The following is a 72,089-nucleotide window of genomic DNA, read 5'->3' as shown; positions in this document are numbered from 1 at the left end:
TCCCTGGGAAAATCATGAAAGATGACCCAGGTGTTTGATCCCCTGCCACCCATGTGAGAGACTCACATGAAGCTCCTGACTCCTGGCTTTGATCTGGTCCAGCCTGTGTCATTTTGGCCATTTGGTGTGAACCAGCCATTGGAAGATTTCTCTCTCTATCTCTCCCTGTCTCTCTGCAACTCTGACTTTCAAACTAAGTGAATAGATCTTTTTTGGTGAGAGTTCTCCAGAGAAATAGAATGAATAGGGTGTGTGTGTGTCTGTGAGTGTGTCAGATCTGACTGGGAAAGTCAGCAAATTCAGGAGTCTGTTGTAGACCTATCCAAAGGCAGTCTGTTTGCAGGATTCTTTATTTTTTGCTCTGGGGCTGTTGGTTTTTTGTTCCATTCAGTACTTCAACTAACTGGATGAGACCATCCTTGTTACAGAGGATGATTGTTACTCAAAGTCCACCAATTAAATGTAAATTTCAACCCCAAACAGCCTTGCATAAACATCCAGAATAATGTTTGAACAGATATCTGGCATCATGTGTGGTTCAACCAAGTGCATTCATAAAATTCACCAACACACTTAATGTTTCTCATATTGGGATCTATGGAACACTAGGCATTCTAGAAGGTGCTAGTAGGTGGGCAGGAAAAAATAAAGTAGTTGGAGGTTTTAGTGATCTGTGACCAATTTTACTCCTACCTTAGAGTCTCATGCCACAGGTCATCTGTTAAAGGCTTTGTGAAGTCCTGAGGTCAAGAAAATGGCTTGACTTTGTGTAATCACTGCCAGAGCACTTGGGGCAGCGATTCCTATGGGGGTTTCCACCCTCAGCCCCAGCCTCCACCTACACATTGAAAGAAAGTGGGGATTGGGTTGTTTTTTCTATAAGTCCCAAATCCTAAACTCTAGCTATGGATTTAAATTGAACAGAAATGTTTGTCTAAGTGCTAAAAATATGTGTTCTTAACTAATCCAATAAAATGGGACAGCCATTTAATGTTTAGCTTCCCACAGGGTTTTGAATAAATCACAGGGAAAATGGTTAAGGTGTCTGCATTGTGGTGTACCTAAGAAATCCAGGACGATGGTGGCCACTCCAGTTCTATCAATTTTCTCCCTTGATGGTTCCTTTCCATTTGTTCTCATTTCTCTATTCCCTGCCATTTAACCTCCTTTTGCTACTGCATGTTTTCCTCTGCATTCCCAAGAAAGCTCTAAACAAAAGCACAATGAGTTACACCACAGAAAAAAGAAGAGCAAAGCTTTCATTGTTTTTATATAACACATGAGACTTTCCTCCTGCAGTCGGTGGCAAAGGTCTTCTCACTTTGTGTTCTACATCAATATTTGTCTTGCCTGACTTAACCCACAGTCTGGAACTATGTATGCAAACAAAATGATGATAATATGTATGATTAGTCTCTGTTGAATTTGAGTTTGTAGAAACAACCAAATGGAGGGGATCCAGACTCTCCACCCTCAGAAACCACTGACCCACATTAGATCTGTGGCTTTGACAGGACGTCCCTTGATATACATTTCGGAAGAGTAGGCTGATGGTACCTGCTGCTCTTATTCCTGCCCTCTCTTACATTGTAGCAAATGGAAGTGGAGGCAGCATTCCTTTGGTTTAGCATAGCCTCTTCCCCTACTGTGGGGAGCAACTCGGACTAGACTAAGTTCCTGGAATTAAGACTTATTCTATGCATCTGCTCTCCCACAATATGGCGCTGGGAGAGGAGTAAACAGTTTCTACGCAGCTGCCTCCAGTTCGACCAATAACCTGCAGGACCTGCTCCTGATTGGAGGAGAGCAGCGTACTCGGCATGTGGGTAGCAGAGTTGGGATTGGTGGAAGAGGACTATAAAGGAGGAGAGAGACAACATGCACCAGGAACATCTAAGGGGAACATCCGAATAACATCTGAGCAGCCCCCGAGAGAGCCGGCCGGCGGTGTGCCGCTCCCCCGAGGAAGTGGGGAAAGTGGCAGGGGGCACCGCCCTTCCACGGAGGTGGAAGGATGGCAGCCAACCCGGGAAGAACCAGCAGCAAACCCGGGGAGGGCCGAGCAGACAAAAGAACAGTGCAGGGTCCTGTGTCGTTCCTCCGTGAAGAGGGGGAGCGACACCCTACTTCATAGAAGCTTCTCTGTTGCAATCCACACATTTGCATATACTCTTTTCCTCATCCAGTGGTGCTTACAGATCAAACTCCAAGTAACTCCTCTGAAGGCAAGTGGGGCAGAAAGGGCCTCAGGTGGGCTGAATCACGAAGGTGGGACATTTGTAAACTCCTTTTTTTAAAATAAAGATTTTATTTATGTATTTAAGAGGTAGAGTTACAGAAACAGGGAAAGACAGATGAAGATCTTCCATCTGGTCACAATGGCCAGAGCTGGACCAATCTGAAGCCAGGAGCCAGGAGCTTCTTCCAGGTCTCCCATGTGGGTGCAGGGGCCCCAGGACTTGGGCCATCCTCCACTGCTTTCCCAGGCCATAGCAGAGAGCTGGACCAGAAGAGGAGCAGCCGGGACATGATCTAGTGCCCACATGGGATGCCGGCACAGAAGGTGGAGGCTTAGCGTTGGCCCTGGTTTGTAAATTCCTCAACACTGTGCTGCCTGGTGGCTGGCTCCAGCTTTCTGTATTATTTCAAAAATATTAGATCTTTACTTAAAGCAACTTAAAACACTTGGCATGAAGAGTAAAAACAATTGGAAAAGAAGTAAAAATAAAAAACCCTGTAAACCTCAGTCTAGCAACTAGGACCTGGGTAGGCAGAAAAGAAATGTCAGAGTGGGAAGTGCTACATTTCCACACTACACAGCTGAGAGCAGGAGGTTGGCTTTTCTCGTGGTTGTTCTTCTGAGGAATTTAACACCCACATATAAAAGAAAATCAAATCTTTCCAAAGGCAAAGCAGACTCCTTGTTCTAAACCTCCCAGAGTAGCTGGAGGAGGTCCCTAAAACCCAAACACGAGACGGGAAGGCAACAGCTCATTCTTGTATTGGAATCAGTTGTAGTATCCTCTGTATGGGCGGAGCAGGGTGGTGATCGACAACACAGGAGTGACTCATGGCTCTTACAAGGTTGGGCTGCTCTGGTGAGGCCCGAGAGACATAGATCTGGGTCCTTCCTGATCCTCTTATTTCAGCTCCATGGCACTAGGAGGAGAGGAAACCACAACCAATGGGTCTCAGCAGGCTGTGGTTAGACTGTTTCCTTGACACCAGCACTCCTGGGCTCAATTTGCTTTTCTTTCCACTTGAGTTTGCTCTTTAAGTAACAAGCAAACAATATAGCCTGTCACTGAGCAAAACTGAGGTGCTAATGCTACTGCCAGCAAATTTCAGAAGATAATGTGGACTTTGAATCAGCTGGAATGTCAATGTCATCTCAAGACCCCTTCCACCGCCCTTCTTCAAATCCATATGATTTGAAATACTGTCCTGTCAGAATGCAGCTCCCTCTGCATTTCTGGATTATTTGGAAAGAGTTAACAGTTATATTCACAGTAGTGGGAAATAGCAATATTAGTGACCACAAAAAGAAAGACTGCATTTATTGTGGTTGTTAAGACCTGTTAAAATTCTTAGTAATCAATTGTTGAATAATTGAACCACAACCCACAGTTTGATTAAACTAGGTCACATTTAAGTTTATGGTGCTTGACTTTTTGTAAAAGGAGCTGGTATGGCATGGAACCAGCAGAGAACTGCTGCTAAACTGAGTACACACTGAGAGCTGTGTGCATTTTTGCAAAGTCATGGTGGTTTTCTGTGGCACCGTGCCTGCAGAAGCAAATGAATTGACCAAGCCAGTATCACCCAAAACTCTGATGGTACAAGAATGATGCTCCGGGTGATTCAACCACTTGAAATTTCTTTGCCTCAGTTTCTTCATGTATTTCCCAAGGGACATGGTGGAGATTAAATGAGATAATGCATACCCTTCACAGAGAAGCAGGTATGTAAGGAACTAAATAAGTGGTGACTGCTATTGGTGCAGAAATTCCCAGGCCTGGATCCGGAAGCCAATCCCTGACACTGGGTTGTTGTGGAAGGAGGCATTTGCTTGCAAGATACAGAGCAAGGAATCAGAGAGCTATCAGTTCACAGACTCCTTATGGGGTTAGGGGTGAAGATTCTTCCAGACTGAAGCCACTTATGTTCAGGCCTCGGTTGGTCCATGGTATTCATAGCCCTTCCTGGACTGGTCAGTGATGTCAGATTCTTCTCCTTTGATTGCTCAGTGATATCGTATTTTTCTCTTTTGATTGGTCAGTGATATCATATTCTTTTAGGAATTTTGATGATGGCAAAATGGGCTCCAGTCTGTCAGGTGTTAGTGACTTCTTGCTCAAGGCCTGGGGTTCCTGGAAAAACCTTCAAAACAAGGTCAAGACATTATAGTGAAGTGAGTGGTCCATGAGTCTTGTGATCAGGAACTCTGTGGGGCTGGATGTACCACTCCGACAATTTAGTGAGTTAATTTATTAAGAGGTTGATTTGCAAAGAAACTTCAAGCTAAGGTAGGAAGACTGAGAGACTGTGTGAGACTAGGGCCTTATAATATCTGTTATCTACATCAAAGAGAATATTTAGGGGCCTGATTTCATGGTTGAGCTTAGGTGGTTGTCACTATCCCCAGGAAGCTGAAATGCTTGAGTGACTCCCTAAAGGCATAAGGATAATAAATGAGACACACCCACAGGTCCTTTTCCACCCACCTCCCTGATACATGGTCTGGCCAAGGCAAGAATACAGAAGAGGGTAACCTACAGAGGTGAGAACATTGCCTAGTGCCTTGTCAATGAAGCTCACACACAGCCAGGCTCTGAGGGGCTTATCAGTGTAGAACAGGGGCTAAGAGGCACACTTGGGGAGAATCAGGCCAGTGAGACGGAGGGAGCGAGTTCTGGGATGCTTCTTGGTGAGGACAGCACAAGAGGTGTGTGCGTGTGGCAGGGGAAGGGGAGAATGAAGCTGGGAGAGTGAAGAGACTGAGACAATGAGGCACACAGGGACCTATTTGCCCTGACTTACTGTGAATAAGGCTGTCTTTTTCTCCCTCTAGAGTCTGAAATCCAGGGGGCTTGTGGATATATTCTTGTGGCTCAGTGAAAATGATTTTTACTTGAAATAAGCCTGAACATTTGTCAGCTTTGAGAAATGCTAAATAAGGGTAATTTCTGTTTTTTTTTTAAGTAACAGAATCACGAGGCTTAACAAAAAGATATATTTTATTTATTTGAAAGCAGAGTGAGAAGGTGAGAGAGAGAGAGAGAGAGAGAGAGAGAGAGAGATCTTCTATCTGTTGGTTCATTCCCCAAATGGCTGCAAGGGCTGGGGCTGAGTCAGGCTGAAGCCAGGATACCAGAACTCCATCTGGATTTCCCATGTGGGTGGCAAGGACCCAAATACTTGGGCCATCTTCAATATCCTTGAAAGGTGCATTAGCAGGGAACTAGATTGGAAGCAGAGCAGCCGGGACTCTAGCTGGTGCTCAATATAGGATACTGTTGTAGCAAATGGTAGCTTAACCCACTGCATCACAACCCTGACTCCAAGCCATTTTTGTTTTTACAGATAACTTTACTGATTAGACAGTGCCGCCATAGTAATCCAGACCAGAATCACTCTGCAAATTAATCCTTTCAATGACAATGAATTGAGCTCATCAGTGATGGAATAAATATAAATCTAGCACTACATTTAAAAGTGAATGTGGCAACAGTTAAATCTAAATATATCTTGAAACACCTTGAATTAAAATATATGATACTCAGATTATTGTGAATATCAGCTTGAGATCTACACTACCCAGGAATTTTTAAATTACTTTAATTTTAAAATTAGAGTATTTTTCCTTTCTGTGAGCTTTAAATATTTTAATACTGAAGAACAGTAATACCACAACACATAGTGCTTCCATGGTGTACCTCTACACATTGGATAAGATGATAATTGTGCCCTGGGTGTGAGGGAACCTCCAGATAGAAAAAGGCAAAATCTGGGAATGACTGTGTGGAGGAGAGCTGCCCATTTGCCAAGGAACTTTTATGAGACAAGGAAATCCAATTTGACAGTGATAAGATTCTCCCTTCTAAAATCTTCCCATTATAATAATTCATTTGCAAAAAATATTTATTCTGATGCTGATATACCTGAGTTCTTAGCTCAAATAGGAGATTACCATATTTCCTAAACCAACAGTACAGTAAAAATAAAATATTTGCTATCACTGACTAAGTTCAGTCGTGATTCTAATGATGTTAAGCACATTATTTCAGGGCAACACTGGGGCACGCTAAAGTAAGCTCCTTGCTGCACTGGTGGTGTCCCATGTTAGAGTGCATCTTTGAGCCCTGGCCACTCTGCTTCCAATCCAGCTCCCTGCTAATGTACCTGGGAAAGCAGTAGAAGATGGCCTAACTACTTGAGCCCTGGCCTCCCATGTGGGAGATCCAGATAGAGCTACAGGCTCCTGGCTTTGTCCTGGCTCACCCAGTCATAGTGGTCATTTGGGTTGTGAACCTGCTGATAGAAGATACCTCTTTTTCCCATTATCTATCACTGTGCCTTTCAAATAAACAAATACATCTTTTTTTAAAAAATAAAAAATATTATTTCATTCTTAGTCTCCTAAGAATCTTAATGTATAGGATGCTTTAAATCATCATGTATAAGGTAAGGCAGTGAGGAAACTAAGGAACGGGGAGGGGGGGAAATATTTTGCCTAAGATTAGACAGTTATTAAATGGCCAGGTTTGGTACATGGATTATTTTGACTTGAAAGTTGTATTTTCAACTGTGAACTTTCTCAGGCATCAGTTATACATCAAAATCACATGGGGAAGTTATGACAGAAACTATTTCATGTTCAATGAAATCTACTGGAAGAAAGAGAAAGAGAATGAGAGAGAAAGAAAGAAAAAAAGAAAGAAAGAAAAAGGAAGGAAGGAGAGAAGCAAGGAAGGAAATAGAGAGAAGGAAGGGAGGAAGAAGTATCATTATATCCTTAGAATTGTATCAATGAACTACATTGAATCTGTTCGTTTTGTATTACTATCACATTAACATGAGCACTGATGAGAACTGTATTGTAGTATTTATCATGCATTTTCTATGCTCCTGAGGATCTAATATATTAAAGCATTGCTTAAAAAAGAAGAAAAAATAAATATTTCCTCTTATTTTTACTTTTAACATAATAGCTGTATAGATTTTTGGAATACAGTGTGATGTTGCCATTCATGTACATTATATTGAGTGAAATAAGCCAGGCACAGAAAGACGAATATGGCATGACCTTGCTCAAACATGGAATCTAAAAATGTTGATCTCAGAGAAGTTGAGAACAGCATGATGGTTACCAGAGGCTGGGGGAAGGTGGTGAGAAGTGGTCCATGGGTATAATGTTACAGTTAGATAGCAGGAACAAATTTTGGTGTTTTATTGCACAGTTGGGTGACTATAATCAACAATAACTCATTCTGATTTATCCTGCATTTCAAAATACTAGCAGAGAGCATTTTGAACATTCTCACTACAAAAAATTATAAATATTTGAAGTAACGGATACACTAATTATCCTAATTTGATCATTACACAAAGTATGCACCTTCTCATTTGCACAATATCTAGTTTGTATTTCCTTCTCACCCTTGTAGATAGCTGTCCTCATGTGAGTGATTTATCCTTAACAGAATGAGAGCAAGAGGAAAATACCTGCTACTTTTGGTCTGGTCCCTCCTACCCTCATATCTGCTTCTCCATGCTACTTTTCTTCCTATTTGTGCATGCAAACCTAGGATAAGAGAGAGCCACAGAAGAGAAGAATCTGGGTTGTTATTGAATGACAACAATCTCACCCTGAACTACTTTTCACGCAAGAAATACATTTGCATTGTGCTAATCTGTTGATTCTTTGGAATTTTAGTGTAGCTTACTTTCCCCTAATTCAGAGCTTTTAAAAACTCAGTTTCCTGTTTTGTATTCAGGCCTCCTAGGTCAGAATCTAGTAGAAAGTCTATGTAGCTTTATTTTCTGAAAGTTTCCTATGCAAGTTGGATATACTAGGTCTCAGAAATATTACTGTCCATTCCACATTAACTTTTCCTTTTACCCAGCTAAGTCTTTGTAGTTGGATATCTTAGTTTGCCTCAGTTGATGAAATACTATAACCCAACAATTTTAGATGGTTTAGTAAAAGCTTCACTTATTTCTTTGAAAATCAATCTATTTGATTCAGGATACTAAATAAAATCTATCTCTCATGGTTAGGACTTCATGTCATCTACTTTTTTTTTTCTATCTATTATCTCTCTCTCTCTCTTGCTCTCTCTCTCTCTCAATAATCTATCTTCTATATGTGTCTATCCATCTGTCTTTCTAACACAGATAAAGAGCTTTCTTCAAAATATATTTCTTGGGCCGGCGCCGTGGCTCACTTGGTTAATCCTCCACCTGCGGCGCTGGCATCCCATATGGGCAGTCCCGGTTGCTCCTCTTCCAGTCCAGCTCTCTGCTGTGGCCCAGGAGGGCAGTGGAGGATGGCCCAAGTGCTTGGGCACCTGCACCCACATGGGAGACCAGGAGGAAGCACCCAGCTCCTGGCTTCAGAACGGTGCAGTTCTGGCCGTGGCAGCTATCTGAGGGGTGAACCAATGGAAGGAAGACCTTTCTCTCTGTCTCTTTCTCTCACTGTCTAACTCTACATGTCAAATAAGTAAAAATAAATAAATAAAATAAAAAATATTTCTCCTGGGGTGGGTTAAGCTGCATCTTGTGAAGCCAGCAGCAATATTGGAGTGCTGCCTCAAGTTCTGGTTGCTCTGCTTCCCACCCAACGCCCTGCTAATGCATCCTGGAAAGCAGCAGAAGCTATCCCAAGTGCTTGGCCCCCTAACCCCGAAGAGGGAGACCAGGATGGAGTTCCTGGATTCTGACATTGAGCTGGCTCCGCCATTTAAGGAGTGAATTAGTAGATGAAATAACTTTCTGTCTCCCCATCTCTTTCAGTCACTGCCTATCAGATAAATAAATAAATTTTTAAAGATTCTTTGCTTCTGCTTTATTTGTGAATAAAAAAATTAAAAAACTTCCTCATTGTAAATTCTGTGGAAAAAACACACAGCTATTGGAACATGAGATCAGCAGCTATTCATGAATTTTAGTGATGATGTCGGAACTGTGACTGAGAAAAGTACCATTAAGATATTTTCATATAGTTAGTTTCCTCTAAGTATTTTTAATTTTTAAAATTGAAGTACTTTTTCTGACTGAAACAGAATATTGGAAGTCAACACAATGGTTAATTTGATCTCTTCATCAAATGCTTTGAGAATTCATGAAAGGATGACATTCTTATTTGTTAAGTCAATGTGTGCACAAAAACTATGCCTACACCCACTGATAATTACAAGGGTAGTTAATATTTTTATAGACTATGTACAGTGCCCTCAGAAGAACTTAGTATAAATCTTTTAATTCTCAGAATAATCTGGTGGGTAAAGCCATATATTTATTTTCATTTCATAGAGAGGAAATTGAGGAATGGAAGCATGAAGCGTCATGCCCAAGGTCATAGAGTAGCCAGGTGGAGATGTTGGGACATAAACCCATGTGCACTGGATTTAGGCTCTGTGCCTTTAACCTTTGCATATCCTGACTATCTTTATAGGGAAATATTGAGTCTATGGAATTTTCCTTACCATATAAGGGTATATTGGTTTTCTGTTGATGCGTAGCAAATTACTACAAATTTAGGAGATTATAGCAATATACTCTTAGTACTTCACAGTTTTCATAAGTCAGGAATCCAGGCTTGCATTAGCTGGGTCTTCTTCCCAGGAACTAACAAAACTGTAATCAAGATTAAAGATAGGAGCTTATCTGAGTGTCTAAGTCCTCTTTCAAGCTTTCAGGGATGTTGACACAATTAACTTAATTGCAGTGATAGAATCAAAGGTGGGAACATCTCTTTCTGACCTCAGTGTAGGAAAACATTATGCTGAGTGAAATAAGCCAATCCCAAAGGGACAAATACCACTTGTTCTCCCTGATAGGTGACAACTAACTGAGCACCAAAAAGGAAACCTGTTAAAGTGAAATGAACACTATGAGAAACGGTGACTTGATCAGCCCTCACCCTGACTGTTGATGAGCAACTTAATATGTTATCCCTCTTAGTATTTTTTTTTGTTTGTTCTACTTAATACTTTTGGTTGAATACTGCAATCAATACGCAATTCTTCTTAAGTGCTGAAACTTAACTGAAAAGTGATCGCTGTTAAATATAAGAGTGGGAATAAGAGAGAGAAGAGATGTGCAATTCAGGACATGCTCATGCTGACTTACCTCAAACGGTAGAGTTAGAAACATACCAGGGGATTCCAATTCAATCCCATCAAGGTGGCATGTACCAATGCCATCTCACTAGTCCCAGTGATCAACTTCAGTTCACGACTGATCACACTGATAGGTCTAAGAGTCAAAGAGATCACACAAACAAGACTAGTGTCTGCAAATACTAACTGATAGAATCAAAAAAGGAGAGAATGATCCAACATGGGAAGTGGGATACACAACAGACTCATAGAATGGCAGATGTCCTAAACAGCACTCTGGCCTCAGAATCAGCCCTTAAGGCATGCGGATCTGGCTGAAAAGCCCATGAGAGTATTTCAGGCATGGAAAGCCAAGACACTCTGGGGAAAAAAAAAAAAAAAACCTAAATGGAAGATCTCTGCGAGTGAGATCCCAGTGGAAAGAACGGGTCATCAAAGAAGGAGGTACCTTTCTCTGAAGGGAAGAGAGAACTTCCACTTTGACCATGGCTTTGGTACTAAATATGATCAGAGTTGGTGAACTCAGGGGGCTCCCATAGCCTTGGCAGCTCATGACAAGAGCCTAGGGTGATTACTGATGCCATAAACAAGAGTGTCAATTTGTTAAGTCAACAACAGGAGTCACTGTGCACTTACTCCTCATGTAGGATCTTTGTCCTTAGTGTGCTGTACATTGAGATTTAATGCTATAACTAGTACTCAAAACCCTCATTTAGAAGATTACTAAGTCAGGTCCACTAGGATAATCTTCTTTCAATAATTTTCAAATTATTGGGACTTTCATTACACCTGAAAAATCAATCACTCTTTCCATATTAGGTAAAGTAATCATGGTTGTAACAAAGGCAGAGTCATGTGGCCATCTTAGAATTCTGCCCAGGCAGGGCCGGCGCCGCGGCTCACTAGGCTAATCCTCCGCCTAGCGGCGCCGGCACACCGGGTTCTAGTCCCGGTTGGGGTGCCGGATTCTGTCCCGGTTGCCCCTCTTCCAGGCCAGCTCTCTGCTGTGGCCAGGGAGTGCAGTGGAGGATGGCCCAGGTGCTTGGACCCTGCACCCCATGGGAGACCAGGAAAAGCACCTGGCTCCTGGCTCCTGCCATCGGATCAGCGCGGTGCGCCGGCCACATCGCGCTGGCCGCGGCGGCCATTGGAGGGTGAACCAACGGCAAAGGAAGACCTTTCTCTCTGTCTCTCTCTCTCACTGTCCACTCTGCCTGTCAAAAATAAAAATAAAAAAAATAAAAAAAAAAAAAAAAAAAAAAAAAAAAAAAAAAAAAAAAAAGAATTCTGCCCAGGCAATGGCACAATGAAATGTCGGATCTCATCCTCCATGAGTGAGAGAGATGTGTAAATATTATCACCCTTAAACAATCACATGATACCTCTATTATGACTTGACTAATCAATTACAGCTTATAAAAATGGCAAGGATTTATTAAAAGAATTTTCATATATTGAACTTTTCTTTAGTTTTTTCCCAAAGGTTGCTTTTTAACTGTAAGAAACTTTATGGTAAAAATAAATTAATATTTTGAAATTATTTTGTGACTTCACTTTGCTGATTAGTTTCCCAGGGTATTTCTTAAAATCATTTAGTTACTTTTGCCCTATTATTACCTATTGAGTAAAAATCAAATTCCATCATGTGATAAACCAAGATCCTTCATCCACTAGAAAATCCTACCATATTGTTTCAGCTCTTGTCTTGGACTCTGTCTTAGCCTATCTTGCCTCTGCAACCTTATCCAAGATGAGCTCTGAGCATGCTTAGTTTGCCCTAGAATACCCTTTATACTTCCCCTTTGACACTCACACCAGCCTCTTGGTGACTTCCCTGGCTTTTCAAAACTCAGCTTAGATGCTATATCTTTCATTAACTTTTCCCTAATTTTTAATCTAAAAGATACAGAAAAATCTTCAGAAAATAAATGTTGGGGTTTAGGTTCAGCTGTAGGGAAGAAATGGAGGGTAATGCTGATCTTAACTCCTAAAGAGCTCTGTGTCATTCTGGATTTAAGGATATTGGAAGAAAAAAGTTAATCAGAATATAAAATAGCTTTAGTAATTTACAGCTAAGCTAAGAAATATCCATGTGAACTCTTAATCTGCTTCTCTACTAAAAAGACTGAACAGTAAAACAATTTCATATATACTGTAGAATACCTGGGAGTTAGCTCTTTATTCTGATTCTCCATGTAAAGGAACCAAAAATCTTTGAAGACTAGATAAATATTTCATTCTTGTAGGAATGCATGAATGCGTAAAAATATATCTGGAAAATCAAAAGAACCAGCTTTGAAGTTTCCACTGTCTTAGAAAAATTTAAGCATTAAAATATAATTACCATAAACAAGTTCAGTTCATGATGTCATGAATCCATGATGCTATTCAAAATAGGAAAAGGGGAAATCTGTGAAAGACACTAATACACAGGAAGTCTGAACATAGATACCATTACTTTGGGTCAATTTTAAGGAAATAGGGCACTGATATAGGTATGTTTTATTCTAATATTTCTTTACAAAGCATAGTTATGCCATTTCCTTCACCTGCACAGGTAATGAAGGTAGGTAAGGAGAATTGCAAGTAATACCAGGGGTTCCGCAAAAGTAAGAAGTGAACCAAGGACAGCAAGGATTGAAACTCTAAGTGCGTGAATAGACGTGCAGAAACAGGATGTTGAAAGTAGACTCATCACATTTCCTAAGGGTGTATTCCACCCTCATCTCCTAGGAAACAAAGCCTCTGGAATGACTGATAAATGGTAATAAGTGATAATAAATTCTAATATAGCTAATAATTGATCTCAACCTTGTTGAAAAGACAAACTCATGCATTATTGGCCAAATAAAGCCTTTTAATAATAGATCATTTCAAGAAAATACGTCAAATTTTAAGAAACTGAAGCTGTATGAATTGGGGTTGGTGCTATTGTACAGTGGTTTAAGATGCCGTCCTCAGGGCCAGCATCCCATATGGGCCCTGGTTTGAGTCCTGGCTGCTCTACTTCTGATCCAGCTCCCTGAAAATGGCCTGAGAAAGCAATGCAGGATGGCCCAAGTGCTTGGGCCCCTGCACCAACCTGGGAGACCCAGAGGAAGCTCTTGGCTCCTGGCTTCAGCCTGGCCCAGCCCTGACTGTTGGGGCCATTTGGGGAGTGAACCTGTGGTTGGAAGATTTCTCTTTGTGTGTGACTCTGACTTTCAAATAAAAATAAATGAGTCTTTTTTTTTTTTTTGACAGGCAGAGTTAGTGAAAGAGAGAGACAGAGAGAAAAGTCTTCCTTCCGTTGGTTCACCCCCCTAAATGGCCGATAGGGCCGGCGTGCTGTGCCAATCTGATGCCAGGAGCCAGGTGCCTCCTCCTGGTCTCTCATGCGGGTGCAGGACCCAAGCACTTGGGCCACATCAGAGAGCTGGACTGGAAGAGAAGCAACCGGGACAGAATCTGGCACCTCAACTGGGACTAGGACCCCGGGGGTGCTGGCGCCGCAGGCGGAGGATTAGCCAAGTGAGCTGTGGCGCCAGCTAAAATAAATGAATCTTTAAAAAAACCTGCAAAACTGTGCAAAAATTGGGCACACCCATTGACACTGTAAGTTCACTGTGACTCTACAGAATGGGAGGGAGAGGGGAAGGGCAGAAAGATGGTTCCTGGATTAAATGTGAGTCACTCTGTGGGTTTCAATCAGATCTCACGTCCTAAGAAGAAAATGATCAGTAACACCGAATCTGCAAGTTCAGCTGGTCTGAGATAATATTTCACTTCTTGGAGGTCAAAAGTTACCTCAACCCTTGAAAGCTATAGACTAGTTAAAGAAATATGAATAAATGAATCAATAATTTTCATATGCCAAATAAGAATATGAAAGTACCTCAAAAATTCACAAAAAATGTATCTAATACAAATTATGTATGTATTTCAAAATCTAGTACCAAAAAAATCTCTTTTAATTCAACTTTTTGAAGATCCCTCACACATACCAACAAGAATTTGAATCATTGTGTTAATTTGTGTTCTCCTTTTTCTGTATTCCACTTCTCTGCTTCCAATGTACAATCTTACTTATTTATGTTTAGTACATTGTTTATTGTCTGACTCCCTCTTCTTGCTCTTTTCCATCTCTATAAATGATGAAGGCAGGGGTTATTATGGTCTATTTTGATCACTGATATATCCAAACACCTAGGACAATTTATTGAATGAATAAATGAATAATTGCTTTTAGGGCTTTTCCATCATTCAAAAAATTCATATTAGACTAGTAGCCATATTGAAATTTTAATGATCATCCTATTGCTGCTTGAAACAGACTGGAAGGCTTTTCCCAAGATACAGTGGGAGAAAGGTATGTGTGTGTGTGTGTGTGTGTGTGTCTATTTACATACTCTCTCATGGCTAAGCAGTAGCAGGATTGAATACTAATATAAGTCTTCTGAGTTTGTGAATCTATGAAATAGATGCTTCTGGAAAAATTCCACTTCCTGCAGTTTTAGCCAATTATCTTTAAAAAGGACAGAGATGTTTTCTTCTCTGGAGAGTAGGTCAAGGCATAATCTTAATTTTTCTAGACTGAAGAAACTGAGATTTAGAAAAATTAGGTGACCAGGTGTAATGGGGATAATATTTTTTAAATATCTCCGGGAACATTTGTTTTTGTGGGTGAACAGATTTTCTCTCTGCAGGCTGTTCACACGAATAGCCTTACAAAAAGAGAGTACGACTTACCTTCAAAAAGGGATACTATTTGTTGAATTCTTTATTTAGTGGAGGATTAAGCTTGTGATTTTAAAGTAAAGATTTTAAAGTAAAGTGATTTTAAAGTAAAGATTTTAAAGTATGTCATTGTAAAAAGACAAAATACATGAAATTTGTTCTCTTTGTAAGTCTCTTGCAACTATTAAAAGAAGTAGATGCTCACCCTTCCATGTTAGTGAACTGGAGGAGGGAGGTAGGAGATTTGGGGAAGCAGGATTTTAGATCGTAACATGCATCCTGCTCACAAACCTCCTAACACGAGACCGTTTTCTCCCAGTCACTGCAACTCTGGGAGGAAAGGGCCACACTGAACACTCTTGTTCAACAAGTGAGGCAGTGACTTTGGCAAATGGCCAGATGGATGAGGCAGAACGTTGACTCCCATGGGTTCTGGAAAGTCAAGTAAGTCTGAGTGAGCAGATGCCTTGGTGTGAAGGAGTCCAGAGAATTAGCAGAGATCTGAGTGCACAAGAAGACTGAAGTGTGGGAAGACACAACCAACCAGAGGCAAATGGTCAGGACCAGACTGTTTGCCAGCAAAACACTCCATACCACAAGTGGACCCAGTGACACACCCGCCGAGAGGATCTGACCATTCACTGAACACCCACAGGGCTATGGTACTCCTTATCCTTGTGACCATGCAGTCACATCAGTCTTAGCCTCTCTGTCTTGGGAAGGAGCACAGGAATGGAGGGCAGGCTGGAAGGATTCAGAATCTTCCCCAAGCAAAAGCATCAGAGAAGGGTCAAGAGGAGACCTTGGGACGAGTGTTGTGGCATACAGATAAAACCGCCAGTGCCACATATGGATTCTGGTTCATGAATCAGCTGCTCCACTTCCAGTACACCTCCTTGCTGTCAGTAAAAGATGGTTCAAGCACTTGGGCCCCTGCCGCCCATATGGGAGACCTGGATGAAATTTTTGGCTCCTGGCTTCAGCCTGGCCCAGCTGTGACACTGTGGCTATTTGGGCAGTGAACCAGCAGAAGGGATATCTCTCTATCTCTGCCCCAACCTTGCTCTTGGTCACTCTGACTTTCTAATACATACATACATACATACATACATATTTTTAAAAAGAGACAGGAGAACTCAATACCCAATATTGGCACATTTTAAAGGTGTTTTTCTTTATCTGGTTTGCAGAGAGGTAGGTGGATGGTTTTGAGGAAGAACAGATATAGTTTAGAAAATAGAGAAGCGGGCTGGCACCGCGGCTCAATAGGCTAATCCTTCACCTTGCGGCACCGGCACCCTGGGTTCTAGTCCCGGTCGGGGCGCCGGAATCTGTCCCGGTTGCCCCTCTTCCAAGACAGCTCTCTGCTGTGGCCCGGGAGTACAGTGGAGGATGGCCCAAGTTCTTGAGCCCTGTACCCGCATGGGAGACCAGGAGAAGCACCTGGCTCCTGGCTTCGGACCAGCATGGTGCGCCGGCTGTGGTGGCCATTGAAGGGTGAACCAACAGCAAAAAGGAAGACCTTTCTCTCTCTCTCTCTGTCTCTCTCTCTCTCTCACTGTTCACTCTGCCTGTCAAAAAAATTTTAATTTAATTCTGTAATTAATACACAGTTATTCTTAAGTGTTGAAATTTAACTGAAATGTGATCCCTGTTAAACATAAGAGTGGGGATAAGAGAGGGAAGAGATGTACAATTTGGGACATGCTCAAGCTGACTTGCCCCAAATGGTAGAGTTAGAAACATACCAGGGGACTCCAATTTAATCCCATCAAGGTGGCATGTACCAATGCCATCTCACCAGTCCAAGTGATCAATTTCAGTTCACAATTGATCATAATGAAAGGACTCAGAGTCAAAGGAAGCACATAAACAAGTCTAGTACCTGCTAATACTAACTGATAAAATAAATAAAGGGGAGAGTGATCCAACATGGGAAGTGAGATACTCAGCAGACTCATAGAATGGTGGATGTCCTAAACAGCACTCTGGCCTCAGAATCAGCCCTAAAGGCATTCTGATCTGGCTGAAAAGCCCATGAGAGTATTTCAGGCATGGAAAGCCAAGACAGTCTGGAAAAAAAAAAAAAAAACAAACCCTAAATGAAAGATCTCTGTGAGTGAGATCCCAGTGGAAAGAACAGGTCTTCAAAGAAGGAGGTACCTTTCTCTGAAGGGAGGAGAGAACCTCCACTTTGACTATGACCTTGTCTAAATAAGATAAGAGTTGGTGAACTCAAAAGGCTTCCATAGCCTTGGAAACTCATGACTGGTGCATAGGGAGATTACTGATGCCATAGACAGGAGTGTCAATTTGTAAAGTCAACAACAGGAGTCACTGTGTACTTACTCCTCATGTAGGATCTCTGTCCTTAATGTGCTGTACATTGAGACTTAATGCTATAATGAGTACTCAAACAGTATATTTCACTTTGTGTTTCTATGGGGGTGCAAACTGTTGAAATCTTTACTTAATGTATACTAAACTGATCTTCTGTAAAAAAAAAAAAAGAAGAAATTATCAATTCCCAACTTGAATCTCACTGGGGTTAAACATGACAATAGGTCTGATCTGATTTCATCATCATTTAAAAAATCATCTATTATTTTTCACTTTATGTTTGTGTGGGAGCAAACTGTTGAAATCTTTACTTAATGTATGCTAAACTGATCTTCTGTATATAAAGAGAATCGAAAATGAATCCTCATGTGAATGGAAGGGGAGAGGGAGTGGGAAAGGGGAGAGATGCGGGTGGGAGAGACGATATGGGGGGGAAGCCATTGTAATCCATAAGCTGTACTTTGGAAATTTATATTCATTAAATAAAAGTTAAAAAAAAAAGAAAGAAAATAGAGAAGCTACATTTTCTTTTTAGATTTGAAGTTGCACTAGAGGTTGTCACTCCTGCCACAAGAGGCAAATCAAAGCCTGACTCCAATCTCAATCCAGGTCCCTTGGGCAGTGTTCATTCCAGTATAGCATAACCTCCCGTTCTTAAATGTCAGCAAAGCTGGGATGTCCTTTCGACTGACGCTACATATAAACTAATGGGCTTCCAGTCTTCTCTCATAGAATAGGATTCTGTTCACATCAGAGAATTGGGTTCTTCCAAAGAATACCATTCTGTGGGCACTGGATCAAGGGACACTGTGCAGTTTGAGAAAGGAAGAAATGGGTCTGACCTGAGTTCAGGAAAGGGAGAATGTGACTGGAGATTCCTGAGGGCATTTGGACACACAAGAGTGACTGGGGATGAGAAGGTGACTCTTCTCCCCTGTCCTATTTTCAATATGGACTCAGAAGAGACTAGAGAGGTACTGAATGTAAAATAACAAGATCATTTCCATGAGATCATACTGGACAATTCCCGGATAGGAAAATAAAACAAAACATGATAATTCCAAGTTTTCCTTTTGAAATCTGTTTAACTCCTAAAGAACAAACTGTTCCTAAAGGAGTCTCAGCAATAAAAACAGACAAAACTGGCAGCTTCCGAAGATGCTTTTCATGTATCAAATGCAACTGGGACTCAACACACCCTTTTCACCCATGTACAGAGATAAGGAAATCTCAGCGAAAATGACTGATAAAAAAACTGGAGGTAGGAAACAGACATGAATAATGAGATAGTTTAATAAAAAATGATCTTTAGTAATTTTAAGATCATACAGAACATTAATAAATGCAATTATTCCTGGGACTATTATAAAAAAGTAACAGAATTTTGCGATTATTTCAACTGTATTAGAATAGTGAACATAGCATTTTAAAATAACATACTTCCTCCTTTCTCACCCTTAAACATTTTATAGAGAATAATTACAGACTATTTTGGCTAAATTGTCAAGATGGGTGGATCAATTCTCTAGGTCACTTTCACCTACTTAGAGAGATTTTTGAAGCAGCCTGTGAAATTGTATGGCTCACTGATATTTTCAGCTGCACAAATGCAGAATTAATCATGGTCAACCTCAAACTCACAAGGGCTATTTTGGATATGGCAATATAATATGATATACATCATATTACTTCCAAATAAGATGCAGTTGTCCCCAAGTCCCTCACTTATGAAATGAGCACTAGGGACTTGTAATCAAGGGAAAGGAAGGGATCTTATTAATTTCAATAAATAGGAAATGTTCCATTTATGGAGAGGATGAGAAGATACCAATTAGGTTCATGTCTAAGCCTACTATCACTTGCTCATACAAACTCTCTGTACATAAGAAAACTTATTAGCAGAATGGAAATTATTTTTAAATCATTCAAATCAATATTTACCACTTTATCCATATTTGTACCCCATCAAAGAAAAAAAAGTTAAGGATTAGGTGGGGAAAGAAATAGAAATGGAAAATGAAGGATATGGGGAGATGATGGTGAGAGGAATGTAAGTTTGAACTGTCTAGCTCCAAGTAATTTCTTTTTTCTTTCAAAGATTTATTTATTTATTTATTTGAAAGGCAGAGAGAGAGAGAGAGATCTTTCATCTGCTGGTTCACTCCCCAGAAGGCCGCAACAGCTGGAGTTGCACCGATCTGAAGCCAGGAGACAGGAGATTCTTCTGGGTCTCCCCATGGGTGCAGGGGCGCAGGGGCTTGGGCTGTCTTCTACTGCTTTCCCAGGCCATAGCAGAGAGCTGGATCAGAAGTGGAGCAGCCGGGACTTGAACTGGCACCCATATGGGTAGCCTCATCTGCTACACTACAGCACCAGCCCCTCCAAGTAATTTATTTTTATTTTTATTTTTTGACAGGCAGAGTGGACAGTGAGAGAGAGAGACAGAGAGAAAGGTCTTCCTGTGCTGTTGGTTCACCCTCCAATGGCTGCCGCGGCCGGTGCACTGCAGCCGGCGCACTGCGCTGATCCTATGGCAGGAGCCAGGTGCTTCTCCTGGTCTCCCATGGGGTGCAGGGTCCAAGCACTTGGGCCATCCTCCACTGCACTCCTGGGCTACAGCAGAGAGCTGGCCTGGAAGTGGGGCAACCGGGACAGAATCCGGCGCCCTGACTGGGACTAGAACCCGGTGTATTGGCGCCGCAAGGCGGAGGATTAGCCTAGTGAGCCGTGGCGCCGGCCTTCCAAGTAATTTCTTAACCCAAGCTTGCAACACAGTCTGTTTGTGAGAAAAGTTTGCTGATGCAAACATCAGTTGAATGTGCACTTGGATTCAGTTGATCCAGGCAGCGCTGCCTCTGGGCTATGCGTATGTTCTCTCTTTCCATTCCCTCTGGGACATGTCATGTCCATTTGCTGATCAGGAAGAGTGGTGTGACCCTAACAGAGAGATGTTCACTGAGCCATACACAAATTGGAATGAAGACATTGGCCTCACCAATTACAGCTCATTCTTCCTTTAAAAAAAAAAAAAGAATTGCTTTAAGCAATCAATGTTTTTCTCAGATACAACCAGAAAAATCAACACAATTTAACACTGCTAATGTGTTTTAGAATTTAACCTAAATCCACCATGTAATTAACAAATGTGTATAGACCAACACTTCTGAGAACATGGTTGAAGATTTCATTGTTATCAGATATTGTAATTTCCCCTCCTGCCTCTTCCATCCTTATTTGTATATAATTTATTTGTCATCTGAATAAGTTCGTTTCTTGAAGTAGTCTCCTAGCTATTTCAACCCATGAAATCAAAGAAATCTCATAAGCAGGTGGACTTTGCTAGTCCTATTCCTTAATGTCTTATGCCCTCTGGTGGTAAAATTAGGTGACCTGCTGTATTTTCCCTTGAATCCTTCAAAACAAAACATTTTATTGAAATAAAATAAATGTGTACTTCTCTCTTCCTACCTTTCTCTACAATCGTTGTGTGTGTGTGTGTGTGTGTGTGTGTGTGTATCCAATTCCTTGTTATCTTCTTTCAAGATTCAGGATTAAGCATTTCCTGGACAAGAAACCAAAGCAAAATCATCCCATTTCTCAACGATCATAACATCAGGTACAGTTCCAAGAGGGCTGATACACTGGAGGAGAAGCAAGTTGGGTCTGAAGGAATTGCACATGAGATGGTGTGTCGTTCCCCGTCTTCGTGGAGGAACGACACAGGACCATGCGTTGTTCTTCTGTCTGCTCGGCCCTCCCCGGGTTTGCTGCTGGTTCTTCCCGGGTTGGCTACTGTCCCTTCCACCTCCGTGGAAGGGCAGTTCCCCCTGCCACATTCCCCACTTCCGCGGGGGAGCGGCACACCGCCGGCTGGCTCTCTCGGGGGCTGCACAGGTGTTCCCCTTAGATGTTCTTCGTGCATGCCGTCTCTCTCCTCCTTTATAGTCCTCTTCCACCAATCCCAACTCTGCTACCCACACGCCGAGTACGCTGCTCTCCTCCAATCAGGAGCAGGTCCTACAGTTTATTGGTTGAACTGGAGGCAGCTGTGTAGAAGCTGTTTCTCCCTTCTCAGCGCCATATTGTGGGAGAGCAGATGCATAGAATAAGTCTTAATTCCAGTAACTTAGTCTAGTCCGAGTTGCTCCCAGTTGCTCCCCACAATGGTGTACATGATTAAACTGTATGCAGTGTAATCACCAACTTCCAACCAAGCTGAACACATCAGCATTAGCTGGACAGGTGGACATGTCTGACTGGGAAAACAATTTCTCTTTGTTTTTACATTCTGTACTAGGTTGAATCCGCAGTAAACAGGTGGGATCTTTTGTTTGAAAAACACACAAAAAGAGGCTGGCATTGTGGTATAGCAGGTAAGACCACTGCCTGCAGTGCCAGCATCCCATATGGGCGCCGGTTTGAGTCCCGGCTGCTCCACTTCCAATCCAACTCTCTGCTAATGGTCTGGGAAAAACTGCAGTGATGGTCCAAGTGCTTGGGTCCCTGCTACCCACGTGGGAGACCTGGATGGAACTGCTGGCTTCTGGCTTTGGCCTGGCCCAGCCCTGGCTGTTGCGGATATCTGGGGAGTGAACCAGCAGATGGAAGATGTGTCTGTCTGTCTGTCTCTCTCTATATATAACTCTGATTTTCAAATAAATAAATAAATATTTTTAAAAATAGAAAAAAAGAAAAACACACAAAAATACAATAGATAGCATTTGTCATAGTAAGCAATTTTTTGAAAATGTGTGCATATATACCTTTCGATATTAAAAATATATATTGTGTTTTAAAGAAACTGTTACTACAAAGTTTATTTGACACTAAGAATGTGAGGTAACCATAGAGCAGTTACAGTCTTACGGACTGTAAAATTGTCTTAAACTTTTGTAGAGCAGGGATGGGCCTCTATCTCATTCTCCATCATCCACCTTCCTGTTTAAAACAGAGAAGAGGGGGCTGGCACTGTGGTGTGGCAGGTAAAGCTGCCGCCTGCAGTGCCACCATCACATACGGATGCCAGTTCAAGTCCTGGCTGCTCCACTTCCAATCCAGCTCTCTGCTATTGCCTGGGAAAGCAGTAGAAAATGACCCAAGTCTTTGGGCCCCTGTACCCATGTGGGAGACTTGAAAGAAGCTCCTGGCTCCTGGCTTCGAATCAGCACAGCTCTGGCCTTTGTGGTCAATTGGGGAGTGAACCAGCAGATGGAAGACCTCTCTCTCTCTCTCTCTCTCTCTCTCTCTCTGCCTCTCTTTCTCTCCCTGTGTAACTCTTTCAAATAAATAAATAAATCTTTAAAAAAAATAGAGAAGAAGACTTCCCAATTGCTCATGAGAACTTGCTACATGTGGGCTAACTTTTCTTTCTACTGAATTACACGTAATAGTTTGGACAGAATTGGAGTTCCCTGAAATCAGTTGTCTAGAAAAATATAAATAAAATCAAACTGTAGGCTGCTCAACATTACTGGAGTAGAATTATCACTAAGCCTAATTAAAAAAATGCGTCATTACCTAGATCATATCCTCTGAAAATTATGAGCAATAGTTAGAAAATTAAAACTGTGACTCAGAGAGAGGGAACATATTGATTTGGGGGAGAATTTTTTATGTAACAAATACATCTTCAGGTACGTATTTTTAAGCTTTTCATAAAGTAAAATGTATTGAACATTTTTATTCTGAAAATAAAATATTATTTTGTTAAGCGGTCTCTTTAGAACTTTGTAACCTTAGATAGGAAGATTTTTACACTTGATCTTAGCCAAAAGGCCAAGAAGCAATAGGTAGGGAGAGTTTTAAGTGTCTTTTCTTTCTCTTGAATTTTTTATACTTTTATTTTGAAATAACTTCATACTGAACAAAAATTGCAAAACCAATACAAAGAATTTTGATGTATCTTTACCTAGCCGCTCTGCATGTTAAAATCTTACCTAACCACAGTATAATTTTGAAAATCAGGCGACTAACACTGATACTATACAGAATTTATCTAGCTTTTGCCAGTTGTTATATTAATCCACGATCTGGATTCTGATCAGTTTAATCCTGCTTGAATTTAGATTGTAAGTACTTTTGGTGAAGGCACCACAGATGTGCTATTGTGGGATTCTCAGCACATCATATCAGGCAGGGAGTCCATTCTGTTGGTATTTCATATTGTTGGTGTGTTACTTTTGAATACTTGGCTGAGGTGCTTGTTGAGTTCTTCAATGTAAAATGACTCATTTTGCCTTTGTCCCTAAAAACTATCTTGCAGAGAGATACTTTGGGGGTTTGTAGATATACTGTGTCTCACATACTGGCCCACTGGTTGCAACTAATTGTTTTTTTAAGAAAAGATTTATTTGCTAATTTGAAAGTCAGAATTACACAGAGAGAGTGGGGGAGAGGGAGAGAGAGAGAGAGTGTCCTCCTTCCTTCCCATCTGCTGGTTCACTCCCCAGATGGTCGCAATGGCCAGGGCTGCACCAGGCCAAAGCCAGGAGTCAGGAACTTCTGGGTCTCCCACGTGGTTGCAGGGGCTCAAGAACTTGGGCCATTTTCCACTGCTTTTCCCAGGTGCATTAACAGGGAGCTGGATTAGAAATGGAGCAGCTGGGACTCGAACCAGTGCCAATATGGGATGCCGGCACTGCAGGTGGTAGCTTAACCTTCTATGCCACAGAGCCAGCCCCACAACTGATGATTTTTACTTCCATAATTTCTTTGACATTTAGTCATTGGAATTCTACTGTGAAGGAGAGCTTTGCCTTCTCTCCCACATACTAGTCATTCAATTATTTATGTATAGCAGTGAAGCCATGGATTTTTATTTTACTCCATTTGTTATAATCCATTACTATCGTCATTTACTTTGTTTACATTTTTACTAGTTTTTGTTAGATATGACCACCACAGTTCCTCAGGTTGGCCCCTGTATCTTTTCAACATGGCTTCATCACTGTTTTTGGATCACTTCTTTTCTCTCTGGCACCTGTAGATTTTCCTGGCAAATCTTATTCTTTCCCTAAGGTAAGTCCTTTCTCCAAGGATTCCAGGTTTTTCTTATTAGGGAATGGTATCCAGAAACCAAGGTCAGGATGCTCACTGTGTTCATTGTTACTGGTGTTCAGATTTCCAGGGTCTCTCATCAGACAAAACTAGATAAAATCTATATTCACAAATTCATGGGCACATACACATAACCTAAATATCTAGCTGTTTATCTGTGTACCTATTATCTAAATCTATGTATCTATGCGTCTATGTATCGATCTATGTATCTATCATGTATATCCATCCTCTAAACCTATCATCTACCTATCTTCTATCTATCTATCTATGCCTATCTATCTATCATCTGTGTTTATGCATCCTCTAAATCCATCATCTCCCCCCACCTCTAATCTAATCTCCATCTCTGCTATTTATCTCTATCACCATAAGTTCATACCAGTACATTGGATTCCAATTCAACACTCATGGTTCCTTCTGGCCTTTCTACTTTCCTTATCTGCAGCATCTTTCTCTGGAATCAAGAAATATGTCTCTCATTATTCAAAGTTTATTCACTTTTTCTTTATGACCCTAAAATATACATGAACTGGTTTCAGAATTACTAGTCCATGCTTCCCTGGGGTCACGGAATTTACCAACCAGCAATGTTTATGTGCATTCCCTTCTGTGTCTGTTCAAAGCACTCAAAACACTGCTTTTTTTTTTTTTTTTTTTTTTTGACATGCAGAGTGGACAGTGAGAGAGAAACAGAGAGAAAGGTCTTCCTTTGCCATTGATTAACCCTCCAATGGCTGCCATGGCTGGTGCGCTGCGGCTGGCGCACCACGCTGATCCGATGGCAGGAGCCAGGTACTTCTCCTGGTCTCCCATGGGGTGCAGGGCCCAAGCACTTGGGCCATCCTCCACTGCACTCCCTGGCCACAGCAGAGAGCTGGCCTGGAAGAGGGGCAACCGGGACAGAATCCGGTGCCCCGACTGGGACTAGAACCCGGGGTGCCGGCGCCGCAAGGCAGAGGATTAGCCTAGTGAGCCGCGGCGCTGGCCAAAACGCTGCTTTTTCAAAGTTACTTAGGTTTAGTTTTTCTTCCTTGCTTCCTTCAAAGTAGTTCGGTATAGAGATAGTCTCATTTATTTTCTTTTTCTTTTTCATATTGAATTTTGGATTGTGAGCTCATCTTATCTGTTTTTATCATTTATTTATTTTTTGGTGGATGAAACATTCCATGATTTCTAAAAGTAAGAGCTGCACAAAGAGTCAAACTCAGAGAAGTGTTCTGGTCCCACCCTATTCAATCCCTTGCCCCATCCTTTATCCCTGTATGTAGGAAATCTTGTTAGTTTCTCAGTTGAACTTTCTGTATTTCCATTGACATAAGTGGCAGGTGCATGCATATTTTATTTCCCTTCCCTTCCCTTCCCTTCCCTTCCCTTCCCTTCCCTTCCCTTCCCTTCCCTTCCCTTCCCTTCCCTTCCCTTCCCTTCCCTTCCCTTCCTTTCCCTTCCTTTTCCCCTTCTCTCTCTCTTTCTTTCTTTTTTCCTCCCTCCCTCCTTTCCTTCCTTCCTTCCTTCCTTCCTTCCTTCCTTCCTTCCTCTCTCTGTCTGTCTCTCTCCTTCCTTCCTTCCTTCCTGCACATGATGTTAATAAATTTGCCCAAGACCACAAAGAAAACGATGGACAAAATTGGCTTCTTAAAATCAAAATCCTATGAACTATGGGGAATGACACCGTCTCCTCCAGATGTGGGCTCCCTGAGCTGCTCTACCAGGCTTCCTCTGAAAGACACAGAAAGCAAGTTCAATCATCATCATCCTTTTCTTTGTCTGCTTTCAGTCCAATTATTATGGAAAGGAACTGAGTGGGAAAAGAAGGAGAATGGCTGGGTGAAAGAGCACCTTGCAGTGATCCAGCACGTGGCATGGATGTAAGAGGGAGTGAATTTCATTGTACTTTACGAACACAGAAAACTACACAAGACTTTATAGCCACTCTGCTTTGGCCTGGCCTAACCCAAGCTGTTTTGGGGTTGTGGGAGTAAATCAGCAAATTGAAAATCACACTCTCTCTCTGTCCCAAATAAAAAGAGATATGTATTAATTTGTTTGAAAGGCAGAGTGTGTGTGTGTGTGAGAGAGAGAGAGACAGAGAGGGAGACACAAAGAGAGGTCTTCCATCTCCTAGTTCACTCCTCAAATGGCTATATTGTCCAGGGCTGAGCCAAGCCAAAGCCAGGAGCCAGGAGCCAGGAGCTTCCTGCATGTCTCCCACATGGGGACAGGGGCTCATGTACTTGGGTCATCTTGTGCTGCTCTCCCAGGCGCAGTAGCAGGGAACTGGATCAGAAGTGGAGCAGCCAGAATGTGAACCAGTGTCCATATGGGATGCCAGCATTGCAGGTAGCAGTTTAACTTGCTGTGACACAATGCCAGGCCCAATAAATATTTAAAAAAAAAAAAGATTCTGTAGCCATAATATTTATGAAATTCAGCTGTATTCTACCTTCTGATTTTTTCACAAGTGTGATCTTGCAGGAGTAAAACTAGGTGTCATTCTCCTGTTTAAAAACTCCCAGTGGATTCACATTTGTCTCAGAATAAAGGCTTCACTCCTTCACATGGGTTCAGAGTACGTCTCCAGGCTCAGTTTCGTGTGCTGTACTATCTTTCTTCACATTTGTGTTTTAATCACTTATTTCACAGTCTATCTTACAAAGATAGACTGAGGACAGAGGCTGTCACTTAATTTTGGGTTCCAGAAGCTAGAACTGTGCCTAACACAAAGTAGGTGCTTCATTTATGTTGTGGAGTAGGTAATGAATGAGTGTTTTTTGTACCTTGCTTGGTTTTACTGTCCTTGTTTATCTGTTCTTTAAGATGGTTTCTTCTTTTTTGGCATGAGGAATGATTTTCCTGTAACTTTAGGCCTCTAATTATGATGAGTTGTGGCTTGTTATGAATTTTTCAAAATTTAAAGCAAAATCTCAAATTGGTGCTTTCAGAGTAATTTATTTAAAAATAATGACAAATACTTTTCTTATCATTTGTTTTCTTACCTACATGGGAATGATTTTCAGTTGTCAGTGGAATAAATAGTCCTCTGCCTTCTATAAAATGCAACTTGAAAATGTCCTTTGAAAATCTGCCTACCATTTCTGGAAGGCAACACTTTCAATCAAAAGCATGATCAACTCTGGTGATAAATGTTACAAGACAGGATTTCATTATTTTTTATGGCTGAATAGTACTCCATAGTGCATATATACCACATTTTCTTTGTCCAGTCAACAGTTGATGAATATCTGGGTTGATTCTGTATCTTACCTAGTGTGAATTGAACTGCAACAAACATCGGGGTACAGATAACTTTCATATGCTGATTTCATTTTGTTTGGGTTAATTCCCAGGAGTGGGATGGCTGGGTCATATGTAGATCTATTTTCAGATTTCTGAGGAATCTCCATACTGTGTTCCTCAATGGCTATACTAGTTTACATTCCCACTAATCGTGTATTAGGATACCTTTTTCCCTAAATCCTCACCAACATTTATTGTTTTTTGATTTCTGTATGACAGCCATTCTAACTGGGGGTGAGAAGAAACTCATTGTGGTTTCAAACACAACTAGCACCTTTTAGTGGAGTCAATTCCAAGGTCCACATTCTAAATCTGCAACAAATCACTTATGATTTGTAAGTATTAATTTTTTTTCATTTTATTTGAGAGGGAGAAAGAAAGAGCATCAGAGAGAGACCTTCCATCTACCGGTTCACTACTCACATACTTGCAACAGCCAGGGCTGCATCAAGACAAAGGCAGGGACAGGGAATTCTGTCTGGGTCTCCCATATGGGTGGCAGGGATCCAAGTACTTGAGCCGCAATCTGCTGCCTCCAAGGATGTGCATTAGTAGGAAGCAGGAATTGAAAGCTGAGTTAGGATTCAATCCAGGCACTCTGATACGCAATATGGGTGCCCTAATCAGAATCTTAGCTGCTAAGCTAAATGCCACCCTTCATGGTAATTGTAATAGGTATGCTAGGAACTCAAGAGGGGTAGAGGATCCCTATGACACCACTCACTGTCTTACTTCCTTATCATCTTCTGGAAAGATGTAATAATACTCCGATGGACTCAAGAGCATAATAATTTTTCTTTGCCAAAATCCTCTGACCTTCAAGCAAATAAACCCTAGTAGGTAACCAAACTCATTTGGACATGTCTAAATTTAATTAATGCATGTGTACAAAATATATCTGGAAAGTTATAATTCCTTTATTATTCCCCCAAACCTAGGTAAAACAAAGAGTTTGCAATAAGAAAAATAAAAGCAAGAAGGAAAAGAATTGTATACTGTGCACAATTTATTCACCAAACTTCTAAATGATAATGACTAAGTCTTCTTAGAGCTTTTGTCACACAATCTCTTTATTAATAAGTACCTTTTGTTCTAGTCATTTGGAAATATAAAAACAATACATGTTCATGATAGAACTATTTGAAAAACAGAAATACACTTTAAGAGTTTCATGGTTCACCGTGTCTTCACTGGAAGATAGTTACTGTGAATATTTTGGTGTAATTCCTTTGTATAGATATATAGATTATAAATAGATTGAAATACAGACACAAGGTATTGATACACATACATAGATATTCAGCTTATTTCCTCAGACTTAATCTTATCTCATGAACATTGTGTAGATCACTTAGCATTCCTCAGTACCTGTTAGAAAAGGCTTTATGATGTCTCGTGGCTAACTATGCTGTGTTCTATTTAATGGTCTGGCACTGTTAGATATTTTTATGCTTTCACTGAGATGAACACCAGATTGCTCTTCTAAATCCTGTCTGAGTAAGAGACGAAAGTACACCATGAACTGCATAAAAACAGAGGGAGATTTTCTTAAGGAACGCAACAAGCTTCATCTGCCCAACAAAATCCTGAAATTAATAACTGCATTGTTTTTTTTTGTAAAAAGCCACAAAATCAAGAAGCTTATCTGAGCTGTATCAAAGTGTTGCAATTCAATGAGAATTTATTTGTGTCTGAAATCCCTCACCACCATCCATGGGCAGGAGAGTGACAAGAGGAAATCATTGGCAGATTTCTAGTGACTTCATAAACCAAGTTGCAATTACCACAAATATGATAGTTTATATATGATATGCAATATTTTGACTTTTCTAGGAGGTAAGACTAAAGGGAAAGAAAATTAGAGAAAAAAATCAAGGGGTATTTACTGAACCTTAAAATTGGCACAGTGATATTTCTCTATTTATGCAAATGGCTTACCTTTCCCTGTTACTGAGCAGCCACCTGCTTTGAGAGGTATTTAATCAGAGAAAAGCAATGATTAATTTGGCAGCCGAAATACCATAAATTAAAAGGAATTAGATAAGTCCTGTAAGAAATTAGACTGGGGATATAGCAAGAGGAATAAAAGGAAGATTCACTTTAGTGTTCTGTACTACAGCAGCATTAAAGCCTTCTATAGCATGAAAATGCAAATTAAAATAATATATACTCTTCTATACCTATTGAATTGAAAAGGACAAAAATACCATGTGTGGGCAAGGATGTGAAGACAGGGGAATGCCCACACAGCACTGGGGAAGCGACAGCAGTTACGTAATATCTTAGAAAGCTGGAAGTGTCTAAGCCTTCCAACGGCTCCTAGGTAAACTTTGACACTTGTGCATGAGGAAACACACAAAAGGGCATTACTGGAACATTGCTTAAAGAAGAGAAATATTGAAACAACCCAAGTGTCTGTGATGGTAAACTTTATAGTGTAAACTTGACTAGGTTAAGGAAGAGCTAGAAAGCTGGAAAAGCATGATTTTTGGTGAGGCTGTTTCCAAATGATATTAACACATGGGTCTATGTGAGCCAGGTGGGAAGATCTGGCCATGGCATCATCAATTGACTGGGGATCTCGAGAGACTAAATCTGGAAGCAAATTGGTCTCTCACTCTCAGACCTGAGCCATGCTTGACTACTGCCTTGCATTTCAGTTTATGGCCTTTGAACTCCAGGACTTACATCAGCAGTCCATTGCTACAACTCAGGCTTTTGGTCTTGAACAGAGTTACATCCTCAGCTTCCGGTGGCCTGAGTTGTGCCGTTAGCATCCCAGGGTATCCAGCCTGCAAATAATTTGTCATGGGACTTCTCAGTTACTGAATGCATGATCCAGAATGCTAATAAACCCCATTTCATAAACACACATGCAGGCACACACACACTCTCAATTCTGTCTCTCTGTAGGCAGGAGAGAGGCATAGATTTGGGAGTAATGGTGCGGAAGGCAGGGTGGGAGGGATGTCTACCTCAGGCACAGGTAAAACAGATTGAATTGTCTGCAGAGAAGTCAAAAACAAGCATAGAGCAGACTAAAAGTCAGTCTGCACTCTTATCATTACCATATGCCAACATTTTCAACAAAAAGGAATCAGTTGTTTAAGTTCTACGTAATTGCTGTGGTTACTGAAAATTTTTAAACTGCTTTACCTATCCTTTAATTATTGTTGTTTTCTATGTGGAAGTCAGTTGAGGGTTTCGAGCTATGAAGTTCCTTCCTGGCATTCATGAATTCAACTACAGGCACCTCAGGCGATAATAGGAGAGATGAAAGTGAAAGGATGGTCTATAATTATTGCATCAAAGTCTTGTAGGTTTGTAGTTATGATTCCCTTTTGTTCACACCCTTGGGTGATGCTGGCCTGATTGTAACTTTACTTGACCGATGGGACAATTAACGTGTGCGACGCAAACAGAGGCTGAAAAGGTTTGTGTACTGCGGGTCTTGTTCTCTTTTGGAGCTATTGGCAATGCTACAGTCACTGCTGTGTGAACAGGTCCAAGCCAACCATCTGAATGATGACTAATACAGTGCCTTCTCACCCCTGTAACCCCAACTGAATCAGATCAATTGCTAGACATGGCAGAAAGGCTACCCTAGATCATCCAGTCCCTCCAGCTGCTCCCTGAAATGTGAGTACAGCAGGGATCCGCCAAGCCTGCCCATTTGAGTAGAATGATTCCATTTACCCTAGATTATCATGAGAAATGAGAGAGATCGATTTCAAAGTGATCTTTATTACTCAGCAAAATCTAGCTAACACAAAGTTCTTGAATTGGTGAGTGAAGGATTATAGAAGGCAGAGGTAGGAGAGACAGATTAATCTTGAATATTAGATAATATAGTATATCTATGTTTGCATACTCACATGTACTGCTCACCATGCTCACCAGCTAGGATCAAGAGAAAGACTGTAGGATACAGACTGAGACTATGTAAATTCAAATCCTGGCCTTGTTTTTATTGGCTGGTGATCTGGGACACATGTCTTATTCATTTTTTTAAATTATTTACTTCATAAATATGTGGAAAAGGTTAAGTGCTAACTTTCATAAAAGGATCTTGCTCATAATAAACATTTTTCAGCATTAGCTAAGTATGCTCTTGGGTGAAGACAGAACGTAAAAAAGAAATAAAATGGTGGAGTAAGTTGAAGGAATTAACACGTGCTAACAACAAAATCTTCAATAACACAGGATCTAGGATAGCTTCAGAGAGTCAAGGTAGAGATATAGGAACTTGAATAAAAGAAAATGAATGATGGTAAGCATTTTAACAAGGTGATTACAGAAGAAGTTTTTTTTTTTTTTTCACATGAAAGAGTAACAGTAGTGATCCCATTGAAGTTAAAAGAATAATTTTATGGAAGAAAATGCAGCCCAGAGCTTACTCTCTATAACAATGTTCAGTGACTCGGGGGTAGAGTTTGAGAGGGTGAAAAACATCAGCATGGTTAAGTTGCAAAGGATATAGCAGATGAACAAAGATATAGGGAGCCAGTGTGAGTCTAGAAAGAGATGGCTATCATGTTTCAGCTGGCCAAGAGGCAAGAGAAATCAAAAAAGGAACTGAGAGAACAGAACAAGGTCAAGGGGCAAAGAGCAGGAGTCATGTGCACCTGAAAGTAGGAAGCTACAGCTTTCTTAGGTGAAGGTTAATATCCTTATTGAACACGCTATTGCCTAGAGATAAATGATCTTGTTGTAATTCAATTCTGCATAGTTTTCTTCAAAGAAGGTTTATTTTCTGAATTTCTTTAAGGGATTACAAACCACTTAAAAGAGAGGAGCCAGGAGCAAGTATTCTGTGCACAGTTAAGGTGCCACTTAGGATGTTAAGGGAAGCCCACATGCCACATCAGAGTGCCTACGATTGAGTCCTGGCTCCCCTTCCAGTTCTGATTTCCTGCTATGTATGCCTGGGAGGCAGCAGATAATAGTTCAAGAAGGTGGGTGCCTGCCACTAACATGGGAGCTCCAGACTGAGGTCTAGGCACTAGGCTTCACCTTGGCCCAGCTCCAACTATTGAGGGCATTTGGGGAGTAAACCAACGGTTGGAAGACCTCACTTTCTTTGTCTGACTCTCTCTCTAACTTTCAAATAAATGAAAATAAATTTTAAAATATTTTTAAAAGAAACAGGAACCAACTGAAGGCACAGTTGCATTAGAGAGTACTGAGAACCCCCACTCCCTCTACTTAGTAGAGCCAGAGACTTTGGTGAGAGTTCTAGTTTTAAAATCCAGCCCATCTGAGTTACTTTCCTCTGGTGAGGCTATGCCCATTGGCTTTTTTTTTTTTTTTTTTTTTTTTTTTTTTTTTTTTTGACAGGCAGAGTGGACAGTGAGAGAGAGAGACAGAGAGAAAGGTCTTCCTTTACCGTTGGTTCACCCTCCAATGGCCGCCGCGGCTGGCGTGCTGCGAAGGCAGGAGCCAGGTGTGCTTCTCCTGGTCTCCCATGGGGTGCAGGGCCCAAGGACTTGGGCCACAGCAGAGAGCTGGCCTAGAAGAGGGGCAACCGGGACAGAATCTGGCACCCCGACTGGGACTAGAACCTGGTGTGCCAGCGCCGCAGGCGGAGGATTAGCCTATTGAGCCGTGACACTGGCCAGCCCATTGGCTTTTTAGTCTCAGTCTATAAACTTCTCTGAAAGTGACCACTAGTATCCTGGGTTGCTAAGGTGACAAAGAAAGGGTTGTGTCTAGCACTCAGGGCGCATCCGGGGATCTGTCTGTGTTCAGCCATCCTCCTGCATGCCCTGCTCTCACATGTGTGCCCTGTAACTCCTGCCCCTCATCATTGCCCTCCTACGTTCTGTTTTCCAGACCCAGCACACATCTCAGCCGCCATGGAGACTTTGCCAGCTGCTTCACCCCTCCACAGTCCCTTCCTTCTTAGAACCATTATAGCAGCTCATCTACCATTGAGTATATGCTGTCTTTTATTTCAGGTCTTTTTGAAAGCTGACAATCAATATTTTTTTTTTTTTTTTGACAGGCAGAGTGGACAGTGAGAGAGAGACAGAGAGAGAAAGGTCTTCCTTTGCCGTTGGTTCACCCTCCAATGGCCGCCGCTACAGCCGGCGCACCGCGCTGATCCGATGGCAGGAGCCAGGATCCAGGTGCTTCTCCTGGTCTCCCATGGGGTGCAGGGCCCAAGCACCTGGGCCATCCTCCACTGCACTCCCTGGCCATAGCAGAGAGCTGGCCTGGAAGAGGGGCAACCGGGACAGAATCCGGCGCCCCGACCAGGACTAGAACCCGGTGTGCCGGCGCCGCAAGGTGGAGGATTAGCCTATTGAGCCACGGCGCCGGCCCGACAATCAATATTTTTAAAGCTAGAAGATGCTTTATGCAACCCAACCCAATTCTCTCATCTAGCTAATGCAAAAATGAAACCCAGGGACACTTAGTAAATGACAGAACCAAGGCTAGACTCCAGCCTCCCTTTGTCCTTATTGGCGATCTCTCCCCTGTGTTACATACAAGTCCTGAGGGGCCGGTCTGAACCTGCGGCACGTGCACGCCGGGTTCTCAGCAGACACTGCCATGACATAGTGCTTTACCAAACTATGTACACAAGTGAAAGAAGAATACTTCTCTGTGTAGAACAAATTTTACAATTTCAAAAGATCCTTAATGCTCTTCCATCCCTCTGATATATAAAATTTCCTTTAGAAAGAATTAGGTTTCCATTTGCCATAAAAGACATTCAGGTATTTCTTAGTTACTATAAGCAAGATGAGATTAACCACTCTTAGCATTCTTCCCATAATTCACTGCTAAGAGTGGTCTTATTCAGGTTTTACATGGACCAGTTCTGACCAGTTAGTGCAGGTTACGGAGACTCATTTGAATCCCAGGAGAGAAAAAGTCTCCCAGGCTGGTTTTTTTTTTTTTTCTGATTAACTGGAAAAAGCTTAACTGTGGATATTTGTTTTAGTTTCATTTTATAAAAGCATCAAGGCATCAATTTAACAAACACAAATTTAACATAATTGGAGTGATATAGATTGGAAAAAATGAAACAGAAGAAATCATAGGATACAGCATTGAGGCTGAAACTGTATGATTACCACAGATTATCAACTTCACCTGTTGTGAATCTTCATTATAAAAAATCAATCTATTGCCCAAGAGCACTCAAGATCTCTATGTGTGACCTGATGCCCATCTCCTTCAATGTCGTCTTCTCTGAATTCCTTTGAAAACCGAGTGCAGAGCCCTGTCATTCTCATTGCAACTAGTCTGCCTGTGACTGTTAAGAAGACATTCCCTAGAATAGTCCAAGCTTATCGTGAATACCACTGCGACTAATCAGTGCTCTGGATGCTCATTTCAAGGTGGTCCTAACTCTCAGGAAGGGCCCTGAGATTCCAGAAATAGAAAAGATTCTTAGCCCTGAGCTCAGGTGGGACATTCCAGCCATGTGGGCCCCCTCCTCCGCTCCACCTCAGCCGCCTTCCTTCCCCGCTGTCCCTCATTTGGGAGAAATGACAAACACTACCCACTTGCAGTAATTTCTTCTGATTTCACCTACAGGAGTCCCAAACCTACAGAAAGCACATTTAATGGTTTAATATGTAATTTGTAGATAGTATTTTCACAGGAAAATATTCTCACCCGCTTGGTGCGAGTCCGCTGTATGTTTCTCCTCCAGACTTGCTCCTTCCCAAATGACTACTGCTTTTGCTGGTATTTCTCTGAAAGTATATTCACAACTTCTGTGAGTGTCAGACAAGCTACCTGAATTCGCAGGCAGCTTCCTGTTGGGTTCACATTTTGCAGAATGCACGACTGTTGTGCAGAACATGGGCAAGGTGTTTGAGAAAACAGGAAGCACCTGTGAATGTGTGACTTTGTTCCTGGAAGCAGAAGGCTCCCTCTGAGATGGCTGTCAATGCCTCCTGCTTTTCACCTATGAGCACTCTATAAAGCCTCTAAGTACTTCAGAGCCTATGGACAGGCTTCTGCATGGCCAAATTATTTGGAAAATCTAGAACATCCATGAGCATGCTGGAAATCCACAGATGCTATTTTTTCCATGCATGGAAAGCAAGGTGGGCTTTTAATTGTCATGGGAAAGTTCAAACCAAATGAACACTTGAGGCAACAGATTTGTAGAGCTTTATAGGTTATTAATTTGATAAGAAAATGTCTTAATTCATTGAGTCAATTATTCAGTAAACAGTACTGAATGCAAGGACTCAGATGGATGCTAGGAAGACACTGGAGACATAACCAAAGTGTTTGGGTAGAAGTTCAGATTCCTAATTTCAGCTCTAAAATCACTCAGGAGAAACTGTCATTTCAAGTTTGCATTTTTCATATTTACAGGTCTGTATGATTTAGTGATATGTGTAATTGAAATGTAACTGAGATATAAAAATGCCATTATCTGGGGGCCGGCCCTGTGGCACAGTGGGTTAACGGCCTGGGCTGAAGCACCAGCATCCCATATGGGTGCCGGTTCGAGACCCGGTTGCTCCATTTTCGATCCAGCTCTCTGCTATGGCCTGGGAAAGCAGCAGAAGATGGCCCAAATCCTTGGGCTCCTGCACCCATGTGGGAGACCTGGAAGCAGCTCCTGGCTCCTGGCTCCTGGCTTCGGATCGGCGCAGCTCCAGCCATTGTGGCCATCTAGGGAGTGAACCATAGGATGGAATACCCCTCTTTCTCTCTCTCTCTCTCTCTCTCTCTCTGGCTCTCTTCTCTCTGCTGTGTAACTCTGACTTTCCAATAAATAAATAAATCTTTTAAAAAAATGCTATTATCTGGAGTTGGGTTAGGACCTTGCTATGTTGTGTACCCTAAACCATCATTAGTGTCTGGTTGGCCCAGTTCGTAGCAGCCACTGCCAGCAACACCCATGTCATGCATTCAAGGTCATTGTTGGCTAATTAAGTGAACCCTGTCCGTTGATGGAAGATGCCATACCTAATTGCTACCTCACAAGTATACTTTCAACTTTCGCAAAGTATCTCTGGGTCATCAAAACCCTACTATCACTCTCAGGGGAAACAATTTTAACAGCTTTTATTTTGCCCTACACAGTTGGGTAGAAATTCTCTTTTCATATCTGGGCCAAAAAGGTAGGATAAAGTAAGAAATGCAGTTACCTCCTTCATAAGCATGTGATCAGGAAAAGCACACAGGGGTACAAGGCCTCCAAACGTCATGCTGTCCCTAAGGACTTCAGTTTCCTCATTGACAAAAGAGGAACATGAATAGGTGCACTGTAGATACCCTTTCAAAATGTAATATTTTGCAATTCTATGGAAGTCTCTTCTCCATAGAGCTTGTTTTACTGAGTGTATAGGACTCAGAAATGTCCTAGTGAGGGAGATTGAAAAAGTGATTATTTGGTGAAAAACCTAAACACACTTGATCTCCTTGGAGACCCGAACAAAGTGTCTGAGGGTGGATGAAGGTTTGTGCAGGGAGAAGGTGCTTCTAGCACTTTCTACTTCCCTTCTGTGGCTGCAGAGGCTATGAACAGAATCGTTGTGGACAGATGGTATGGCTCACTTCCATGGCCATTCTTCTAGAATTGAGATGACTCACCCTACTTTACTAGGTTTTGAAGTTTGTTTTATTAGGTTACTTTACTTGTATGCTGGTAACCAAAGCTTGGTGAATTCTCCAATCTTACCAGACTCCTTAATTTGAATAAAATATTTCCTGTATTTCAATGACAAAACCTTCCAGACTGTCGGGAGGAGAGCCAGGTCACTGCCTCTCCCTCCTATTCTCCACTTGATTTTTCACAGCCAGAAAGTGGAACACGAGGCTAGCTTTGGGAGGATGAGTACCTCCCAACTGGAGGATGGTTGGAGCCCCTTATGGCCACCCAGTTACAGTCAGCACTCTGAAGTCACAGCCAACCTGGGAGGAAATACTTCTTCTGATTTGCCCTGCATTTGCTAGGATGCAGAGGTCATTTTCATGACAGTATTTTAAAGAAGGGGTTATCTTGGGGTTATCTTGTTAAAACTCTAAGGGTGGTGGCACCGCCATCAAGAAGCAAGAGAACTATTGACCTGGAAATGATCCCTCAAAATAAGGCACCTGGAAAATAGAGATAATATGTGATTTCCAATGAATCGGCAGGCATTACTGTGTGCATGTTGTAATTAGGGTTCTTTGATGACTTGAATAAGAAAATCTCCAGGTAGACACTGCTGATTAATTGGTAGGGCACATTGTAGAAAATATGGAGTAAGTGAGAAGAGAAAAAGGCCTGGGCTTAAACTCCAGCTCTGCCATTTGCTGACAGTGTGAACTTGGGGAAGTTGTTTGGGATTTTCCAAGGCCAAGTTTCCTTTCTTGTGAATTATTCATACTTCAAAATATTGTTATGAGAACAAATTATATACAGTGTATAGAACAGCACCATTATATTGTAAATTCCAAGTTCTGGGGCTGAATTGGGACTTTTACCAAGAGATGTAAGATGGATCTTAGAAAAATCATCCTGGATCTCTGTGCCTTCTGAGTCTCTAGCATAAAGATTATGTATGTCTTGTACTTGACTCCTACACATTTACTGAGTGCTCACATGTGGCAGGCACTGAGTCAGAGACTATTGACATGGAGGGAGGTGTCATGGTGTCTGCCTCTCCACAAATGAGGTTCCTCTGGTCTACATCAATTAGTTCAAAAGGGGTGGGAAGACTCTTAAAGGTCAGGATGAAATTCTAAAGTAATTCACTGGCTGCCACTCACACTGGAAGGGCACATTCCACATCGTGTAGTGATTGAGTGCACTGGCAGCGGTGGGCAGGTTGGGATCCAAGAATGGCTCCACCATTTGTGAGATGGGTGACTTTGGACCAAAAGCTTCACTTTGCCTACTCTCAGTGTTACTTTCATTAAGTACATTCAATTGTAGCATCTTGCTCATGTGGTTCCTGGGAAGAGAAATTGAATTAATAGGAAATAAAGAGAGGGAGAGGGAGAGTTAAGAGAGTAGGAGAAAAGGAGAGAGAGAAAGAAGAGCAAGAAGGGAGGAGAAGGGAGGAAGGAGAGAGAGGGAGGGGGGATTTTCTGTAGGAATGTTTTTTTCATATGTTAGGGACATATAATTTGTTGAACATATTCCAGTGTTACACCTACTATGTGTCAGGCACTAGGTTAGGCACTGGTGATACAAAAACAAATGGATCTTACAGATGAAGTGTAATAGAAAAGAAAAGGCAAATAAAACAACTGACTAGTCCATGATGAATCTTATAAGGGAAGCCTGGATGAGGTCTCAGAAATCAATAGAAGAAATTCTAATATTCTATCTTGAAGAAGCTGTTAGGAATGAATGATTAAAGGCATTCATAAAGGTGAATGTCAGTGCACTCACCCCTCCAAAAACAAACAAAAAGCAAGCCCCCCTCTTATCTCTGATCTCATAGGAAACACTAGACCCAAGAGGAGGGACTTTCAGGGCCTCATCTAACCACTCACTGACATATGGAGAGTACCAGACAGACTTTTCTGAGATGAAAAAGACACACCTGGAGCTGGACAGTCCTGGCATCTTATAAAATATAAGCTGGGCAATTTTTCCAACCTATCTTGGTGTCAACTTTCTCACCCATAAAGGAAAGTCAGGTTACTATTAGATTGTGAGACAGTATTTCTGGCACATAGTAGGCACTCAAAATATGTTGGTAAAGATTTTATATGTGAGATAAGTTCTCACCTTAGGAAGTATAAAGTTTTGTTTTGTGATTTAAAAAAAAAAAAGATTTTGCTTTGGTCATCAAGACTAATCTTTTCACCAATGTATTTGATTCTATCCCCTCTCCACTCTTAGGGACCCTACTTTGTTTTTTCTCATTTTTAACCAAGCTCATGACTACTGTCTGCATTCTGAAGTACTCATTCCTCTTTCCTCTGGACTGACGAAGCCGCACAACAGGCACAAGTTTTGCTGAGTGGGTTATAGCCAGATTGCAGGGCCCAGGGATACTTGGAGCAGGGCATGTTCTGCGCATTTAGATATAGTGACTGTGCCTTTATTTACCCTCCACCCTCTCCTTCCCTTCACACATGAAAATGAGTGGGGGAGGTAGCTTGTTACGAGTTGAATTGTGTCCCAGCACCTGCCTTCCCTAATGGCCTGGATATACTATGGATGGTGATCCTCAGACCCTTGTTCTTGTACAAAATGAGAAAATAAACTTTTACTTTGTGCAATGGTTTGGATATGGCTTGCATTTGTCTCCTAAGGGTTCACGTATGTAGCATCATACAGGCTATCATACAGGGTACTCCAACATAAGAACTGAGATGCCGTAACAGCATAGGTGGTCTGTAGCTTGAGGTGGTGACCAAGCAACTCGGGGGCAGGTGGCTCCTTCAGCTGGACACAGGGAGAGCCCAGGCCCTGGTCCAAATGGAGAGGAATGATGTGAGGTTTTCGTATACTACCCAGAGTGGCATCAAATTTAAAACATGAATGGCTTGTTTCTTCCAATAAAGGCCATCTTTCCCTGCTCCTTGACTTTAAGACTTGCTTTGGCTAATGGAATTGAGAGGATACAGCATGGTTCCAGGTCTGCCTGTTGGCTCCAAGGAGACATAGGGAGTTCCACAGAGCAGAGTCACCCCATCAGGGCTATCTCCACTGACCCACACACTTATGAGAAGTCAATATTCTGAGGTTTGTTATTCATCAATCCTTAACGCCACAGCTACTCGCATTTTCTTCTAGGATAGTGTTGCACATTCAACATTACATTTTATTATTACTTTTCTTGCATGTTTGCCAAGTGGGCATTGTAAAATGTTATAAAAAGGAGAAATGGGTCAAATCCAAATAGGAACTCATGAACTATGATATCCAAAAATTTCTAGCACTGTGAAACAAGCTTGTGCTCATCAATGATGAACACAACAAGAATGTCTACATCTTAAATTTTAAGTGGGGAAAGAGAGGTGGCTTTCTGAATAATTTTTGGAAAGTATCCAGATATGACCTTGACTATGTTAAATATTTAACTTTCCTGAATCTCAGTTTCCTCATTCATAACACAGAAAAAACATTTCAACTAATAAGGGCTCCTGTGCGCATAAAATTCATTATTATGTCAAACAGGAAGGATTGTGGATAAGCTTGGTCCAGTTTTCAAAGATGTCCTCAGGCAAAAAAGCTAACAATATGTATTAGAGGCACAGTGGTATGCTTCCTATATCATTTTTCCCTCTGGCAACTCATGGAAGTCTACTGTTTTGACCGGTGAAATAAATAAGCACCTCCAGCCTAGGCTAAAAAAATCAGAATGACTCCAGCTCTGACTTCCATGGCTTCCAGTAACATTTGGGGGCTGCATGAGCCTAATGGCCTGGATACATGATGGAAGGTGGTGCTCAGACCCCTGTCCCTCTATGGAGTGAGCAAACAAACTTTTACTTTATGCTATGGTTTGGATATGGTTTGTATTTGTCTCCTATGGGTTTATGTATTGTGAGCTTGGTCCTCACTGTGATGGTGTTAAGATGGTGGAACCTTTAAGAGGTGGGGCCTGGTGAGAGGTCCTAAGACCATTAAGGGTGTGCCCTCAGAAGGGATTGTGAGGGTCCTGCCTCTCTAGCTTTCAGAATGGTGATATGATCTTGTCCTCTCAAACTTGCCCGACCACTGACACCATTCACAAGGAGGTTTCCACCAGAGCCAAGTCAGTGTTCACATCTCCAGAAGTGTAAGCTCAGTAAACTTCTTTTCATTATAAAATTAGCCTTTCTCTGGTATTTTATTATAATTTTGAAAAGTGAGCTAACATACAGGGGTTGAGATTCAGGAGTTTCTTTGCTGGGGCAATGATCAAGCCGTTCTCTAACCAGTACAAGATAGACCACAAGCACAGAGGGCAGTGCCTGGGTGAGGGAAATGATAAGCTCCCTTCCACGCTCAGCATTCGGGTCACTGGGTCAGCTCTGGGACCTGCTCCCTGCTGGAGAAGAAGTAAAAACAGTATAATAAAGCAAGGGATAATCTAGAAGCCATAATCTTATGAGGAAAGGAGGATATTAGCCCAGAGAAAAAAAGCATTTGTGGAATATTATAATTGTTTTTTAAGTAGTTAAATTTGGGGAAGAATTTTTCCTTTTTCTATGTGGTTGTAGATGTCAGTAAATGGACTGCATTTAGGGGGATAGATTTTGGTTTAGTAATGGGAGAAATTTCAGTATCTCTCTGAAAATGGCACAAGCTACTTCTTGAAAATGTTCCTTCTCACTGATGCACCAAATATTATCTTCAGGATCACTTAAAAGGAATTTTATAAGAATTAATTTATTAGATAATGGGTTGAATTAAGTGGTTTCTAAGTTTCCTTCAACCTCAAACATTATGTTTCTAAGACTCATCACCTTATATTTTCAGGTTCCTAAATGATCTTTTTGTATGTTTCACTGGTCTCAATCAAAGGCATGCTTGAAAGCAGGGCAATGTCTGCACTTGTCCCATCAAAGCTTCTGCAAAGCCACAGCAGGACTGGGTTGGACTCAGGCTCACACCGTGCTCCTCTTCTACAAAGGTAGACAGCAGTGAAGTGACAATGGAGCAGCACGTGGGGGAACAGAGGACAAGCCGCCAAATGTGGCTGCAATTACTAGAGCTGCCACTGCCAGGGAAACCAGAAGGACATACATAATCAAACCACGAAGGAAACAGCAGCCGGTAGACAGGGTCGGTCCCGGGATGCCATGTTGCATTGCTAGAGAACACAGTCCCACTAGGCCAGCTCAGCAAAGATTAATTGAAAAGAAGAGATATAAAGCACTGTGTACTCTGTAGGTGTATCTGTCTTTAAAAGAATTGACTTCCTCTTCAAAGCACTGATGCAAAGAACAAAATGCAGAGAGTGAAATGACAACAGAGATGCTCTTGGGATAATGGCTTCTAATTTGTGAATGAGCCGGTAAAACCCTGAGACAGCCCATCTGATTACACTCAGAGGGTTCTTGATGTACTTTAGAGTTTTCCTGCCCCCATGCCTGCTGGAGTACATGGATGATTCATTTGCTCAAGTTAGCCCTGAACGTTGCCTCCCTCTCTTTTCAGAGTACAATAACAAAGGAAATGTTCTCTCAGCACAGGGCCGGGGACAGGCTCTTTTAAAAGCATCATGAGTTGGTTTTAATAGAAAGGAATAGAGTGGTCAAGGAGGAAGTCAAATTGGAACATGGCTTTGGTTGGTAGCTGCTTTAATTTCTTTAGTGTTAACACAATCCCCTTCAGGGCCTCTGACCACATGAACATTTCCCAAATCATTTTTAATTAGGGCAGGTCCTGCACAATGTATGCATACAAGGGGGTGACACACATAGGACCCAATTCAGGCAATTCTCCCTATCTCCTTTGAAGAATAAGAATTTAATAATCAACAAGCCATGACTCTGTCAACCTTGTCCTGTACATAAGCATCTCTACTATTTTGATTACTATTACAGTAAGTCTATGGAAAATGGAGGTGTCATGTCTCATCCTCTTCCAGGTTAGGTGACCCTGACTTCCCCTCAGCTGCAAGTAAGCCTCCTGGTACCGCACAGGACACATGAGCAGGTCCTGACACCACGTGGTCCACGTCAGCACAAGCCCCTGACACCACGAGCCCCACACTCGTGTTCCCACAGCACTCTCATAGGCAGTCTTCCATTTCTGTCAAACTTTTGTTTCATGAATTTCTGGTATTCAGGAAAATACCTTGGTAAAACTTGGTAGGCAAACACAGGAATTTCAGTTCCACTTATATTGGGATAATTTGAAAAAATAGGAAATGAAGACTGAGCATAGATAATAAAGGAATGCAAGAAGTCTTTTGAGGGGAATTGGAGTTTTATGAGGATATTTAGAAAGAGGAAAAGAAACTAGACTTGAAGTGTCAATGCCTTCTGTGAGGGCAGACGGGACTTGGATTTGGACCTACCAGATATTGCCAAAAGGAGAGTGCTTCATCTTTCTGAAGTAATCATATTCAAATTGCAAGGAAGGAAAGTTTTAAGACACCATGGAACTGAGAACAGTTAAAGGGGTTTGTTCATTTTTTCTGCTTTACTTTTTTCATTGCTTTTCTTTTTCCATGTGATTTCAGGTGACAGTATCCATGCAAATGGGCCAAGTATAGGGGGATAGTTAGTTAATTTGAAAGAGAGGGAGAGAGAAAGAGAGAGAGATCTTTCATCTGCTGGTTCACTCCCCAAATGCCCACAACAGTTGATGTTGGGCTAGGACAATGCCAGGAGCCTGGAATTCAATCCAGGTCTCCCATAATGGTGGCAGAGACCAAAGTATTTGAGCCATCATCAGATGACTTCTAAGGAGTGCTTTCTCAGGGATCTAGAATTCAGAGCCAGAGCTGATTCTCAAACCCAAGCACTGCAATATGGGGAAGTGGGAGTGCCAAGTGGTATCTCAACTGCTGCACCAAATGCCTGTCTCTGATCACTTATTTCTTATGCAATGGCAATGCTAAGCTAAAGTGTGCCCTGTGTTAAGGTTCTCCAGAGAAAGAGAACCCACTGTGTGTGTGTGTCTGTGTGTGTGTGTGTATATATATATATATATATATATATATATATATATTTATGGAGAGAGAGAGAGAGAGCACGAGCTGAAAAAGCTGTCTGCAAAAGCTGTCTGCAAACCCGGGAGCCAGAGAGATTGGTAATGTAGCTCAGCCCAAGAAGCCAGGAGCCTCAGATCCAGGGAGCCAATGGTGAATCTCCCAATCTGAGGCTGAAGGCCCAAAAGACCCCTGAGAATCTGTGCTCTAAGTCCTAGAATTCAAAGGCAGAAGAACGTGGAGTCTGATGTCCAAGGGCAGCATCAAGGGAGAATGTGTTCCCCTCTGGAAAGAAGAACCAAAGAGCTTCCCCCTTATTCCACTTTCCTATTGCAGCCTGGCCTCCAGATGATTAGAAGATGATAACTCATCTATAGAGTGGGTCTTCTCCACTCAGTTTGTGGGCCCACATGCTGCTCATTTCCGGGGGCACCCGCAGAGACACTCCCAGAAATATTGATTGACAAGTTCTCTAGGCATCCCTCTATGCATTCAGACTGGCACACCAAATTAATGACTGCATGCCCATTGCTTCCATATTCTGCCAATGAAAAATTTGTATCCATCAAGTAGTACAGAGTATCTGACTTGGAATGGTTTCCTTTTCAAAGAGGAAGACGCTGAGGTCCTGACCCACGACCTAGAGCCAGGCACCACTGACACGGTGGAGCTGTTGCTTCCAAGGGGAAGGTCTCAGTACAGGCAGAAACTGCAGGGCCTTGGTTAAATCACAACATCCTTCTTTGCACTGGCAGTAGGTCACAGCCAGTCAGCCTTCTGCTCCTTTTTCTGATAGAATTGCACGTGGAAAACCAGTGCAACCTTTAAAAGGGCTCTGCACTAGACGTTCTGTCTGTATTCATTATTTTCTCAAAAAGAAGCACTCAGATCTTGGGTAATTTCCTTGGAAATAACATGATAATTGCACCTTATTAATGTGACGAACTTCTCAGAAGAAAGGAAAACATGTCAAATGTAAAATATGAGGAGATCTTTAAGACTATAAAATAACACTAAATTTTCTTTTCCAGTTGTAGAAATGGACTACATGTCTGGAATGGTTTGAACGTGTCCCCTAAAGTTGACGTGTTGGAAACTTGATCACCAAATAACTATGTTCATGGTAATTGGAGGTGGGATATTTGTGAAGTATTTAGGTGGATCATGAGGGTGGGGCCCCAGAATGGCACAGAAGACTTGCTCTGTCTCATCGTGTCATGGCCTCTGCCATGTGATGACACAGCATGAAGGTCTTCATCAGGTGTTGAGGAGACACTGGCACCATGCTCTTGCACTTCCTAGCTTCCAGACCATGATCCAAATAAGCTCCTTTTCTTGATAAATGACCTAATCTGTGCTATTCTACTGTAGCAGTAGAAAACAGAATAGCAGAGTGCTTACTACATAATATTTTGAAAATGTAGAGAAGCGTGGGAAAGGAATATTAAAATTTCTCCTAACTCTATAACTTGTCAGATCTATCAGAGAGTCAAATCCTGCTCATGGCTTATTTTTGTGAGCCTTCCTGCTAAGATTGTTTTTTAAATTTTTATTTGACAAATGAGCTAAAATTACTCCTTGGAGAAAGGATAGTCTTTTCAACAAATGATCTTGGGGAAATTGGATCTTTACATGTAGAATATGAAACAAAACCCCTACCTTACACTTTATACAAAATCAAACAATGGATCAAGGATCTAAACATAAGACCTGATTATCAAATTACTAGAGGAAAATGGGAAATGTTACAAGATATTGTCATAAGCAAAGATTTCTTGGAAAAGACTCCAGAAGCACAGATAATTAAAGCAAAAATAGACGAATGAGATTACATCAAGTTAGAAATCTTCTGTAGAGCAGAGGAAACACTCAACAAAGTGAAGGGGCAACCAAGAGAATGTGAGAAGATATTTAGAAATTATACAACTCATAATCAGAGCCAAAAGGACAAATATCACGTTTTATCTAGTTTGTGGTAGCTAATATGTAGAGTTAAAAAAAAACCTCTTGATATATATGAGATTGACATCTTGTGATTTTATTATTATTTATAGCCCTTGTCTATATACCTGCTGACAGTGATCCTTCTACTTTTAACTTGTTGAACTCTTTATTTAGTGGAGCATTAGCTCTGTGATTATAAAATAAATTAAAAGTGTTATCATAAAAGTTAAACGAGGAAAAAAAGAAAGGGATGAGGAGGAAGGGAGGGAGGGAAGTATCATTATATTCTTAGAATTGTACCTATGAACTACTTGAAATCTGTTTTTCTTATATTAATAAAGAAAAATAAAAAAATCTTTTAAAATATTTGTAAATAACATCACAACCACCAATACACAAACACACAACACTCACAGAGAGAGAGAAAGCATGCCTTAAGCGGCCCAGAAATCCCAAAATATTTAGTGTCTGGCCCTCTGCAGAAAATTTCATTTGATCCAGAAGTAGCTACTATTATTTACTATTCTTTCAAAAGTTATTTTAAAATATACAAATATAATTTACATATTAACCATTTTAAATGTACAGTTAGTAGCATTAAGTACATTCAGACTGTTATGCAACCATCATTACCATCCATCTATAGAACTCTTTGTATCTGGAAAAACATGAAAATACGTTCACCAGACAATAAAACCCCACTATGCCCTCCATAGTAAAACATGGTTTTTAATAGTTTTGTTACATTTATTCTGCTCCCATGCCTCCTGCCTCTTTTCATTTGGCATTTGTCTATTAACACGTCTATTAACACTGGGAGACTGAGGGAGGAAGAGAAGGAGAGAGGGAAATATGGTTACCTTTTTAGAAGTATACCTATGAAACTCATGAACTCTCTTCTCTTTATAATAATAATTTTTTTAAAAAAATTGTAAATAAAAGTTTTTGAGCTCTGCTATTTTATGTAATGTAGGGAAAGTGAATCAAGTCACAAAATAACTTACCAAATCACTTGACAGTAAGCTTGACAATTTTTGAATTTTTATTAAAAGGTCATTGTTGATTCAACTAAATGACAGTTTGGGGTTTAATAGAGAATTTTGAAACTGTAGTTAAGATTATAGTCCCATGTTTTAGAATAAGTTAACCACTCGGAGTCTCAATATTCACATCTGAGAACAGGGTGATAAAACTGATAGGGTTGTTGCGATGTTTGAATGAGATAAATATAGGAAAATAATTTAAAATAACCCAAGGGGAAACAAATATTAGTTATATTGTGCTGTCAAGACATTTGCTATCAAATCAAGTCATCATTTACCAGAGGAAGAAATATTTTAATGGATATTTTTTGAATGGCAAGGTCATCACATTGAAATAATAAGTAACAGAGGACAATTTCAGAAATGACTTTTTAGCAGGTCAATTTTCCCCTGGAAATTTACTGTTGTCCTGGGAATATCACATGGCTCAAAGCTGAGCATTTCTGCATGGCATTTAATTAAAATTCAGCTTGAATATGCTATGTAAAGAATTTTAAACAGTCTTGCTTAATATAAAATATGTCCAATGTCAGTGTATGTTATCTTTTTGTACTAGTCACTTTCCCAGAAGAATGCATTGAATAGTCAATCTGTAGAAAAGACACATAGGAAGTTTGTAATTTTCTATGTGTTTCTCAATAGTCAGTATATATTTTCTGATAAATACTCAATTGCCACCCTTTCTGTGTGAAATCATCTAGGAGATATGTTCTTAAAATATAAAAAATCATATGGTCAAACTGAATTAAATTTTCGGGTGTCTGATGATATAAAATTTCTCAAATAATCTAAAAACATGTTTCTTTCAGTAGCAACTCTCTTAGAAAAAAGTCTCCTTCTATATGGAGAAATAAAATGGATAGAGATAGAGGATATTTTGTGTTAACTATTAAAGACTTGATAGATTTCTAAATACTCACCATCACTCACCACTGTTGATATAATATACCAAATAATATTTCAATCAACTGTCCTGTACAGCCTCTGTTTCTACACAAAAATGTGAAAATTAGAATTTAAGAGTTAAGATGCTGAGAAAGCCTTTTTTTGGACTGCTAAGATATCCCAGTAGGAAGGGTGCAGCTAAATCTATCATTTCCCAAGTGGGTAGGAAGGCATTTCAAGATCATGGGAAAATGGAGTTAATTAAATGGAATTAAAAGATGAATTGATTTTTGGTGAAAAAAATATAGTACATGTATAGTATTTTTATAGTGTGCATTTCCATTTACTTTTGGAAAATCCTCTGCATGATTTCTTCTAGAAAAAAAAGTATTATCAATACTTATACAATGGATGAGACCCAGAGTGAGTGGAGTGGGCTTCCACTCAGAGTGAATTCACAGAGTAAATTTGCTGCCTCGGCAGACCAAAAAAAAAAAAAAAAAATCCTGGATGGCCTGCACTTTCTTTCTGTCTGTCTTTTGCTTGTCTCTCATCTTAGTGTAAAGAATCTAGGTGGGTTACACTGAAGAGGTAAACAAACATGTTCATGACCATAGTTTCAGTGTGCTTAACTTGAAGTTAACTGTCCAGCTAAAGCAAATGTTTCTAATATTTTGGGTTACAGTTGATGAACAGAGGCCAAATCAAAATTCACACCAACTGCACAAATAAAACTTGGAGCCAGGAGCCAATCTCTGGTTTCTTTCACTGTAGAGAGAATCTGGTGGTCCATAGACTTACTACCAACTTTTGAACTAGAGCCGTGTATCTCATGCAGATGTGATAGTGCTGGAAGGACACCAAGGTGGCTGTTGGTAATTTGTTGCATTCATGCTTGCAGTCTCTCAGTATCAAGCTGACCTTTTTAGGAAAATTATGTCTGGCTTGTTGGACGGATTAACTTCCACCCTAGCTGTGAAGCAAAGACATTTCAGAAAGCTATTTGGGTGACAAATTGCACAGATAAGATGGCATTTTTTTTCTGTCTGAGTGACAGCATGCTGAGTGGTGATCTGACTGTAGGATAAAGGCTGGGAAGCTCTAAATAGCAATCTATTTTCCTTTGAGGCACATATAGCTGGCTAGACTGTAAAATGGCAGCAGTTATGTAAGCAAAAGACAGAACTCAGTAATAACTTTGAAATTAATCAATGTATACATTTTGCTGAGTTGTGTTTTTAAAAAACTCATTAATTTGCTATTAAATTTTGGTAATAGGATGTATGCATGCAGATACATTCAGTATGAAAGTACTATTGTGTTTCGGATAAGAAAGAATTTGATATATTTTTGGTTTATCATTCTTCCCAATTAAATTCTGGCCTCAGTAAATACCTTTGTCTAACAGTGTCATGTCATCATTCCATCAACATGACCACCCACACATGACTTGAAGTTATGGTGGGCATTGGCTCAAGGAGATGTGTGATGGAAAAATGATAAATTAAGCAAAGATTGCTTTCCCAAATCCTTTATCTTCTCTACTAATTTCATTCTTTATTTCTGCCTCCTGGTCTTTATCTTCTATTCCCCTACCTTTCATAACCTTCCCTGCTCCCATTATCTTTTGATAGTTTATCAACCGATAAGGTATTTTTTTATTACAGAGTAAGTCTAATTTTCAAAGGTCATAATACAATAGGCAAAGTCTTTATGAAATGATAAAATACAACTCCACTGGTGTAAGGCAGGGGTAGGGTTTGATTTGAGAAAAAGCTTCTGTTGATCTCTTCTCCATAGAACCATGACTTCCTACTTCTCCCACTAGTTTAGCTCAATAGAGAAACTTTTAGGAGAGAATAATCTAAGACAGTAACATTAACTCAACATTGATAGAGACAGCTAGGCTCCAAGTCAACTGAAAAACTAGATTGTCAGAGTTTGAAGTCACTAGAGTTGTATGTTTTTTAAAAATTTACTTATTTATTTGAGAGGGAGAGAGAAAACAAGTGAGCTCCCAGGTATTGTTTCACTATACAAATACCTGCAACAGGGGCTGGACCAATGTCAAAACTGGGAACCAGAAACTCAATCTAGGTTTCTTATGCTGATTGTAGGAAACCAATTACTTGAACCACCACTGCTGCCCCTCAGGTCTACAAAAGATTGGAGTTGATACGTATGTTAGTCGGCATTTCATGACTACAACAGAACACCTGAGAGAAACTAACTTTATACAGAGAAAAGGCTTATTTCGCTCACAGTTTTAGAGATTCAAATGCAAGATTGGTTAGTCCCATTGATTGGACATCTATTGAGAGTGGCAATGGCAGAGTGTGGGATGAGGAAGAAAGATCACAAGGTGAGCCAAGAACCAGAGAGAACATTAGGGCCCAACTTCAGCTTTTATAAAAAACCTTCTCCTATGAGAACCCCCTTCTAAAGCATTACTTTATGATTCAAGGAGTTCTCACTAGGCCTACCTACATCTTCCATCACCACTCAATAGTGCCACCCTACATACAAAATGTTTAGCACATGGGCCTTTAGGGGGACATTCAACATCCCAAAATACAAACCATAATACTACGTAAATACTCTGGCACATTTACCCCTGAGGTATGCGTTTCCCAGTGATTTGCAGAGTTTCTCAATAATGGTAGCTGACTTAGTAATCCATCCTTACTTAACTGCCCTCCTTACTCTCACTTCCTGATCCCTTCTCAATATTTGCGTACTACTTTTCACTCCAGTCATTGTCCGGGGCTCACTTTTGAGGGGACCCTGTTGGATACATGTATTTTGCTTGCAACAGGATCTCACAACAAACCTTAGGAGAGTCTATCTTCATCAAGCATTCAGTTGCAAGAAATACCACACCTAAATTTCAGTTATTTGGAAGGGTAGGGGGTTATTTTTCTTCTTTGCAAGAATTCCAGTGGCATGCAGTTGGTAGAGTTGGCCCAGCTACTCAATGGTCCCATAAAGGAGCCAGGTCCTTTCTCTCTTTCTGCTTTGCTATCTTCAGTTTTCATCTTTAGATTTTTTTGCTTATGTCACAAAGTGTTTGTTGCACTTCAAGAATCAGCCATAACCTGGGGAGAAAGTTAACATTTTGCCTTTTGCACAGCTTTGTCTTTTTCACAAGGAAAACAAGCTCTCTCTGGGCTTCTTCACTGGCTGACCTAGGTCACTTGCACATTATCTGACCAGTCACATCGAAGAGGGGTTGATGAGATTAGAATGCCTGGGTTAGCTAAATTGTGGTTTATCCCTGATGAATGTCTCCATCTAAACACATTGGGGTTTTTTTTTTCCACTGGAGAAATAAACAACATACTAGCCTACACATCATATTGTTTGTCAACGCCACGATAAATATTTCAGTTTCCTATCTCCACAAAACCTATTCCAAAGCAATGGTGTTATCAGCAGACGTATACTCAAGGGCAAGGAATATAGAAGCAGAGGGGAATAGCCTTGCATGCATTTCTTCAAAGTCCATTTTCTATTCTCTTTTATTGAGCTCAGATATCTTTAGAGACTATGTTTTGATTTCATCTAGGCAAATAAAATTCTTTCTGTAGCCTAAAAATTGTAAGCCATACCAATTAACTATTGATTGCAAAGGTGTTTCTGCTCAGATAAAAGCCCTGGTTTTTCAGATGTAAAAAGAGGGTAGATTCTGAACACTAAAGCTATTTTTAAAAAAGATTTATTTTACTTATTTTTAAGTCAGAGATACAGAAAGAGAGAGGGAGAGACAGAGTCAAAGAGAGAGAAATCATCCACTAGTTCATTACCCAAATGATGCAATGGCTGGGGCTTGCCCAGGCCAAAGCCAGGAGCCAGTAGCTTCATCTGGGTCTCCCAAATGGGTGCAGGGGCCCTAGCACTGGGGCTATCTTCTTCGCCAGGCACGTTAGCATGGATCTTGGTTGGAAGTAAAGTAGCTGATACTCGAACCGGCACCCATATGGGTCACAAGCAATGGTATTGCCTGCTATGCCACAATACCAGCCCCCACACTAAAGCTATCTTGAGAAAACTTGTGTGGTGAAATTGAATGCCAATAGCACTCAAAAGAATGAAATCTGAGTCTCTGTTTAGGTGCCATGAACATGTCCTTGCAAGGGTGTCTGTAAGAAGTCTGCTGGGAAGGAACTAGACCTAGAGAGTTGGATGTGGTCTCTTGCAGAATGTAAGCATTAATCTTAAACCACTGTGTGCTAATTGGTTGTCAAAGAAGAGTGGATTCAACTTGACATCTGAAAAATCTGAAAAAATATAAAACTTGCTTCTTTTTGGGGGACAAGAAATTCAAATTTTGTCTTCCTTTTCTTTGGCCAGAGGAAAAATTAATAAATCAGTGATTCTGTTAGATACCTAATCTTGAAATGCACAAGATATTTTCTTTCAACAGGAACAAAACATTCTTATTCTAAGCAGAACACAATCTATCAATCACCAGAACTCAGGAATTTGCTGATCGTATGGTCAATGGGAAGAGTTATTCTTACTTTCCAGATAGTAATGTAGGATGATTTAGGGAATTAAATGTGAATGGAAGCTCACCAAATCCAGCTAAGCTAAACAGTGTCTATTCTGCTCCATGCAACTTTATGAGGCAAAGATGGTTAATTCCAATAATCCTGTATTCTGTAGCTTAGACATCTTTTCTTGAAGCAAAAGATAATCCAGAAAAACCTTGTGCTCCATTATTTGCCAGGCCTTGTTTCAGGTGCTTCAAATGGATTAACGCTTAATCTCCTCAACAGTCCTAAAAGGGGAAGCTCACTACTACTCCCGTGTTACATGTGGGGAAAGGAGGCTCATAAGAATTGTATTATATGTGCGCAATCATACAGAAAGTGCATGACAGAAACAGGATTCAAGCCCTTGCCTGCCAATTCTGGAGCAAACATTTTTAAGAACTTTTACTGCCTTGGTAAATGTCCTAACTGCATTAACTGTGCATGTTTTTATCTCACAAAGACATCAAGAATGAGAACAGGATATTCTTCAAAATATTAACTGGACATAAAGCTGTTTAGTTTGGGAAGAATCATTGTGTCATTTCCTGAGTCTAATAGTAATTGTGCCACCTCAGAAGGAGTAAGTCCACACATTCTTAGAAATAGACTGTATACCTCTTTAAAGTGTGACTCTTAGAATCCCTGTACTTCTGATTGCTTTCATCTCAGTCATTTCTGAAACATTAGTGAAATTAATCTTTTTTTTAGCTTTTATTTAATGAATATAAATTTCCAAAGTACAGCTTATGGATTACAATGGCTTCCCCCCCCCATAACTTCCCTCCCACTCACAACCCTCCCCTTTCCCACTCCCTCTCCCCTTCTATTCACATCAAGATTCATTTTCAATTCTCTTTATATATAGAAGATCAGTTTAGTATATATTAAGTAAAGATTTCAACAGTTTGCACCCACATAGAAACACAAAGTGAAAAATACTGTTTGAGTGCTAGTTATAGCATTAAATCACAATGTACAGCACATTAAGGACAGAGATCCTACATGAGGAGTAAGTGCACAGGGACTCCTGTTGTTGACTTAACAATTTGACACTCTTGTTTATGGCATCAGTAATCACCCTTTGCTCTTGTCATGAGTTTCCAAGGTTATGGAAGCCTTTTGAGTTCACTGACTCTGATCATATTTAGACAAGGTCATAGTCAAAGTGGAAGTTCTCTCCTCCCTTCAGAGAAAGGTTCTTCCTTCTTTGATGACCTGTTCTTTCCACTGGGATCTCACTCGTGGTGATCTTTCATTTAGGTCATTTTTGAATTCTGTAATTAATACACAGTTATTCTTAAGTGTTGATACTTAACTGAAAAAAATGATCCCTGTTAAATATAAGAGTGGGAATAATAGAGGGAAGAGATGTACAATTTGGGACATGCTCAAGCTGACTTGCCCCAAACGGTAGAGTTAGAAACATACCAGGGGATTCCAATTCAATCTCATCAAGGTGGCATGTACCAATGCCATCTCACTAGTCCAAGTGATCAATTTCAGTTCATAATTGATCATAATGATAGGATTAAATGTCAAAGGGATCACATAAACAAGACTAGTGTCTGCTAATACTAACTAATAGAATTAAACAGGAGAGAACGATCCAACATGGGAAGCAGGATACACAGCAGACTCATAGAATGGCAGATGTCCTAAACAGCACTCCAGCCTCAGAATCAGCCCTTAAGGCTTCAGATCCAGCTGAAAAGCTGATGAGAGTATTTCAGGCATGGAAAGCCAAGACACTCTGGCAAAAAAGAAATTAATCTTGATAAGCCAAGATTTGTGGGTGATCAGTTCTGAGAGATGATGAGTCTAATTACCTGATTTAGGACTTTGACAATAACTGCTTTTGGGATATCAGAGATTTATGACATTGAAAAGAGAACAGTGGCTTTATTTAGAATTTTTGGAATAATGTACTATTTTGGTTTACAATTATGGTACATAGTAAAGGAGTAAATTATAGTTAAAATAGGGAAGCTTCATTCTCACCTTTTATAAGGGTGAAATTAAGATTTATTGACCAAGAACTATCCAATACTCTGAGATCTCAAGAAAGAAGAAAGTTAGAGGAAAATGAAGAGCAGAAGGAAGAGAAAGTGGAATTATTTTGTGTGTATTAATAAATACTTTCAAGCAAGAGAAGGTAGGGAGATGTTCTTTCTGCCCCACCCCCTTTTAAAAATCATTTACTGGGGTGGCCATTTGACCTTGCAGTTCAGACATTGGTTAAGACAGCCATATTCTGTATCAAAGTGCTTAAATTTGACACTTAGCTCCAACTCCTGACTCTTGCTTTGTGTTCATGCAGATCCTGCGAGGCAGCGGTGATGTGTCGGTGATCACATGAGATCACTGGCCCAGCCCCAGTCATTGCAGGCATCTGGGGAATGAATCAGCAGATGGGAGCTCTTTCTCTCTGTCTACTTATCTCACTGTCTCTCAAATAAATAAAGTCATTACTTAGTGTGAATTCCCTTTTTAATAACTTGATGCATATTTTTCCATCTTTTGAAACTACTTACGTAAGTAAGGGTAAAAATAAGAATTTTCTTATACATGGAAGACAGGTATATTGTCTTAATCCAGCAGTGGATTTCATATATAGTGATCCACTGTTTAATTTCTGCAAGAACGAAATGTTATACACTAAATATTTCAAAACTAATGTCATTATTTTTGAAGATATCCTGTAGCTTTAATGTTGCATAGAGATCATTCTTTCATTTTTTTCATTCAGCCAATCAAGGAGTCACTGATTCAGCAAGTATTTATTACTTACCTATCCTACCTTTGGTACTCTTTTAGGCACTGAGGAGACAGCAGTAAGTGAACTGAGTCCCTGCTCTCAGGTCTAGTGGAGGGAGACTGAATCATCACACAAGCAAGCAAATCTGAGAGTCGGGTGTTACGTGGACTTGGAAGAGCCAAGGTTGGGCATGGGATGGTCAGAAAAGTATTCTCTGGGGGCTGGCGCTGTGGCTCACTTGGTTAATCCTCCACCTGCAGCACCAGCATCCCATATGGGCACCAGGTTCTAGTCCCAGTTGCTCCTCTTCCAGTCCAGCTGTCTGCTGTGGCCCGGGAGGGCAGTGGAGGATCAGCGCAGCGCACTGGCCGTAGCCAATCCGAGGTCAGGAACCAGGTGCCTCTCCCTGGTCTCCCATGTGGGTGCAGGGCCCAAGCACTTGGGCCATCCTCCACTGCCCTCCCGGGCCACAGCAGAGAGCTGTACTGGAAGAGGGGCAACCGGGACAGAATCCGGCGCCCCAACTGGGACTAGAACCCGGTGTGCCGGCGCCACAAGGTGGAGGATTAGCCTAGTGAGCCGCGGCGCCGGCCTCCGTGATGTACATTTTATAAACAGTTTATCTTAGAGACTAGACCAAAAACTATCATTGCTTAAAGTCAGGCAATTTTATGGCACTTTATTGTAATCTTATGTACCCAAAGTAACTGTCTATTTATATCTCCCTTAACATTTTTCTAGGCTAAAATTATGAACATTATATAGAACTTTATGGCTTTGATTTTTCATTCATTTTTGGCTTACAGTAGATTCTATAAATGTTTTCTAAAGAGAATTATGGCTTGATGTAGACATATGAACATAATTCATCTCCTAACAGAGTTAAAAAACCTTCTATCCAGGTGGCTGTCTTCATAAGCATTTCTTTATTTTCAAGAGAATCTCAACTCTGCCCCAGCTAATTTTAATATTAAACTGGATTTAACTAGAAGATAACAATTGTTGCATTCTGAATGTTTTCCAAGAGTAAAAGTTAGAACCATAATAAAAGATTTAAAGACAATACCTAATAGCATATTTCTTAGGTGTATCTTGGCATGTAAGACATTTTGTGTTTATTCTTCTCATTTCATCATCACAGCCACTGTATGAGAGATATATTCTTTATTAATATAACCAGGACTGGGCCAGACTGGTGCTAGGATTTAGGAACTCAATACAGCTCCCCAGTGTGAGTGGCAGAAACCCAATCACTTGAGCCTTCACCTGCTGCCTTCCAGGGTCTGCCTTAGCAGGAAGCTGGAGTCAGAAATCAGAGTCAAACACAGTTTGACAGTCAAAATCAGTTTCAAACATAAGTACTCTGGTATTTTACATGTCATTCTTTAGAAATTTATGTGTCTTTTTATAAAAAAAAGTTTTTTTTATTTACTTCAAAATTCAGAGTTACAGAGAGAGAGGGAGAGACAGAGAGAGAGAGAAAGAGAGATCATCCATCTGCTGGTTCACTCTCTAGATGGCCACAATGGCCAGAGTTGGGCTAGGCCAAAGCCAGAGCCAGGAGCATCATCCAAATCTGGGGTGAAGGGCCCCAAACACTTGGGCCATCTTCTGCTGCTTTTCCCAGTCCATTTACTGGGAGCTGGATCAGAAATAGGGCATCCAGGAAATGAATTGGCACCTACATTGGATGTCATAGGTGACAGCTTTACCTGTTATATTATAACAACGGTCCCAGGACTTGCACGTCTCAATCAGCATCTTAATCTCTGGTCCAAGTGTTTACCTGGACACACTGGTCTGTTCAATAGCCTCTCAGGAAAAAAAGGAAATAGCGGTCACACGGAGGGACTGTGCCAGTTTCCTAAGGTGAGACGCTAGCTAGCAGCTCACAGGACAAAACCCAATTTTCAATGCACAGTTTTTCTTGGTTCTCTCCTATTTACACACACACACACACACATGCATACACACACACATGGTTTATTTTTATGTTTTTATTTTCCTTTTATTTTCAAGGCAGAGAAACATATAGAGAAGCAGAGATTCTTCATTTTCTGGTTTTCTCCCCAAACACCTACAAATGCAGGTTCAGAGAGGCATCAATGATGCTGATAGCTTTAGTAGTTGGGGTCTGACACCTATGGGAGAGACCTGAATTGAGTGGTTCTATGGCTGAATCTGTCCTTAGCTCACCTAAGGCGACTGAGTGTTGCTTTACAATCTTACCACTTATTGTGCTCCTCAGTTTGCTTCTGAAAGTGCTTTCACTGTAATTTGCCAGTTTTACCATACTTTGTCAGTTGTAAAGTCCTTCAAAACAAACAAAATGCTGTAAAATAATACAGATCAAATCAAATCAAAAGTGCACGCCAGTTCTTTTTGTCTCAACTAGATTGCTTGCTGGCAGGGGCTATGCCTTCTGAACCATGAGATTATTCCTTCTGTTCCTGTTCAGCAACTTCAAAGAATAAAGGTTACTTTGCCTTTATATTTTATTTATTTATTTTGACAGGCAGAGTTAGTGAGAGAGACAGAGAGATAGAGAGAAAGGTCTTCCTACCGTTGGTTCACACCCATAATGGTCACTGCGCCGATCCGAAGCCAGGAGCCAGGTGCTTCCTCCTGTTCTCCCATGGGGTCCAGGGCTCAAGCACTTGGGCCATCCTCCACTGCCTTCCCGGGCCACAGCAGAGAGCTGGACTGGAAGAGGAGCAATCGGGAGAGAACTGGCGTCCCAACCCAGACTAGAGGATTAGCCTTGTGAGCCGCGGCGCCGGCCGTTACTTTGCTTTTATTACAAGAATTTATGTACCACACAATTGCTAAAGTAGGTTCAGTTGCTCTGTGATCCACAATGACCCAAGTCTCTTGTGTCTGATTCCGTATCCTTAGCTGTCATCCTCACATCACAAAATATCTGGTGTACCTCAAGAACTGGAGCCATATTCTGGACAGAAAGAGGAAAATCAAACTTTCTTTTTGCAGAGCCTTGCTGTTTTCCTCAGGAAAAGAAGCAAGTGATAAGGAGGTTCTCTCGCAAAAACAGTCAGTGTGCGTGAGGGCTTCCGCCCACCTTTCCTGGAGAAGTGAGGGGACAAGCAAGTGAGCATCCTCTTGCCTTAAGCTAACTGAGAGAAGTTTCAAACACACACACACACACACACACACACACACCAGAGAGAGAGAGAGAGAGAGAAATTGAAGACTTGTCATGTGGTCCCTGGAGTCTAAGGGTGCCTGGTATCTCAGTTCCTGAAATAAAACTGAGTGAGGCTAGCTGGCTGCCCCTGAGAACCACGGCCGGGTTCGGGTTGGAGTTGATCCACATTCCCAAATGCTGGTGAGCCTGACATGGAGTCCATGGGAAGGGATGGATGGTTTGTCTTGAGAGGGGCTTTGCTCATGATTCAGTCTCAAGGGAGTAGGGGACCATCAGCAAACAGGCACCTGGGAGAGTTCTGAGACCTTCTAGAGAAATTCTAGCACACATCAAGGAAAGTAGGCAAGGCATCGCCAGTAATGGGGGCTCTGAAGAACCCTCAAGTGGGTTCTTCACTGGATGGAGGAAAACTCAGTGGCTAGCATTGCCACATCTGAACAGCATTGATGACATATTTCAACTAAGCCAATCAAGTCAGAAATTTTTGCCCCATATTTCCTCTCCTTCCAATTACATCCCTGGACAAAGGAAGTGCAGAGGAGTGAATGGGGAATGAAAAGTAGAAGGCAAGGTGAGTGAGTGGAGAAGCAGCAGCTAGGTGTGGGAGGCATCTAGCAGCCCATGATGGCTGTGCTCCTTTGCTGCAAGTATATCCTGCAGGGAAGAGACTAGCCACCATGGCGGAGCCCAGGCATCCACACAGGGCCATGTCATGGCGTTCTCTCAAACAGGAGGTGGGTGAAAGCATCAAATAGGATGTGGTCCACAAAGAGTTCATAAAACGTTCCACATGCTCTCTCCTCACTTCGGGCATCTCAAGGCTGCCTTTGAGGACACAGCAGACACTAGGAAAGTTTTACAGAAGAGCTCCCAGCCCTTGCTATGGGTCTATAGTTCATTTACAATGCCAGCACCTGCTCCTGTCTGCCCGAGAACCTTCTCTGACTGCTGAAACCTTTTGCCCATGTAAACGGCAGGCTCAAATGCCAGGATATTGGCACCTCTCCTTCCCCCAGTATGGGAACAACTCTTGGTAATGACTGTTTGGAGGTCACGGGTGAGCACCCAGCTTTCCATACCTTGGAGAGATGACACTCCGGCATCTATTCCATACTGTTTCCCAGCAAGATGGACTTCCAGTTGTCCTCGATATACATATACATATACATATACATATACATATACATATACATATACATATACATATACAGCCTTCATTACCTTATTCACTTTCTCCATCTCACTTCCCTACTCCCTAGTGGTTGGCTGGGATCACTTCCTTAATAAAAACCACTTGTATTCAAATCCCGACTTCGGGATCTACTTTAGGGGAAGCCCAAGCTAAGACTAAGGAAACTTTTTCATTTTATTTGAAAGACAAAGAGACAGAGATTGACAAAGAGAGATCTTCCATCTGGATCTCCCAGGTGGGTGGCAGGGACCCAAGTACTTGAGCCCTCTTCTGCTGCCCCCGAGAGTGCATGTTAGTGGGAAGTGAGTCAGGGGCTGGCGGCAGAAAGGAAACAAAAGCATTCTGATATGAGACACAGGTGTCTGAACTGATATCATAGCCACTAAGTCCCCAAGGTTTATTTACTACTTATGATATATTTGAAATGAAAGAGAGAGAGAGAGAGAGAGAGAATCTTATCTGCTGTTTTTCAGCAGCCAGAGCTGGGCCAGGCCAAAGCCGGGAGCTGAAAACTCCACCTGAGTCTTCCATGTGCATGACAGGGACCCAAGAACGGGTAGCTGGATCCGAAGTGCAAGATCTGGGATTTAAATCAGGAGTTCCCAGATGAGATGCAGGCATCCCAAGCAGTATCTTAACCTCTGCACAAACCATCTACCCCTGGAGTTTACCTTATTGAAGGCAGTTGGGCCTCTAATACCTTGGATTCTTTGACTAGGGACAGAGCACTGCACCAAAACCACATTGCTCCTTCTCCTCTACTGCTGATTCCACTTTTATTTTTTAAATGACAAAAACCAAATTTCCATTGTATGAAGGTACTATACTCAAGATTTATCTATTACAGAGCCTTAACTAACATGCCGTACAGATCCCACTTCCTCTTTGCTTGATGCATGCTAAACTGATCCTCTGTAAAAAAAAAAAAAAAAGAAAGAAAGAAAGAAAGAAATTATCAACTCCCAACTTGACTCTCACTGGGATTAAACATGACAGTGGGTCTGATCTGATTTCATAATCATTTAAAAAAAATCATCTATTATTTCTCACTTTATGTTTCTGTGTGGGAGCAAACTGTTGAAATCCTTACTTAATGTATACTAAGCTGATCTTCTGTATATTAAGATAATCGAAAACGAATCTTGATATCTTGATGTGAATGGAAGGGGAGAGGGAGTGGGAAAGGGGAGGGTAGTGGGTAGGAGGGACGGTATGTGGGGGAAGCCATTGTAATCCATAAATCGTACTTTGGAAATTTATATTCATTAAATAAAAGTTAAAAAAAAAGAAAAAAAATTTTCAAATTACACTAGCCAGGTGTGGGTCTGTGTGTGCTGAAAATCAAACTTTAGGTGTATTATCTGAGATGGAGCAAAATTGCAAACATGGGTGGGGAAAAGCAAGTTGAGAGAGTAGTTACCAAACGAGGTTGTTTACTGTTTATATTCTCAGGCATTCAGTTCCTTCAATAAACCAGCTGCAGTTTCCATGTGTGTCTCTGATTCAGTAGAACAGCTACATTGGTAGTTCAGTATGCGCTAACAAAACAAAAATTTTTATTGCTGGACAAGTTAAATATTGCCATGTGTCTTAGTCCATTTGGGTTGCCATCACAAAATGCCATAAATGGAGTGGCTTATAAACAACAGACGTCTATTTCTCACAGTTCTCAAGTCTGAGAAGTCCGAGGGCAAGGAGCCAGCAGGCTCAGGGGCTATTGAGGGCCCATTTCTTGGGTCATAGACAGCATGATAGAAAGGGCAAGCCAGCTCCCTGGGTTCTGTACACGGCACTGATCCCATCTACAAGGACTCCGTCCTCATGCTCTAGTCACGTTCTGGGGCTCCATCTCTGAGTAGCAGCACGGTGGGGATTACATTTCAATATATCAATCTGAGGGGACACGGGCATTCAGACAACAGCACTTTATTACAAAAAGAAAACTTCACATTAAATAAGATGGTCTTTGAGGGGTAAAGATTGTGGCACAGCAGGTTCAGCCATAGCTTGGGGTGTGTACATCCCATACTGGAGGGCCCTGGATCAAGCCGTGCCTCTGCTTGCAATCCAGCTTGCTGCTACTGCTTACCTTGGGACGCAGCTCAATGATGGCTCAAGTGCTTGAGCCCCTGCCACCTATGTGAGACACCTGAATGGCGCTCCTGGCTCCTGGGTCTGGTCTATTGCAACCCTGGCTGTTTCAGACATTTGGAAAATGAACCAGAGGATTATATATACATATATATGTACATATATTATACATAATATTATATTTCATGTAATATATATTATATTGTATTTATATAGCTCCCTTTTCCTTCTAAATAAAAATAAACTAATACACTTAAAAATATGTGAGATGTCATTTTATTCATGATTCTAAGTTTCTAGGATTATTAATAATGTATTACATTTATGGAATATTTATTATATCCCAGGTATTGTACAAAGCACTAGATATGTCACCTCATTGTATCCTTACACCACACTATTAGGCAGATTCTCTTTACTATCATTTTAAGAGAAGATACTGAGGAATAGAGAGGCAAAAAAATTGCCCCAATCACACTTCTAGGAAGTGGGGGCATCTTGATTTAAATCCAGGCAGACTGGCTTTCAAGCCTGCTCTCTTCTCCATGGGATTAACTACTCTACTTGCCAAGGCTCCACAGGATGCTAGACTTACAACCAGGCCCTTCACCTAGGTGATTTAATTTAACCTTCATGGTGACATTTAAGATATCATTCTCAATTTACAAATGAAGGTACAAATGAGGTTAAGAAACTTGCCAAGCCTCTATTTATAATTTGATCTCCAAAACATTCTTCCTTAACCTCAAAGCAACTATATGCCTTATTGTCTACAGTGCAGGGTGAAAAGAGTGATTATTAAAAATTGTGGAGAGACAGAAGTCATAAACCTCGTCTCTCCAGGGTCCACTTGGATTCCTGACCTCACCACTGAACCCGAGTAGCTGGTGATAGTCCATCGTATGCCTTGGAAAGTTCTTCCAAATGTAAAAGGTGTAAGCATTTGCGAAGGGCTTGTGAACCGGTCAGCCATCCCCTTCCTTCTCTGTTACCTGTCTGTATCCTCTGCCAGGCCACTTTCTAAATCCTGTTAACAGGCTTCCTCTTATCTACTCTTAAGTCTTTTGAAAAAGAAAAGAAAGCCCCTAATTAGATCTTTTAAATGTATTCCCTTCAAGTGTAAAATGACAAATTTGCTGGAACTCAGAGAAAATAACATCCTTTCAAGTAACAGGACAGAGCTGAACAAGTGGGAGAGCAGAGCAAGCAAGGACCAACAGCGGGAAGAGAACTTTGCAGATCTCCTCCCTCCCTCCCTCCCTCCCTTCCACCCTCCTTCCTCCCACCCTTCTGTCTTTTGTTAATTTTTTTTTTTTGCTTTCAAACTTTTATTTAATGACTATAAATTTCCAAAGTACAGCTTATGGATTACAATGGCTTCCCCCCCATAACGTCCTTCCCACCCGCAACCCTCCCCTTTCCCACTCCCTCTCCCCTTCCATTCACATCAAGATTCATTTTCGATTCTCTTTATATACTGAAGATCAGTTTAGCATACATTAAGTAAAGATTTCAACAGTTTGCTCCCACACAGAAACATAAAGTGAAAAATACTGTTTGAGTACTAGTTATAGCATTAAATCTCAATGTACAGCACACTAAGGACAAAGATCCTACATGAGGAGTAAGTGCACAGTGACTCCTGTTGTTGACTTAACAAATTGACACTCTTGTTTATGGCCTCAGTAATCACCCTAGGCTCTTGTCATGAGCTGCCAAGGCTATGGAAGCCCCCTGAGTTCACTGACTCTGATCATATTTAGACAAGGCCATGGTCAAAGTGGAAGTTCTCTCCTCCTTTCAGAGAAAGGTACCTCCTTCTTTGATGACCCATTCTTTCCACTGGGATCTCACTCACAGAGATCTTTCATTTAGGTTTTTTTTTTTCCCCAGAGTGTCTTTTGTAAATTTTTGATAACATATTGTAAATTTACTTTACAGTAAAAAGGCTTAATACTTCACCAAATAAGAGGTTTAACAAGTAAAAAGCAGAAAGACCCTAGTTTGGTGGGAATATAGACAATGGCTATAAACAACAATTGAATGTATAAATGATTATTCTATCCATATACAAAAAAATGTTAAAATACACAGCATGGTTGAAAGACTTTGAGAGTAAATGTCAATACACCCAGCTCTGAGATTCAACCAGGAACACTGGACTCCACTTGCACTCACACATACCTGCACCTCCACTCCACCCCCATCAACCTACTAATCCATATTATTGTGACACAATTTATGTCTACTTGCACATTGATTTAAATAAATTATATAGCTGCTATTAATGCTAATGGTGACAAAATACTTTAACCTCACCTTGTCATTTAGCCAATCAAGTTTTCATACAAAATGACTCCATGGTAAAAGACAGTACAAGTCAGACTATATTCAGAAGAAATGAAAGAGATTTAAGAGTTGATATTAAATCTTTATATAACATAATATATATTTTATTCTAACATTTAACTACTTTTATAACACAATTTGAAAATAATTAACCTTTTGACCAAACATATTAATATAGGATTAATATTTGACCATTACCACTTAGGAAATGGCACCAATTAATATAGGATTGTTAGGAATTAATATGCAACCGGTTTTTTTGTCCTTGTGCTCTCAATTATCATATACAGATTTGCAATACGTCCTACCCATGGATAGTGTGCTTATCCAGGAATAAAAAATGGATGGGTGGTAACTCTGCCTCAAGGGCTTCAGAAAAGTAAATAATAAAACTGATTTTAATATAAAATTATGTTTATTTGGTATCAGATTACTTAAACATTTAATTAATGAAAGACTTACTGAATTAAAGGACAGATCTGTGCTCTGCTTTAATTACTCTACAGGCAAATATAAATGAGTAAAAAATATTTCAGTATTCAAAATTTATGCCACCCAGGATAACATACTAAGGTAACATATGTGTGAAGTTTGGCTTTTAAAAATGGCATGACAGGTCATCACTTTTAGCATGTAACTATGCTGCTGTGTGTTTGCTAATATAGCAGTTTTCCAGTTTTTCTTGTTTAAAATACAAGCAACAAAGTGCCTCCTAAAATAAGAACCTTTTGTATAGGTATTAGTTAAGGACACCCTGGAATGATTCTCTTCTGCACAAAATCTCTCCCATACCTTCCTGAAACCTTACTGTCACACTGTCATGTTTTATGATTGTTATTTTTTTTTTGAGGTCCAAGAATCTTCACTGTTGTTCTCAGCCTTCCTCATCCATGGTTCTGGAATGGCTATTGAATCCCTCATTGTTAACTCAGACTCAGCCCTAACCTTATACTCTGGACTATTTTACCAGGTTATGGATGCCCGTACTGCCATACTTATCAACAGGTGGAAGCTATAATTAGCCTTGTTGCCATAGGCTTGGCATCTTGGTGTCGTAGAAGCATTTAGGCACAATACTTAGTCTGTTTGTGCTGTTATTACAAAATGCCACAAACTGGGTTATTTACAAAGATTGGGGGGCAGGTATTTGCCATGGATGTTAAGTCGCCACTTGGGATGCTCTCCTCCCACACTGAAGTGCTTGGATTAAGTCTTGACTCTGTGTCAGAGTCTAGCCTCCTTCTGATGCACACCATGGAATGCAGGAGGTGATGGCTCAGGTCTCTGGGTCCCTGCCACCCATGTGGTAGATCAGATTGAATTCTGGGCTCCTACCTTCAGCCTGGCCAACTCTGATAGTGTAGGTTTTGGGGAGTGAACGAGTGGCTGAAAGATCTCTGTCTCATGCCTCTTTCTCTCTCTCTCTCTCTCTCTCTCTCTCTCTCTCTCTCTTTCACCTTGCTCCTTTTATTCCTCACCGTTCTGGATGGTGAAAAGTCCAAGATCAAGTTGCCAGTGGGTTTGATGCCTGCTCATGGCCCAGTGTCTGCTTTCAAGATGGCACTTTGAACACCGTGGTCTCACATTGTGGAGGGTGGAAGAAAAGGCAAAGAGGAGAGAGGCAGCTCCCTCATATCTCTTTTAAAAGATCTTTAGCTGTGTTCACGACTTAATCACCCGCTAAGGGCACCGCATCCTAATACAAGCACATTGAGGACTAAGTTTGAATATGTGAATTCTGGGTGATCATTCAGAAGGTAGCACCAAAGTGCCCTCCGAGTCAGTCTTCTGCCATGCTCCATGTACTTGGTGCCTATATGGACTGGAGTCTCAACCAGGTTTTTTGCCTACGGCAGTTCCTTGAAATCCAAGTCAGCTTGATAATGTTTGGGGAATGACAGTGCTGTATTCCTGTCTATCTCTTGTCCCTTCTGCTGTGTCTCAAACCTTGAGTCTCATAAACGCAGTGCAATTTCAAGATGCCACTTCACACAGGTATGCCACTGGAAACTATGACCCATGCACCAGAGTGAACTTGAGGACGGTTGATATTGGTCCTGTCTCCCAGCTACTGGGTTGCACTCCCTGGCATGTGTATGCTGAAACTGCTTTGAATGGAGCCTGGACTTGGGGCAGGAGAGATTTGAGTCCTGGCTGCTTTCCTTTAAGAGCAGTTCCTCATATTCCAACCTAAACAATCCCAGTTCTCCTTTCCTTCTGGTCCATGTGAGGCTCTAGATTAAGTCAATGTTTTCAGCACCCTGCGTTATTTAACAATATGGATGCTACAGTTAGACAGTAGATGCTACAGTGAGACAGCGCTGGGTTCAAATTTCAGCTCTGCCACTTATCAGCTGTAATATTTTATCAATCCCTTAACTTCCTTAAATTATAGTTTCTTCAGTTGGAGAATGTGGTTACCATGGCACCTTCCTCTTCGCAAGTTTATGGATTTTTGCTAAGATAAATACATGAAAAGTGCTTGACCTCTTACGGTATACATGATTTTTGGTAGCAGACATTGAGCCATGACCAGACAACAAGTTCAAAGAAATAGAAGTTAAAAGTACCAATATTCTGATACTTAATTTCTTTTTAAAAAATATTTATTTATTTATTTTAAAGGCAGAGTTACGGAGAGGCAGGGTGGGGGGAGACAGAGAGACAGAGATTGATCTTCCATGGATCATAGAATTTAAGAGAAGATGTATGCTTAATTAGCTACTCTAGAATCATGTTGAGGGTTGAGAGAGCACTCAAGCTGCATTATAGTCTTTTTACTTGTTTAATTAATGTATTTGTTACTGTATTTCTTTTGCTTTTTTGTTCCCTTGGCTAATTTTTTTCTTTTTAGTTCATCCTGGGGTAGCTTATCATCACCTTACTTTTAGAGCAATACTAATTCATAGAATCATGTTTGAAGATTCTCCATTTATTTATTTGAGAGGTAAAGGAACACACACACACACAGACAGACAGACACACAGAGAGAGGCAGAGGGACAAAGAATAAGAAAGGGAGCTTCTTTCTGCTGCTTCACTCTCCAAAGGCCTGCAATGGCTAGGGACTCAATACAGGTGGCCCATGTGGGTGATAGAAAGGAAACCAAATACTTGAGAGAGCATTATTGCTTCCCAAGGTCTGCACTGACAAGAAGCAACCTGGGCTGGGTGTTGAATCCAGGCGCTCTGGTATGGGACATGGACATCCTAACCACTAACCAGCATCTCAACTACTAGTCCAAATGTCTACTTCTCAATAGATTTATTTGGTGGGAAGAACAATTTGATATAGCATGGTGAACAGAGCATGGATTGAGAGAACATGAGTCAATACTGGGAAAGTTATAATAATAACTATTTAAAAATGTAATCTGGGTATATCTTAGAGTTCAAAATCATCTTAAATATGTTTATTCTGCTCTTTAGATCTGAGTGTAAAAGTCAGACACAATATTAATTGAGGCTTTTTATCATTTTTCTGTTTCTTGATATGAACATTAATAAATAAACAAGCTATTGTTCTGATGATGTCTCCTCTGTGATTCCAATCCAAATCTTCAATCATCTCTCCTTTCTCTGTTGTTCTATTTAGTCTTCCCTCTCTTTCATCAATTCTTTTTGGACCCAAAAGTCTGCATGAATTTGCTTTACTATCACTAGGGTAAGACGGGTTGCAAAGAGGACCTTATGTTGAATGAAAGTATGAAGAGGCATATGAGAGCCCTTGGTTCCTCTCTCTGCCACTAGGTGTCGGTAAGTAATCTAATTAAATTCCCAATTTACGACTCCTGCAAATGAGGAGGCATTGAGTGGAGAGAGGCAGAAATAAAAATTAAGGTCATGTGGCCCAAATAAAATCCTTCAGATTATCTGTGACAGCTGTTACAAAACAGCAGGATGAGTCCCTGGAATATGAATTGGAAAGTTCATGAATTAACAAGAGCACATGAAGGGACTTAGTCTTGATGGGGGAAGGAATAAATCCTACTTTATGTGTCCTTCCTTCTTTCTCTCCTATTAAAGTGGACATTCTGCAGCCTGCACTTTCATGAGCATAACTGGATTTTATGGGGTCTAAATGTATTGGCTGGGCCGTTAGCACATGGAGGCCTCCTCTGCTTCTCAATCCTTCATCAGTTCATATATTTTATTGCTGAACTCTTTTAGAACCTATTTTTAGGTGTGCTTACCTGACCTACCTGAAAATAAGCTTGATAGTCATAACACATGTCCTATCTTTGGTTGGACTCCTGTTTATCCATCCAGACTCAAATCAAATGCTTTCTCATCTGTGAAACCTGACCCCAGGCAATTCTTTCATTATTCCTGTCACACAGTTGCATATTCTTCCATGTGGTATTAATTGTCTTACATGTAATTGATTGTTCACATATCTGTCTTCTTCACAGAGCTCCCCAAGGACAAGGTCAAGTTTTGGAAGCCCCTGTTCGATGCTCGCTGCTGTTGACACTCACGGCTCTTCTACTAGTGTGGCCCACAGCAAGCCACTGCACGATTACCAACTCCCCTAAGAGCTTGTCTAGAATCTTCTCTCTTGTCATTTCAGCAGGAGGTAAGCTGATTATGTGTTCTGTGTTTTATGATAGTGTATGCTTAGAAACAATAATTATGTGCTCACTAAATTGATGTGGAAAGAGGTGTTTTGTCTTATTTATGTGTTTAGTTGCTGTTTACCGATGTTTGTAAAAGGAGTCACTTACTATTCATCCTTTGCCAAGCCACTTAAAAAGAGTTACACAGCAAAAGAGAGAGGATTGTGTTCATAAGAGATGCTAAACCAACACTTGTGACAGGGGAGTTTTTAAGCAAGCTACACCCTTTCCCTGCCTGGAAGAAATAACTGAAGGTTAGAAAGCACGTTCGCCTAACGAATTTAGTATACTTGCAAATTCAAGCAAGTATTTCAAAATGTTGTCAATAGAATAGTTATAGTAACGTTTTCTCTATGGTTTTAATTTTCTAAAACAAGTGTGAATGCCTCTCAGAAACCAGCACACACTTACCTGGTACTTCCTGTGTGCATGGTATCGTGTTGATGGATGGAGGGAAGATGTACACGGTACACCTGCAGCTCACAGTTGGTGAGGTTATGTATGCAATGAATCCAAATGCGATTTGTTGGGAGTTGAAAACCAAAGGAAGGATGGATTAAACTATGCAAGAAATTGAGATTGTTGGGCACATTTAAGTCATGTGACATTCAAACTAAACTTTTACCATCAGCATAGTCATAAAGCCTTATCATTTCTCCTGCGTGGCTTATCTGAATTGAAGTGCTAACAATGTAGGCAATGTTTACATAGAGTTTTAGATTTATAAAATATTATTAATTGATCTGATGTGTCTTTTAATAAGTTAGAAAGAGTAAGTCAAAATGACTATTTTCTGTCATTTATACTGACGTGTCTTCACCTAGCATGTTTCTTGGCATACTTCAAAATCATTGGTCAGGTTGTTAAAATATAGATCCCTCCCCAAAGTTCCTGGCTCGGAATCTCCTAGCAGGTAGAGGCAATGTTCTTTTAACAAGGTTTTCATGTGACTTTGGTTTAAGGATGATTCCATAAGTAATTTGCTACATCATGAAAGCTGGCATCATACAGTAAGCTAACATCACTAGTTTTACCTTCTGATCTAACAGATATTCTTGGGGGGAGGGAAATGTAACATTTATTAAGCATTCTGCCCTTTCTTTGAGGGCTGCCTATACACCATTTTTCCAAAAATCAAAAAACCCAACAAGACCCCCATTTTAGAGATGAGAAAATGTCAGGTTTAGAGCAGTTAATAAACTTGATCAGGGGCACAAGCAACTAAGTGGAGAAACCAGGCATGAATGTGCTGACTTCTAGTTATTGTCCATTGGAGTACAGCCAGTTTAGGTAGCCCTAGAGATGCCCATTTTTAAGACATGGTTTCAGTGAGATAATCATGTAAGTCATTTCTATTAAAAAGCAAAGACATAGTGGTGACTTTTCTGACTTGTACACTGTGACCTGACTGATGACAGCTCAGTTTCCAGGGCAGAACAAGAGGCTGGTTCCCTTACTGACAAGTTCATTTACTTCCACTCAGCATCAGGCCTCTTCCTGGCTTGCTGGTATCAGAAAGCAAATGTGGACAATTCTAAATCAGTTTCAGACAAATCTAAACCAAAGCCCTCACCAGGGCGCATTTGATCATGTATTTTGGAGGTGGAGCAGCTCTAAAAACAGTCAATTTACTGATATAATGCATCAGATTACATTGGTACAAACCACTCCTTTTGCAAATGGGCAGTTGGGGTTTAGCCAAAGTGCAGGGAAGGACTTGATCTACACTTGATCCATACTTGATCTACACTTGGGCTGTTTAACTCATGCCTGAGGACAATCTGATGGGGAGTATAACCAGAATGAAGTTTCGGGGTACTAATTCTCGCTGACCTCTTGAAAAGAACAGCAGGGCCTGAGATGGGTCAGCCTGGGTGTATCCTGAGACAACCATCAGAAACCAAAGGCACAGAGTTTCTGACCTTTAAGCTACAGGGACATTGCAAACACTGTTAGCTATGGTTGTCACTGACTGGTGCAAAGAGGGGGACAGATTTTTTTCAGCCCTTTGCTGAATACCTCAACTGTTCTATAGTTACCCACTCCAGAACATTATTGAGGAAATATTTGCAAGACAGTAGGAGGCAGAAGGAATTAAAAGATACTTTTATTTGGGTACAAAATGTTTTGAATTCCATGCTTAATTTCTTCATAATACTCAGCTTCCACAAACTTTTTAAAGACCCTTTGTATTTTGCACACAGTTTTCAGAAATGGACACAAACGTATTTTGTTGTTTAAAAATTTGTATTTTTTTAAATTTATTTGACAGGTAGAGTTATAGACAGAAAGAGAGAGACAGAGAGAAAGGTCTTCCTTCCGTTGGTTCACTTCCCAAATGGCTGCTACGGCTGGCGTGCTGCACCGATCCGAAGCCAGGAGCCAGGTTCTTCCTCCTGGTCTCCCATGCGGGTGCAGGGGCCAAGCACTTGGGCCATCCTCCACTGCCCTCCCGGGCCACAGCAGAGAGCTGGACTGGAAGAGGAGCAACCGGGACTAGAACCCGGTGCCCATATGGGATACCGGCGCTGCAGGCAGAGGGTTAGCCAAGTGAGCCATGGCGCTGGCCCCATAACCAGATCCATTTTTAAATGGCAAATGCAAGGGCATAAAAAGTTTGATTATAGATTTACAATGCATATTTTATTTTTTAAATACATAAACACTTGCTCCTCTCTGCTGTGGCCTGGGAGGGCAGTGGAGGGTGGCCAGGTGCTTGGGCCCCTGCACCCACATGGGAGACCAGGAGGAAGCATCTGACTCCTGGCTTCAGATTGGCACAGCACTGGCCGTGGCGACCATTTGGGGCGTGAACTAACGGAGGGAAGACTTTTCTCTCTCTCTCTCTCTCTCTCTCTCTCTCTCTCTCTCACTGTCTGTAACTCTACCTGTCAAATAAATTTTAAAAAATTTAAAAATGGATCTGGTTTTGCACATGTTTGTGCACTTAAGGGAATCCACCCCATTTCCAGGAATGACAGCTCAGTGCATCTACATTTGTGGAGCTACAAAGCAATCATCTCTCAGCTCTGGGACTAAGGTCATGAGCTGACCCCATTGCCTCCTCCAAATGGTGCCAGGACAACGTCTCTGCTCTCTTTCCTTCCAGAAACCTTTACTAGTCTTTGTTTGTAATATGATGCATCGTTTCCCTGAAAAGGATAGCCAACGGCTCAATCTTTCCCATTCGTTTT

The sequence above is a fragment of the Oryctolagus cuniculus genome, chromosome 11 (genome assembly GCF_964237555.1).
Source record: "Oryctolagus cuniculus chromosome 11, mOryCun1.1, whole genome shotgun sequence".
NCBI classification, from domain to species: domain Eukaryota; kingdom Metazoa; phylum Chordata; class Mammalia; order Lagomorpha; family Leporidae; genus Oryctolagus; species Oryctolagus cuniculus.
This window is presented reverse-complemented; position numbering follows the sequence as displayed.